Source organism: Kogia breviceps, chromosome 9, assembly GCF_026419965.1.
Source record: "Kogia breviceps isolate mKogBre1 chromosome 9, mKogBre1 haplotype 1, whole genome shotgun sequence".
In the NCBI taxonomy this organism is placed as follows: domain Eukaryota; kingdom Metazoa; phylum Chordata; class Mammalia; order Artiodactyla; family Physeteridae; genus Kogia; species Kogia breviceps.
This window is the reverse complement of record NC_081318.1, coordinates 2,964,490-3,035,407: the sequence shown is the minus strand read 5'-3', so window position 1 is coordinate 3,035,407 and position 70,918 is coordinate 2,964,490. Positions and strand designations below refer to the sequence as shown.

Sequence of the window (70,918 nt, the reverse complement as noted above, 5' to 3'; positions counted from 1 at the left end):
GTGACTGAGGGATGGAAAGGGGAACTGAGGAACCCAGATGGAACTGGGGTTACTTGGGATCAGGCGGAAGAAACCCACTGCTGCTACTGACACAACCTAGACGATTCGACGGCTTTGTTGTTGAAAAGGTCACCTACCGACACAAACCGCGTCCAGAGGGAAGGTCATCCTGGTGTCTGATGCTGCATCTAATGGGACTTCACCTTCACCTGTTGTTTCAAGCTGTCCCAGGGCCACGTATTGATTTGTTCCACATGTTTTCACATGCTACCTTGTCCTATTGATAAAGCATAAAAGAAATAAAGGAAAAAAATAAAGATGCAAGGCCCTGGAACCTCTTAAAAAAATCAATTGCTCAGTTCTGACCTAAGTGACAGCAAAGTCCCAAACTTCCTCAAGGTCAGGATTTTGAGTGACAAAGGAAACCTGAAGAATTTTTTTTTTAAAAAGAAAAAATCTGCCTCAAATTATCATCATGAGCTGTCACACCGGTGGCTCCTACGGACCGGGTTAAGCCACATCAAGGGACTCTCATGCTTCAGAGTCATAAAAATATAAGAAAATGATTAACCAAAATAATTAGAAAGGCCTGGCAAGGTCAAGGTACCAGGAAAAGTCCTCGGGTAAAAAGATAGGACCCTGGGATTCACCTGAGCACAGTCTGGAATCTCTAACGTGCAGTTGGCATGGGAGTTGGAGATCGTGAACCTGCACCCTGACAATGTTAAGGAAGTAAAGTGTGCAAACCAGCCTCACCCTTGAAACCCTGACAAGACTTAAACCGTCTCTGAGTCCTCGGAGGAAGCAGGCATAAGCCACTTTGAGCCGAGTAGACAAGAGTAAGTTTAGAGGAGAAAACATGTTAGAAATTGTGGGAAAGGTCTCCGGGAGAACTAACCAACGGTGCAGCGAGGGCTATGGCACCACTGATTTGAGAGCCGGCCGGGAGCAGCCGCTGAGAGGCTAAACCACAGAAAAAGAACCTGGCCGCAGGGCCAGGGCGAGCCGGGGGAAGGAAGCCCGGCTCTCCAGCGGCCGCTCGGTCACCCAACGGTCCAGCTGTGCCATTCAAGAGAAGCTCCGCCGCCTGCCCCCACAGGTCCCGGCAACGATCCAGCCAGACGGCACAGACGGCTCGGCGGGGTAAAGCCCCGTGACCCGACACTTGGCTCGAAACCCTGGGACCGGCCCACCTACATGCAGGCCGGAACGGCAAGCGTGCCCTGCATCCCCTCCTTCTGAAGCCGCGCTCTTTTTTTTTTTTTGCGGTACGCGGGCATCTCACTGTTGTGGCCTCTCCCGCTGCGGAGCACAGGCTCCGGACGCGCAGGCTCAGCGGCCACGGCTCACGGGCCCAGTCGCTCCGCGGCACGTGGGATCCTCCCGGACCAGGGCACGAACCCGTGTCCCCTGCATCGGCAGGCGGACTCTCAACCACTGCGCCACCAGGGAAGCCCTGAAGCCTCCCTCTTAAAGTGTCCTCTCTCTGCCTGCGGACTCAGGGCCATTGGGGGGCTTCCGGGGCTGTCTGTAGGCCTTTTCTCCCATCCCCCCCCAGCCCCTGCCCGGCTGATCACACTGGCTTGTCCCTACAGACCTGCTCGGGAGCCGTCCTTCCTGGTAGGCAACTGTCCTGCTTTTTAATGGGGATCTTTCAGAGACACTGCGCTTTACTCCAGAGGACGGTCCCTAATGCCGTGAATTTCAGACAGGTAACAGGTCTGGTGAAAGAAATTCTCTCAGAATAAGTAGATTCCTTGGGTTCTTTCAAGCCACAGTATAAGACTGGCCCTGCCTAGAGTATGGTTGAGTAAAGAATTTGGATAATTCATGAGAAGCGTTCACATCCATTTCATGGAATAGTTCATCTTAAATTTCTGTTTACATCATAATTATTTTTTCTGATTACAAAATTAATGCAATAGCATTTGTTCAATAAGTTTTTTGTGAAGTGGTTGTTTTTTTTGGCTGCGTTGGGTCTTTGTTGCTGTGCGTGGGCTTTCTCTAGTTGTGGCGAGTGGAGGCTACTCTTCATTGTGGTGTGTGGGCTTCTCATTGCGGTGGCTTCTCTTGTGGAGCATGGGCTCTAGGCGTGCCGGCTTCAGCAGTTGTGGCGCACGGGCTCAGTAGTTGTAGTTCGTGGGCTCTAGAGCTCAGGCTCGGTAGTTGTGGCACACGGGCTTAGTTGCTCCGCGGCATGTGGGATCTTCCTGGACCAGGGCTCGAACCCATGTCCCCTGCATTGGCAGGCGGGTTCTTACCCACTGAGCCACCAGGGAAGTCCCGTGAAGTGGCCTTTAAATTCACATCCAAGAAATACAGCCTAAGTTTACATTAATATTCTTCTAGATCTTTCTCTGCATGCGTGTGCATACACATACGTGTACAAACACATTTCTAGATAGAGAGAAGTATATACAGTTATGTATATGTATAACTACAAGAAGGAAAATATCCCAAGGTCCAGTTTTTCAGGTCACTATTTGATCTTCCTTTCCTGTGTCAACGCGAGTGCAGTTTCACTCGGGTGCTGCAGACAGAGGGACGGGCGGGGACAGACGGAGACAGATGTCCTGCTGCTGCCCGAGGGGTCACGGGGCTCCGGCAGGGGCGCACTCCCCCTGGCCCCCAGCAGAGAGGCCCCTCACCTGGTGATGCACACGGACCTGGGTCTCAGGAGAACGGCAATCATCTTTTCTCAGTGACATATGGCATCCGTTCCCAGGCCACTAAACTCATTCGAGGGCGAGGCGCCGAGAGCTCTGCGCCGTGGAGCCCACCTGAACGGCAAGGCTGCGCGGTGGGACCTGCAGCTCCCCCATCCGTCCGGGACTCTGCTTGGGTTCCTTGTGCCGAAAGCAACTCCTCAAGCTCTGCTGGAGACTCACTGACACAGCACTTCTCCTGGTACTAGAGACCCCTCTCCAGTGTAAAGGAAGCGTCACTGAAGCATGTTTAGGGTGAATGGAACCACCCAGTGGTCCAAGTCCCTAGCTCACTCCCAGGGCCCCCGGATTCTCCCCACGTCCCTCCCGGCTCAAACCCCTGCCATGCGGGTGTGCGTCGGGGGCAAGCCTTGCGCAGGAGAAGTCACGAATTGTCCCTGCTGCACAAAAGCAGGCCCAGGCCGAGCCGGGAGTCACTATGGCACGTGGCCCCTGCCTTAAGGGTGGCAATGGGGGAGGAGGGATACCCGACGGCATGATGCTGAGGGCTGGTATCTGCTCTTCTCTGATTGAGGGCGTGGCCAGCACGGCCACCAGCGGGGTCAAGGGTGGTCCCCCCAAACTCCTAGGGCATCAGATGTGCCCATCCGGAATTCTGATGCCTCCGAGGCCCGGCCTGGCCCCCGCGGGGCCCCGTGGCACGGCAGGCGCAGATCGGGGTCTGGGAGGCCCCCTGGCCTGGACCCCACCCCCGGGAGCTGTCGTGTGAGACGGAAGGACCCCGGGCCTCTTCACCAGCAGCCTCACTTCCCAAGCACCGCACGCACTTAGGACAGACATCATCTGTCCCTCCCGCCATTTTCGGCTCCATCCTAACTCTCAAAGGCGCGAGTCTGCAGAAGAAAAACCACAAGGACGTGGCCTCTCGACCAGCACCCAAATCGAAACGATCTTCATCTTTTTCCAAGGATGACTGATTGTCACCCAGCCGTCAGGAGGTCTGACTGTAAAACGTTAGGCGTGCGTGTGACAAAAGCTAACTTCCGCAGGCCTCCTGTTGCTGGGCAGGATGGGAGGAAGCGGCGCTATCCTTTCTCTCTCTTCCTGGCCAGGCGCCTATGGGCCTCACCAGACAGGGACCCCGCACTTCTTCCATTCTGGGTCCACGAGGAAAGCTTTGTCCCCCCTCAGGCTGCACCCCGCCCGAAAATCTCCGCCGGGGGAACTCAAGCTCTGGGCACCGGGTCCTGGTGAAACTTCCAGCGGGCTTGCGAGCGTCTCGCTCAGACCGAGTGCTTGCCTTGGACCCACCGGGAGCAAAGCTCCTCGCTCAGCACAACGGAGGTCGGAGCGCAAAGGCGAGGGCCTTACACACCAGCTGAAAAGGCCCGAAAGCAGTGAAGGTCCCTGAATCGTGAGCTGCCATCGGGCGGGGATCCCAGGCACCGAGCACTGCTGTGCCCAGAGAGCGTCGCTGCCTGACAGCCCTCTTCTGAACCGCGCTGGGCACAGAACACACAGGACCACGCACGACGGCCTGAACGGGACGTGTGATGTGAGCTGTTCCTGAAAGGCCAGTGGGAGCCGATCATATTCTGCTCAGTTATACGACATTCTAAACATTCCACGGGCAAATGGAAGCCCCCCACTTCCGGGACTCAAGGGGCAGGAGACGGGCTGCAGAGCGGCCCAGCTGTGAACATGTGTCACCCTCCAAGAAGGGGTAAGATGACTCCCAGGGCAGCTCAGAGGCCGGAGGGAACGGGGCTGCCACCGGGGCCCCCAGGGCCGCCGTTCTCAGGCCCCGAGACCTGAGGGAACAGGCCCTGTGGGGTTTCGGGCTTGCTTGGGACCCGTGACCGCTTCAGTCCTCCCAGCTTCTCCCTTTAGGGGTGGAACTGTCTCTCCTCTGCCCGTCCCATCAGTGTATTTTGGAAGCAGAGAACTTGTTCTCCCCGTGGAGAGAGGAGGCGGCCACATGAAGACACAGAAGCACAAAAGAAGGACCTGTGATGACGGAGTCGGAGACTGGAGTGATGTGGCCGCAAGCCAAGGGACGCCAAGGACGTCGGGCAACACTCGGAGCTGAGAGGCGCCGTCCCTGCGAGGCCCTGATTCTAGATTTCTGGTGCCCTGACCTGTGTGAGAAAGTCTCTGCTGTCTTAAACCACACAGGCTGTGGCGATCTGTTACAACAGCCCTTGGAAGACTAACACAAGCTCACCTACAGTATTTTAGTTTCACGCATCCACGTTTTAGCGCATACTTCTCAGCATTACGTGGAATTTCTCTCTCCTCCACAAACACGTGGGGACACTTAAGTGTGCGTCGTGCGCCCTAAGTGCACCCTCGTGTCACTTCCATAAAATACAGATACCTCGTTCTCGAACTGACCCTGCCCCTAAGCACCAGCATTTTCAGCTTCTCCCGGACCGTCAGAGCGCTTTCCTCCTATCATGGACGTTCGTCCTTCTTCTTTTGACACCAGGTGTTTGGGAAATCCCTGACTTGGAAGACCATCCCCGAGTGCAGCTGCAGAAGACATGGGCGCCCACACCACGCCCTGCTGCTCAATTCTGTTAGACCCCGGGCCCCAGCCCGCACCCCGGCCAGCCCACACACCCAAATGAGGACCAGACGTGGCCCTAGCGAGCAGGTCCCTCAGAACGGAAGGGCGAAGGCGTCTTGGAAACCTCTCCAGACCTTGAAGAGATGCCAAAGATGGTCTAAAAACAAAAGGTGTTTCTCTCTGAAACTACGAAGGTTGAATGAAGATGCAAGGCTTATGAAATTACAAAATATAGGCAGAGTGTAGACATAAATGGCTCCTTTCCACGGACAGAGTACGTCCTCCAGGAGCAGAGCCCTGGAGCGTAACAAGGGCAAGGAGGGTCGCCTGCACTCACAAGTGTTGCACAGAGCCGCACCTGCCGGTCACTCCCGGTCCTCCCTCGTTCACACCATGGAAGCAGCCAAGCTCTCCTAAAGTCTCGCTCAGAACCATAATCAGCAAAACTCGCAGAATGTTAATGGAATGAGCTCCAAATCTGAAGCCAGAAAATCTCGAGTCAAGCCCTGCTGTGTGACCTTGGGCAAATCACTCAACCTTTCTGAACTTGTGTCCTCGGCTATATCTGCCTGTTTCCGAAGGTCAGTGTGAGGTTTATTGAGGAAGCTTGCTGAAAGGGCTGAGCCCCGTGCTTGGTGCACTTGAGTTATTCACGAAATGCACTGGCCCTGCCTGACCCAACTCAAGACACCTGGCTGCAAAGGGCTGAGGACTGTCCAGCAGGGACGTGGCAGGTCACAGAGAGGCTGGAACGATGGAGAAGCAGCCTCCAACACGGTGGTGGCGCTAGGTGCAGGGGGAGGGGGGCCGCCTGCTCCCCAGGACGGAACCGGTTCGCATCAGGGTCATAAGAAAGTCAGGGTGCTGTGGGGATGCTCGAAATCACCCATTTCTAGTCACTCTATGCTCAGGTGCAATTCCTAACCCAGAGAATCTCGGTCCAGGAGCAGGTACACTCACACACGTGTTGTGCGCGCACACATACGTATACATGTGTCCCGCATGCATGTATACACATGTGCACTTAGGCCCTCGTACACGTCTGTGTGCAACGCACACTTGTGTGTACACATAAATATACATCTATGTGCGTGTACACACACATCTGTGAACATATATACATATGCACACATTCGCACATAGGTGCGCGTGTGTACACTTGCAGGCACATGCTGTATATACACGTGCAACCTACATGTGTGCGTGTGGGCACACATACACATGCACGCACAGATGTGTGCAGCTACACAAACACATGCAGACACCCAACACGTGTACACATACAGCAAACACGCTCACACCCATGTGGACACACATGCACACATATACATATTTACATGTGTGCACACATGCACACCCACACAGCCCTGAGGACGCGCTGCGGATACAGGAGGTTTGCCGTTTGTTGAGAGGAGGGGTTCATTTAGGGAGTAGCACAGGGCATATAAACGAGGCAGAGAAGCGGAATCAAGGAGCCCTCGCCCCACCCACCGTGTGCCCAGAAGGGCTGTGGTCAGCCAGGAAAACGTAGTTCAAGATGCGTCGTATCACAGGGCTGATAGCGACCCGGGTAGCGTGTTCTCCTACAGCCCGACTCACCCAGCCGTGACCCCATCGCCCCCAAGTCCTCACGCGGGAGCATCCCGGCCACCTCGCCACCGCGCCCCCTCTTCTCTTCGGGCCTCCGGGAACCTCCGGGCACCTCTGGGCACAGGTGGCTGCCCCTTCCCCCTGCTCTACACACGCAGTCCCAGACTCCGCCTACTACAGGGCAACGAGGACGTGAGCTGCCTGCGTTTCCCCCACGGCACCGGCACAGCGCAAACCACGCTTAACCAAGCAGCCGAGAAGAGCAAGAAGTCGTGCACGGGTTTCTGCTCCAAGTCCTTCCGCATTAGGGTAGGATCTGCTCATGGTGCCCCTTGAAGTTCTGCTTTAAAAAATTGTCCTTTTGGGGCTTCCCTGGTGGCGCAGCGGTTGAGAGTCCGCCTGCCGATGCAGGGGACGCCGGTTCGTGCCCCGGTCCGGGAGGATCCCACGTGCCGCGGGGCGGCTGGGCCCGTGAGCAGTGGCCGCTGCGCCTGCGCGTCCGGAGCCTGTGCTCCGCAACGGGAGAGGCCACAACAGTGAGAGGCCCGCGTACCGCAAAAAAAAAAAAAAAAAAAGTTCTTTTGAAACAAAATATTGCATTAAAAATGGTCTTTTTGATAGATGCTGAATGCAAATGCTCTCTCCCCTAGATTATATGGAATAATAAGGATGATACATTACAGCTTCCTCTTTGTAACATCCAGCCTGCGCTGTTAAAGATCATAAATCGTTTGTTTTTCATTTTGCAGATCTTTGTAGTGTCTAATAGTGTAACCACAAACACTTTGTGTTTTTTCACTGATTCATAGTTTACTTATTACCCACTTCCTTCCAAGCAGGCTTGATAGATCTACCCGTTCTCAGGCCTCTGATGGATGACCTAACATGCGGAACTTCTCTGGGAACTGACGGCCTCTCACCTTAAGGGTCTTAAGAGGGAAAACTGCGGACCCATTTCTGGCCCACGGGGCGTCTGCTGCTGGGGCTTCCACGAAAATCTTCGCTTTCCTGATACACAGGGCCAAGCACAGCTGACGTAAGCCTTTGGATGAATAAGCAAACCGTAGTGATTTCTATCACCAGAGTGTGGTTTGCTCACACCTGCCACTGAACTCACTCCCAGCTAATCCACCAACAGATTAATAAGGTGGCGTTTCTGTCCTCAAGGGGACAGCCTATCAGGGAGTGAAGATATGTAGATATATTTACAAGAAATAAAGCTATTTTTATAATAGTTCTATTAGAGAGCTGGACACCAGGTGCTATGGAGGATGCCAATGAGAGGCATGTCACAGAAGAGATGACAAACTTGAGGGTCTCAACAGAGGGCATTGCAGGGCGGCCACACACGTGTGAGTGCGTGTGGAAACGAAGCTGGGGGGCGGGTGCTTCCCCATCAACCTTCAGTGAGATGTCCCGTCCCTGACAGCCTGAGTCAGTGGTATTTGGGAGAATTAGGGGAGGGTGGGCATGAGTGCTAGGACAGCAGCGGGTGGCCCAGGCTGCAGTGAGAGGCGTTTCTAGGGGCACAAGTCCCAGCCCAGAGAGGTCCTAGAATAGGTGTGTCTTCCTTTGGAATGGACAGAAATATGTGGAGAGGGGGCCCTGATCAAAGGCTGCCCCTCCTGCATTCATAAGAGGTCTGCATTCGCTCGGTTATTTGCCAAGTGAGGGAAATGATGGCACAGGCTGGAGAAGCTGTGGATATTTGGGTTCCTTAGATAACAGGCACGGTGTAGTATTTCACTGGAGAAAAAGGTTCCCTAAACGTACTTTAAAAAAAAAAAAAAAATCAAAACCCTTGGCTAAGATACTTCTCCAAGGAAATGAACAGATTCAGCCCTGGGAAGAACATTAAGTTGGCTGGAAGAAGAAGGGAAAAAAGCACTGTGAAGTTTGAGAAAGCTTTAAAAAACTTTCCTCCCAAATGGGTTTCATTCAAGTTTAACAGTGAGTGTTCTTCCTCTGCTTCTCTCTCCTCTCTTCCACGTGAAAACAGGCTTTTAAGTTTGTGCGTGTCGCTGCAGAATTGAGACTGCAGAAGCCCATCCTGTACCAACAGACGTGCTCTGGAACAGCCAGAGCTTTCGGGAAGCAGTCAGTATTTTTTCCCCGTTGAGTAACGTTAGGCAAAGAGTACACTCCTTTCAAATCAGTTAACATCTATGTGGTAACTCAGCCGCCGACACCAGACCTCACCCAGCGGCCCCCGCACGCTTCCAGCCTGAGAACCAGTCGACACTGCCACGCTCACGACACCCTCCTCAAGCCAAAGACCTCTCCACCGGAAGGCATGTGGTTTGGAGGTGCCTTTCTGGTAACACATCCCTGGGTCTTCGACCACAGGGAAGGGGGAGAGGGGGACCCTCTCCCCCTTCCTATGGCCCAGCTGGCCCCGCCTAACGCCGGTCCAGAGCAAAGCAACTCCAAGCTCCGGGGCGCAGCGGCTACCGTCCAACTGGGACTTCTGAGCACCTCTCTGTGGCAGGTACGGTGCGGAGCCAGAGGCTAAGACACAAAGCCCACTTCCGTGAGGCTTATGGTTTAACAGGGAAGCGGCCACATAGCACTAGTGCTGATTAATTAAGAATCAGGGACGTGTGGTAGGACAGCAAGGAGGAGGGAGCCCTCTCTTCCCTAGAGGGTCCCGGTGGGACAGCCGAGCTGAGCCTTGAAACAGTCTCAGTTCTAGAAGCATCTTCAATAATTACAAATTACATCCTGATTTTTGCCTCGTAAGATGTTATAGCACATAGCAAACTGGGCGTGCCTCTGTCCTAATATTTAACACCTGGTGACAACTATTTGTTTCTTAATGTGATTCCACCAGGGGAGCTCATTAAGGGCAGGGACTGAACACCTAACACAGAGTCCAGCCCAAAGGGGGTCCCTAGTAACCTGTCCACTGGTTATCTGATTACACTCAATATGTAAACATGCTAGTGACTCATGGGCAATCTGGACTTCCTAATTCACAAGGAAATACGTGACAGATAAGGATTTCTTAATTCTCTCCCAACTTGCTTTGCCAAGATGTGAGGGGGAAAAAATCCAGGAAAAGATAAGGCTGAGGGAAAACAGCATAATGTCTATTTTTGGATGAATATTTTTATTCAGTAGTTTATACTTACCAAAATAGCGCTCAAGTTCACACAACAGGAGACAATTAAAACGAAAACACAGGGCTTCCCTGGTGGTGCAGTGGTTGAGAATCCGCCTGCCGATGCAGGGGACGCGGGTTCGAGCCCCGGTCCGGGAGGATCCCACGTGCCGCGGAGCGGCTGGGCCCGTGAGCCGTGGCCGCTGAGCCTGCGCGTCTGGAGCCTGTGCTCTGCAACGGGAGAGGCCACAACAGTGAGAGGCCCGCGTTCCGCAAAAAAAAAAAAAAAAACGAAAACACAAAGGACCACGATGAGGTTTCTCCTAAAGCCTCGCTACTCAAAGTGTGGTCCATGGACCAGCAGTGGTGCTGCCCGGGAGCTTTTGCCAGGATGCAGAATCCGGGCCCACCGAGACCCGCCTGGGGAGAGCTGCCGGCGGACAAGGTCCCCGGGTGATGTGAAGAGACACTGAAGTTTGATCAGCACTGTTTTAAAATGCAGCTGTGGGAAGTGCAGACACCCGCGTCCCCCAGACCAGCATCACCCCCCACCCCGCATTCACCTCCCAGCACCCGCTGGAGTGGCCAGGAAGGGGACCTCCGTGGCCACCTCCTGGAAGGCGTCCTTTCCCGAATTTGGTGTGTCGATGCTCTCCCAGCTCGGGAAAGGGACACCACAGGGTCGATCGATAGCGCTGAACCAAACAGATGCTCTGACGCAGCTGCTGAAGGTCATGACCAGAGAGAGGGCAGGAGCGGGACCGCCGGCCAGACACACGCACAAGAAGACGCCCATCCTCCAGCTTCGCTCAGACCATCAGGTGCCCACGAAGCAGTCACATCCGATACGGTAAATCTGCTTTGTTGCGTTAGAGGAGCTTTTATCTCTGCAACTACGTTTTTCCTCTGAGGGATGGCAAAGTGCGGGCGCGGGCTGCAGCAGGCCAGCGGGGGGTTTGGGGGGCACCGAGCTGGTGCCAGCCGCCACCCCGGGCACGTTTAGAGATGAGCTCTCACGGGAACTCCGAGGCTTCCAGACGGTACCCACTGGAGAGCGCAGGAGCCGGATGTGCACCTGTATCCGTCTACTAGGGTTGAAACAATTCCATCCGAAGAGTGGGGAGCGGATAAGGCAGTGAGGGGTCAGGACACCACAGACATCAAATTCAACACGCGGGATGTACAGTGTGTTTACTGCTGAAGCACAAGATCATAAGAATGTTTCTAACCTCATGTGAGATTTTTTCAATAGTTTAATTACACACACACACACACACACACACACATACACACACACACGTGTGTGTATAACTTCTTTCCGGGAGTTCATGTAAAAATGCTTAAAACATCCGAAGCCAAAAATGGGAACAGTAAGAGGATCAGACTCTCAGAGCTGGACATGGGCTTCAACACCGTCTGATGCTTTCTGCATTGTTCCCTCAAGTCGGAGGAGACTGAAGTTCAAAGACGTGTATAACTGATTCCAGGTCACGTGATGAGTGGCTGAGTCAGAGCCAGAACTCAGAACGTCTAATTCAGAGGCTGACCTGCCTTTCCACCACACGGCCTTTAAAATTAAACACACACGCACGGCCTTAGTTACAGACCTGTAGAAAGTTCTAGTAAATGAGCAGAACACACGAAAGATGACTCTTGGACATATTCAAGGGAGGAACTGAGCAAGAGAGAAGGCTTGTTCTTCCTAGGTTCTTCTCTGGTAAAAGGGGAAATGAGGGCTATGCTAAATTAAACATATTATTCTAGTTCCCCTGCAAGAATCTCGTGTCTGAGAACCATTAAAAAATACTTAGAGTTTTTCGAGAAATGCTATGGAAATAGGAATGTTTTAAATAAACTAGCAATAGAAGCCATAAGACAATATTTACTATCCAAAATAGCCTCCAGGAGCCTAGGGTAGGAGATAACAGAAGACGCTTGCCAAGTGCCTCGTAAGATAACACCCTGAATGAATGGGCTAAAGCCTGTGGTTCTCCAAGTGTGGTCCCAGGAGAGCACGTCAGCATCTTCTGGGACTTTTCAGAAATGCAAATGCCCGGGGGCCCCATCCTCCTGATCGGACAGGCCGAGGGTGAGCGTGACCCAGAGACCGCGTTCCCACAGGCAGCCCTCCCTCACCCCAGAGGTGCTCCAGTGCAGGCTCAAGTTTGAAAATCTCTGGCCTGACACCAGTGAGGTTTCTGGCTTTCTGTTTAAGGCAGGTCTGCGACAAACACTGTCCCTGTCAAACATCTGTTTATGTTCCCCGTGGCTGGATGGTGTCCTTTTCACTGGCATTTATAATCAGCCATTTTCGCCTCCACTAAAACCACAGGCCTCTCTCTGGTTAAGATCGTTGTTATGCGGGTCCGTGATCGAATCGTTAGTGACAAAACCGATCGGAAATAATTTTCTACCAACATGATTTACTAGCATTCGTATTATGTATTGAAAAACAATTAAACATACAACAAAAGCAGTTATGAAATGTTGCCTCGCTCCATTACGAAGAGCTGAAAAGTAGGGCTCTAGTGAAAACACACTTGCAAAATTCTCAGTGTTCCCAGGTAGACAGGGAGTGGGTCAATGTGCCGGTAACTGGACGCCCGCTCCCAGGCTACAGCAACACAGCCCTGGGTCCGCACCACCTGGAGGCTTGCTAGGAATGCAGAGTCTCAGGCCCCACCCCGACCCAGGCATCTAACAGGATCCCCTGGGACTTCGCATTCACCTTAGAGTCTGAAAAGCAATGCGTTAGACGAGACTTGATTAAGTATTTGGTGAACAGCTGGATTTCCTACTCTTTCGCCTTTTTAAGCAATGAAAAACCAACTGCTGTCAAAAGAGGTATATTATTATCCACAGCAACAATGCTGAGCGACTCTTAAATGCTTTCTGTAAGTATGGCACTGTAGTAGGCATAAAAAAAAAAAAAGGAGGAACTCATTTTACCCTCTTCCTAAATAGACTGATTTAAATTCAAATAACAACTAGCCACTTTTTCACACCATGGGAAGGAGATTTTGGAAAATCTCTTGAAAGACAGAATCCGACACCAGATTTCTTGAAGTTAAGGGAAATGTGAAATTTAGAAAGCAGCAGGGAGAGAGTTTTGGAGGGTGCAGGCGAGAGAGGCGTCACTGGGGGCCTCTGCACACGGGACGGGGGTAGGGTGGACAAAAGCTGAGTAGGGAAGTAAGGAAACTGAGGCAGTCCTTGGGCGTCAGGAGCCCTCCATGAGAGCAAGTCGAGGAGGAGATCACTTGCCCGGGAAACCGGAAGCGGTCGGTCGCCAAGGTTAATCCTGCAGACACCACGGGGCTTGGGGTGGGGGGGCAGGGGGTGGGGGGGGCACGGGCCAGCAGTGGAGCTGTGAGAATAGGGGAGACCCTCGTGCAGCAAGCTTCCCCCGGCACTGCTCTGCTACGCAGAGATAAGAGCTGGGGAAGCTGACGGCTTTGCAGAAGATGAAAATCCATGTTTTATGCAGAAGGGACTCAAAGCAGCCCTGCCGAGCAGCCCGCCTTCTCTGCTGGGAGGGTTGTTCCCTGCTCAGGGTAAATGCAGCTATGATATTCTGTTTAGTGAGAAAAACGCCCTCACAATCTGCTGCATTATTGATGGCTTTCCTAGGGGCTGGCCTATTATTCTGATGCCTCTAATAGTTTCATCTTTTTATTTGCTTGCAGGTTGCTGGGTGTTGTTCTCTGACATAAGTCCTAGAACATGAGCCGCACCCTTAGCACCTTGCTGGTAAATCAAAAAGGTGTGTGTAGCCCTGGCTTAAGAGTAAACACGTACTGACTGCAAGAATATAAAATCCTTCATCGGCCTCATCAACAATGCTCCACTTCAAACACTCTGCTCACTGCACACCTTTCAGAACCAGTCTCGATCAACCACAGGACTTGCAGAGACAAGCTTCACAAACGCCGCACGAGGGGAGCAGAGCCCCCTTGGCTCTTCCTGTGCTCCGACCGTGCAGCCGTCACAGGTCTGTGAGAGACCCTCCAGCCCTGCCTACGCTTTCGGGGCACCCGTCACAAAGAACTATAGCCCAGTAAAGACGAGAGGGGCCGAAACACCACGGCGTGAGGAGCCAGCACAACACAGAAAAGGGCTTCACGCGGCTCCCAGATCCGGGCGCCTTCTCTTCTTTATAACGTGTGTAGCTGCGCAAATAAACAACCACAACATTAGAGGGTTTGTATCAGTGTAGATGTAACACATACAACAACCACAGCATAAGTAGGTCGGGGGTGAACAGGTTTGTTTTTTTTTACCCGTTGCCAACTTTTACATTTACGTGAAATGAGACAATATGAACTCTAAATGACACAATATCAACTCTAGTGATACAACATTAACTCTAACAGGGATCAGTAGAGGACGTACACTGTAATCCCTAGAGCAAGCACTAAGAAAATGCAAAAAGGACACAGATCCAAAAGACAACCGATAAATTACAATAGAATTCTAAAAATCAACCAACTGGAAAAGGACAATCAGAACACAAAAAGCAAAATGACAGACCTCGTATCACAGCAGTAATTACAATAAATGGAGAGGATTAGACTCTCCAAAGAAAAGACAGAGACATATTCAGAGTGGATTTTAAGAAGGGAGACCCGATGATATGCTGTCTGCAAGGGATGCACTTCAAATGTAAATACACAGATAGGCCGAAAGCAAAAGGGTGGGGAAAGGCACACACCGTCAGTTGCTGTATTAACATCAGACCAAAGACACTTGCAGAAAGAGTACCACCAGAAATAAAGAGGGACATTTCATAATAACAGGAGGGTCAATTTATCACGAAGTCCTAACGGTCACAAATGTGTATGAGCTTAGTAACAGAGCTTCGACATACACGCAGCAGGACTCAGCAGAGCCCGCGTGCACGCGTGCAGGTCCGCACAGAGAGACAGGTCTCCCGGTCGGCAGCCCCTGGGTACGTTCTGCACGAATGAATCCCCCTCCTGTGATCAGAGCTCCCAACCAGATCAGATGAACTCAGGGAATCAGAGGAACCTCTCCACTCCCCACCCTTTGCTACTCTTACAGGAAGTAAACCCTTGCAGGTGGGTTCCTGGTGCTAAGTTTGGTTGTACAAGGTTTATTGTTTTCAGCTTCTGATGGGTCTCACAGCTACGCTGACGCTGACACTGACCCCAGGCACGGCAGGGGGTCGCCCTGGAGGTGGCCCAGTCTCGCTTGGAGGTGGAGTTCATCCACACACCCCAAATCCTCGTGGTTCGCCCCCTTTGGGCGCAACCCTCGGATCAGAGAATAGCGATGGCCCTGAGTTTGGGCACGGTGGAGGCTCTTCTCTTCTCTCAGCTCTTAATTTTATACCCAGCACCTCCTGTATCTGAGGAGGAAATTAGTCCAATACTCAATTATAATTACTAAATTACAATTCCCCAAACTTTACTTACTGCAAAAAGGAAGAATCCCATTAGCAGATTAAATTGCTTTTCAGCAAAATTAAATATGCAACAAAAGCAAACTAAATCTAGCCCCGGTGAAGTGTGCCTATCCTGTTCATTAATAGCCACGAGCTTTAAACGCTCTTACTTTAAAACAGCAACTGAATATTTAAAAGTATAAGCAGTTGAAGGGGTTCCTATTAAACCACAGTTTAAGCGATTTAAGCTCAGCTCTGATTTTAAAGAAAATAGGGAACAAGGAAATCACTGTGAATGAAAAGTAGAACAAGAGCCATCTGTCCCACGAGTGACTGACCCAAGATGGAGTTTGGGAGATTATCACTAATTATACCTTGCTTACATCTGAGGAAGTAGAGCAGCGCTGCACCAGAGATGAGAACTGGTGAGGAATATTAATTCCACAGTCAGAAATCAGATGGACTGGTTAATATGGGATCGAGAATCGCATGCATTTGGCTGGCTGTGCAATTGAATTATTTTATCAGAACGTGCTGGAATTTATCCTAAGGAAAAAAGGAGAAAGACGCACATAAGTATTTAGCTATGAAGACGTTCGTTGAAGCTTTGTTTATGATACTGAAAAATATGAGGCTGTCTATAAATGTCCAGTGATAAGACAGGTTAAGAAATTACACACACACACACACACACACACACACACACACACCTATGCAGCAGAAAACTTGTTGTTGTAAAGGTATGTTTCTTATCCTGAGTGATGTTTACCCTGGATTGTTGGGGGAGGGGTAAACTGGAAAACAAGACACAGAATATTATGTGCCATATAGTCCTGAGAGTAAAATCTTGTCTGGAAACTTACATAGTAATTATACACACAAAATGATCTGGTCGTGTGTATACCAAAATGCTACCCATGGCCATCCCTGGGTTTGGGGATTATAGGTCACTTTTATGTTCCTGTTTTAACTTCTGAGTTTCCCATGTGAACGTGAGTTATTTACATAATTAACCGCACATACAGACACTTTTAAGGTGACCTGCCAGGGCATTTCCTACTTCTAACATCCTTAAATTCTTTATTAAATTATTTATTCCAGTGAAATTTCCATAGTGTTTTTGAGACTACTAATAAACATGTTCTCTGAATTAGCCCAACCATTTAGAGCGTGGCTAAAACTCCCTGCTCTGGACAGACCCATCGTCTGGCCTCAGTTAGAAAAGATGCTTTCCAGACGCCAGCCAGAGCTCACGCCGGGCGCCCTGGCCTTTGCGTTACGATTTGGCCTTCCTGAGGTCTCACCTGCCGGGAATGGAAGAGGTACCGCAGGGGTTGAACCGGGTCCCCCCGAGGACGCGCCTACGTCCTAACCCCCAGCACCTGTTTGGAACTAGGGTTGTTGCGGATGGAATTAGTGAACATGAAGCCACACTGGAACGGGGGGCCCTTGATCCACCACGACTGGTGTGTTTCGGAGAAGAGGAGAGACACACCGCGTGAAGACACAGACACGTGGGGCGGACGGCCGTGGGGTGGCAGAGGCAGACTTCAGGCGACGCGGCTGGGAGGGGAAGACGCAGGCCAGGATGCTCCACTAGAGCCTCTGGAGGTAGAATGACCTTGCCCACACCTTGATGCCCACGAACCCTACTCCCCAAAAACCCTACTATACCTCCTACCCAGGCACGGTGAAAAGACACATGCAAACTGTCTCGTGCCTGGGGCTTTCCTATCACTACTGGACGGCTCTCCTTCTGTGATCCTCACCCCGTAACTCTCACCACTCAGCAACTGGCCCTCTAGCGACCCCGGGAGAGGCGGCTACGTCACCCACTTCTCCCGGCGGGCCTGCACACCCACAGCAGCATCTGTTAGGCCTCGGGGACGGCTCTCAGAAGCTTCAGTGTTGCCACTGGTGACCTGAAGTGACGGCACTGGCTTGCGGTCCTCGCAGAGACTTCCGGAAGCCTCTTGCTGGGAGTAGAAGAGGTGGTGGTGGTCCCAAGGAGCCCCAACAGGACTCAGGTCTCCTGGATCGTTTCAAGAAAGAAGCTTTGCTGAAAATACTTAGAGGGGTGGCCAGGGTGAAAGGAACAAAGGGGGGATGGTGAGGCAGCCACAGACCAGCAGTAGGCCAGGGGCCATTCCCACGCCCAGAGCCGATGGAGCTGGAGGGGCCACCGGAGGGCATGGCTGTGGGCAAGGAGGGAGAGGAACGGGGCACCCCAGGCCCCCCACCCTCCCATCTCTGGCCAGTGCCTCCCACTGGCCAGACCCCACCCCCAGGCAGCCGGCAAGGGGGTCAGGGAGATGCGGTCTCGGGGGGCAGCCTGCGGGGGAGACCCATCAGCAGGGTGAGAGCGGATGGGTGGTGCAGGCGGCAAGGAGCTCCGGGGAAGATCCTGAGAGGACCCACCAACGGATGAGCCCAAGGAGTCGTGGAATCCCCCGGTGACCCGAGAGCGCTCTTGTAACACAGCTGGCCTTTCAGCAAACGCTCGCACTCAGTGTGCAAAGGTCACTGAAGTCCAGAGGTCATGCGCTGGGAGAGCACGGAAGAGAGGCTGACGAGTACCAAGAAAAGAAGCTTAACGAGAAGATGACGCATAACAGAGGCCTTGCAGCCCCACAACGATGCTGAGCGCGCAGCAGCCGAGGGTCTGGACGAGGGCCTCCCCCTCGTCTCTCTCTCCTCACTGAAACCAGGGGCTGCGGAAGGCAGGCCCGGTGTCATCAGATGCAAAACGGAAAACCAGGCCGCCGTCAGGTCTGCTTTCCTCTTCTTCAGTTGTCTGTTTTCGCCACATTCTTTAAAATTGTGGTAAAATATACTTAACGTATAATTTACCCTTTTAACCACTTTTAAGTGCACTGTTCAACGGTGTTAAGAACATTTATACTGTTCTGCCACCATCACCACCATCCATCTCCAGAACCTTCCTAAATTCTAACTCTGTCCGCATTAAACACTAGCCCCCCCCCATTCTCCCCTCCCCTGAAACCCTGGTAACCACCATCTACTTTCTTTTCTTTTGGTTAAATACTGACTTTTAACATGTTATTTATGTATGTATGTATTTATTTATGTATTTATTTATTTGGCTGTGTCGTGTTTTAGTTGCAGCACGCGGGATCATTTTTGTGGCATGCGGGCTCCTCTCTAGTTGTGGCACGTGGGCTCAGTAGTTGCAGTGCGTGGGCTTAGTTGCCCTGAGGGATGTGGGATCTTAGTTCCCCAACCAGGGATCAAACCCGCATCCCCTGCATTGGAAGGCGGATTCTTAACCACTGGACCGCCAGGGAAGTTCCACCATCTACTTTCTGACTATGAATTCGACTCCTCTAGGGACCTCAAATAAGTGCATCTCCAAGCATTACTCTTTCTGTGACTCACTTGTTTCACTTGGCGTATTGTCCTCAAGGTCCATCCCTGTTGCAGCAGGTGACAGAACGTCCTTCCTTTTTAAGGCTGAATCATAGTTCCTTGTGTGGACGGACCTCATTTTGTTTATCCATCATCCACTGATGGACACTTAGGGGGCTTCCACCTTTTGGCTACAGTGAATAATGCCGCCACGAACACAGTGTACAGATACCTGTTCCAATCCCTGCTTTCACTTCTTTCAGGTATAAATCCGGAAATGGACTTGCTGAATTGTACGGCAATTTTATGTTTAACTTTTTGACAAGTCACTCTTGTATTTTCCACACGGACGGCACCATTTTACACCACCACCACCAATACACAGCGTTCCAACGGCTCCACGTCCTCGCCAACACCTACCTTTTGTTTCCGTTTTCAGAAACAGCCGACCCCGCGGGTGCGAGGTGGCATCTCACGACGGGGTTGACTTGCGTTTCCCTGACGATTAGCGACGGGAGCATGTTTTCATGTGCTTATGGGCCGTCAGGATGTCTCCTTTGCTTCCTCCATCTTTCACACACGTTCCTGTTGAAATCTGCTGGGGTCCAGACCCCTGCGTGTCCAAGCACCTTCCCAGCATCCCCCACCCTCCCTCCCACCCTCGCCCGATCCCACAGCACGACCTGCTCCTCCTCCAGGACCCAGGGTCACCAGCCAGCTGGACGGCAGCACCGCCCACCCGGGCCCGCTGGGAACCTCCCCCTTCCCTCTGCGTCCCCGAGGAATTCCAGAAACCCTCCCTGTTACGCAGCTGGGCCAGACTCGTACCCCGGGCAGCCTCTGTCCTCTCTGTGTTGCTACCGTCACCCACTTTACCCCTTGGGGCCCTGTCCCCCATTCCGCCCAGCTCACCCCAAACCTGGCTGAAAAACAGGTCGTCATTTTTCCACTTTTCCCCTTTCTTGTTAATCTCGAACAAGGGCACATACGAACACCCTTTTTCCGTTTTAAAGATTTTGTTGCCAATAACCACAGGAAAGGCGACAAAGGATTAAAAACAGCAACAAACCAGAGAAGCACAGACATCCTCAGTCGCTGTCCCCAGGCTGTACCCCTCGCTCACTTCTGAGGCAGGAAGTGGAGCCAGGCCTTTCCACCTTCGGTCCTGAGGATGGGGGTCTCTGCCCCACCCCGTCTCCGGCCGCGGCCGAGGAGAAGCCACAATGCCCTCTTCTCCCTCGCAGACCCTGGACCGAAGGGCCACTCGGCAGGGGTCATGGGCTCTGTGCTCCCTGAGACCTTCTGGGGGGGGAGGAGGGGCTCATCCCAACGGGCCACAGACCCCACCAGCTGCACCTGGCCCCAGGCACGGAGGGGAGAGAAGGCACAGCGAACCCCACACTCTACCCCACAGCTCCCGGCTCCCGGCCCCCCTCCAGCCCTGCCAGGCGAGCCAACATCGCGCCGTGGCCTGTCTCCCGGGCAGTTCCTGCTGCACCTGGTCTTGGCCCACCCAGGCGTGACCGCCTCCCGGAGCATGACCACTCCCGAGCTCCCGAGGCGCGCCACCTCTCAAGCAGCAAGGCACCCCAGGGCTCGCAAAGTGTTTCCAGACGGAAATCCCGTTCTGCTGACTTTCACCAAACAGGCTGGCAGCGGCAACTCGGCTCGGCCAGAGGCAGCTGCGGGCCACGCCCGACGTGACGTGTCCAGGCACACGTGGGCCACACCGCCAGCGTGGATTTCAGCCCACGGCTACCACGCTGCAGCCCCTGATGCGGCTTACAGGTCGTCTTAACTCAGAGACCACTTCATAATCCGTGTCCTTCTTGCGTGTATATAACAGTAATAAAACCCTTCCCATCCCCTGTAAGGAGATGGGAAGCGGCCACGAACATATTTTCGGCCAGGCGGAGCTCTGTTATACATCTCACGGCAAAGCCCTTAGGAAAAACAGCTTGAGCTTAAACGTGAACTTGAACACAGTATACGCATCAGGGTAAAAACCAAAGCTGCTGTAACTGGGCGATCAAAGATGACAGACTTAGGCAGATGTTTAGCGCTCTCTCCTGAAATCATGTGGACATGAGCAGACCATGCTTCACAGGTCATTCCACAGGGCCTGCGCCTCCTCTGTCCTGACCGTGTCAACTTGTCGGCAGGGAGAAACTGGCTCACCTTCCCATCCACATTCTCTGTTGCAGGAATCAGGGGAGACTAAGAAGGGACTCAGGAAAGCACCTTGTCTTTAAAGAGGTGTCCCAGGGCTTCCCTGGTGGCGCAGTGGTTGAGAATCCGCCTGTCGATGCAGGGGACACGGGTTCGTGCCCCGGTCCGGGAGGATCCCACGTGCCGAGGAGCAACTAAGCTCGCGCTCCACAACTAATGGAGCCCGCGCACCTAGAGCCCGCGAGCCACAACTACTGAGCCCGTACGCTGCAGCTACTGAAGCCCACGCTCCGCAGCAAGAGAAGCCACCACAATGAGAAGCTCATGCACCGGAACAAAGAGGAGCCCCCGCTCGCCTCAACTAGAGAAAGCCCGCGCGCAGCAACGAAGACCCAACGCAGCCAAAAATAAATACATATGTACGTACATACGTAAGTACATACATATATTAATTAATTTTTAAAAAGAGATGATCCAGAAGTGGCCCAGGCATGTCTGCTCACATCCCGTTGGCCCGTGGCCACGCCTGCACTCAAGGGAGCCTGGGAAGTGTCATCACGAGTCCAGCTAAAATTCAGGGCGTGCTGTTAGTCAATTCCTGTTTTATACATCTTATAAAAGTACACAAGGTATTAGTACAGCGACACACGTATAATTTTTAAATACACTGACACACTTATTTAGGGTGAGAGCTAACCCTCGTTTAACCAACAGACACGTGATCGAAAAAGGTCTGCGGAGAGAAGACGCTGCTTTGGCAAAGATCCCCGGTGTCTTCTTACTTCCTGCACGTAAGAATAAATCCTTCCTTCTCCAGAAAAAATTAAGGTCTGCAGACACCAGCCCAGGGGATAAAGCCTAAGTTACTGCGCATGTCCCTCGGGGTTTGGCCCTACGAACTCCCCTCCCTCCTCCAGACACCCACCCGCCCCCACTGCCCCGGTCTCCACGCGATGGGCTCGAGCATCTCACCCCCGAGGGGCACGTCTGGGTTTCCATGGCATCCTGTGTGAACCTCTGCGAGGAAACCTGCATCGGACGGTGGTCCCACATCTCTGGCTGCAGGACACAGTGCTCTTCCCACCTGTCCACGTCCTAATCCCTGGAGCCTGGGACCACGGTGCCCTGCACGACAACGGCACTCTGGCACGTGCGGTCACGTCAAGGCTCTTGAGATGGGGAGACTGCCCTGGGTTACCCAGGAGGGTCCTCAGAAGTGACAGAGAGAAGCTGCAGAGTCAGAGAAGGAGACGGGAGCACAGAAGCAGAGGTCAGGCTCATATAGGAGGGGCCACGAACCCAGGGTAGTGGGGGTCTCCAGGAGCTGGGAGAGGCAGGGGGCCTCCAGAAGGAGCACAGCCTGTGATGCCTCGACTTTAACTCACTGAAGCCCATTTCGGACTTCCATCCTCCAGAACTCGTAAGACAATAAATGTGCGTTATTTTGAGCCACAAGTTTATGACAATTTGCTACTAAAGCCCTGCGAAGCTCACACGACGCCCTTCTCTACCAGCTTGTGCGCTTGTACAGGACACATGTAGATGCATGAGCTTCTGTATTCAGTGTATACAGCAGACGCTCAGTGAGGGTTTGGAGGGGGCGGTAGGAAGGAGGAGGGAGGGCAGCAGCTTCCGACTCAGATGGACCTGGATTTGAATCTCTGCCCTGTCACGCAGGTGCAACAGCTCTGAGCAAATTTCTTAATTCGGGACTCAAATTCTTCACAGCTAGGTAACAGATGACACCTATCCTTCAGGTGTTCGTGAAGGTTAAATAACAGAGGCCAGGGACTTCCCTGGTGGCGCAGTGGTTAAGACCCCGCGCTCCCAATGCAGGGGGCCCGGGTTTGATCCCTGGTCTGGGAAGTAGATCCCGCACGCATGCCGCAACTAAGCGTCCACATGCTGCAACGAAGGCCCGGCGCAAACAAAAAACTATTAAAAAATAATAACGGTAACAGAGGCCATGTCGAGTGTCTGCATTTTGGACAATAAGCAAGGAAGACAGGGCTGTGAGGCACGATGAGACGCTGTCCACCCACCTCTCCTCTTCCCTGATTCCACATCCTCCTCCCGGCTACGCCCCCGCCCTCTAGAAATCCCCGTCTGGACAGTGAACTTGCCCGCTATCTCGGCCTCTTCCCCGCCCTCGCCCACGCCTCCAGGCCTTGGCAGGACCTGGCTGTCCCGTGCCACCTGCTGTGCAGCTGTCCCGTGCCACCTGCTGTGCAGCTGTCCCACAGACCTGTCCTTCCCTCTGTGTTACTTTCCTGGGGCCTCTGTAACGAAGCACCCCAAACTGGGGGCCTCACAGCAACAGGCATTTATCGTCTCTCGGTTCGGGAGACCAGCAGTCTGAAACCCAGCGCCGTCAGCAGCGCGCTCCCTCTGAAGGCTCCAGGGGAGCGCCCTTCCTGCCCCTTTCAGCTTCGGGGGCTCCCGGGCACCCTCGGCTTCCTCGGCTTGCAGCTGCATCTCTCCACTCTGTGCCTCCACCGTGACGTGGCCTTTCTCTGTGTCCTCCCTCTCTGTGGCTCTCTCTTCTTAGTAGGACACCAGTCATGCTGGGTTGAGGGCCAGCCCTGCTCCGGCGTGACCTCATCTTGACTAACCACAGCTGCAACGACCCAATTTCCAAACGAGGTTGTAGTCTGAGGTCCCAGAAGGGACACGAATCTGGGGGGGGACGCTATTCAACCCAGCGCAGCCTCTTAGCCGCAGCCACCTACCACCGTCCGAGTCCACCGCCGTCACTCCCTGGGGACGGGGGGGCCAGGCACACGTCCCCCTCCACGGCCCGTCCTGCCTCAGCAACTCCGTCCTCCCGCGCGAGTACGACTCACCACGCCTCGGCCTCTCCGCGCCCGACCCCGTGGCCGGCGCGCCTCTCCCTCACCACGTCGGCCGCCCAACGCCAGGGCCGCTCCGTGGCGGGTCACCATCGTCCACAGCTGCTGTCCCTCTGAACCGCACCCCCGCCCCGTGACCGCAGTCTCTCCTCCAGATCGTGTGCCCAGTAACGCATGTGTAGGTGCCTGGGTTAGGCCAGTGGACAGAACACGGAGGCCACACGGGGGAGGGCGCACCGAGTTCTCACGGCACGCTGCACGATTCTGCCTCCCGGGGGGCCGCCGCCCCCTGCCCGGGCCTCCGCTCCACTTCCGGAACCGCTCCTCGATTCGCTAAGCTTCCCTGCCCCGCTGGCCTTCCTTCGTTGCGCCTGGGAAGACCCAGCTTCCGATGCCTCGAGACGGTGCGCCCAGGGGTCATCGCGCCGCCCTTGAGACCCTGTGGAGCCCTGGCACGGAGCCCCAGGAGGCCCTCGCTCGGCCAGCTCACCCCTCACTCCGAAGCCTCCGGCAAACCCGAAAGCCCTGAGGGCGGTGCCCTGGAGCCCACCCTCCTGGCCCACCGCCTGCGGGCCCAGGCCTTGCTGGGGACAGCCGACCCCTGCTCACCCCACACCCGTCCCTCCTCAGCAGGACTCTTCAGGAGTTACCCACACTTTCTCCCCCTTTTCTCTCTCTTGCTACTGGAATCTTCCATCAGCATTTAAATGTGTGGCTCTCCCGTCTTTAAAGCAAAAGAAAACCCCTCCGGCCCTGTTCTCCCCTCCTTGTCCAACTTGGCTCCTTAGGAAGCAGCAGCCTGACTCCGCGCTGTCCCCCCAGGGTCCCCACGTCCCATCACTGCCTCCCCCGGACAGGAGCTGGCCTTTGCCTCTGCTGACTCTCCTTCGTGGAACACAGCTCTCGGGATTTCTTTCTTTTTTCCTTTCACGCGGAAGAAGCGTTGACAGATTTGCACGACACGCTTGCTCAGGGCCCGTATGCTGATCTCTGTGCCGTCCCAGTGTCTGTGCTGCCAACGGGAGCACCTCCGTGGGTTTCCTAACCACATACCTTCTCCTGTCTCCGGACCTGCCGTTCCAGCGTCCCTTGCAGCCCTTTCCTCCTCCCCGCCCCCAGGGCCACCGAGGCGCATGCATTCTTCACCCCCCACACCCTGCCCTGGTGCATCCCCCAAAGACTCTGGCCGCCATTTGCAGAGGTCTCTGTAAATCAGAGGGAATCTTCTATTCCCTTTCTGAGTGACTGACACAGGAACGGCCCACCTGACCCAACTGGACCTGCGGAAGCAGCCCTGGGCTCTTCCTACCGCTTCAGACTCCGAGGCTGCACTCGTTGGCTGTGGGCTCTGGATGCCCAGCAGCTACAGGGAGGGGCTGAGAACCAGTATCAGGACAGCGGAGGACGTAGTGACCAAGGGACAAACTTCACCAACCAGAGAAGGGAGACAGAAAATTCAAGATACTCTTTTTTTTTTTTCTTTTCCCCGAAGGACTGTTCTTGTAAAACACGTTCGTTCTCCACAGCCTGTATGGGAGGCAAGGTGCACGGCCAGGCAAGCGGATGTGTTTCCTTGGGCAGCTGCAGCCATGTCGGTAAGGCTCTGCCTTGTATTTCCTCCTTCACCGGTTCACTCGCTTCATTCCCTCACTTGTGTTGAGATGACACATCAATAAAGTCTTAGCAAACAAGCGAAGACACTCCCCAACATACAGGAAGAACGCCATCCTGCTATCAAGACAACACACACACTTCACACCCACTGGGATGACTAGAATCAAACCAGCATTGGTGAGAATGTGGAGAAACCAGAACCTTCCTATGCTGCTGGTGGGAACGTGAAATGGTACAGCTGCTTTGGACGAGAGTCCAGCAGGTCCATGAACAATTACAGAGAGTCACTACATGGTCAGCAAGTCCACTCTCAGCACTTGCCCCCAAGAGAAGTGAACACATATGTCCGCACAGAAACTCGCACACTAATGTTTGTAAGAAGCATTATTCATCATAGGCAAACGGTGGAAACAACACAATTGCTCACCCACTGGTGAGTAAACAAAATGTGGTATTTCCACATAATGGGATATTATTCAGCTGTTAAAGGGAATGAAGTACTGGTACATGGTACAATGAGGATGAACCTTGAAAACATCATGCTAAGTGATAGAACCTAAACACAAAAGACCACGTATTATATAATTCCATTCATAGGAAACTCCAGAACAGGAAAACCTATGAAGAAAGAAAAGAGATCAGTAGTTGCCTAGGGCTGGGGAGTGTGGAGGCTGGAGGGTGGGATGGGAGGCGCATGAGGGCAATGGTAGCTCAGCACCCAGCTTCTTTCAGGGCGATAAGATGTTCTAAAACTGGCTCTCGCGACGGTTGCACAACTCTGTGCATATACTAAGAGCTATTGAATTGTACACTGTAGATGGGTGAATTACATGATTAGTGAATTTTATCTCAGCAAAGCTGTTAAAAAGCGATGACATGGTCTATGCATGATCTCCGAAGGCCTGTTTCCACTATACGCAAAGTGTGATCCTACTTGTGTTTTTTTGTTTGTTTGCTTTTTAAGACATACACATACACGCATAGGAAACATATCTGGAAATACCCTCCAAAGACTTACAGTGAGTGTCTCTAGGTGGTGGGAATTATGGATTTTTTAAAAATGTATTTTCACATGTTTTCTGAATGTTTTACAATAAGCACGTGATGCCTTTCTATTAAAAAATAATATACTGGGCTGCCCTGGTGGCACAGTGATTAAGAATCCACCTGGTTGGGAGAGAGGGTGATGCAAGAGGGAAGAGATATGGGAACATATGTATATATATAACTGATTCAGTTTGTTGTAAAGGAAAAACTAACACACTATTGTAAAACAATTATACTCCAATAAAGATGTTAAAAAAAAAAAAAAAAAAAGAATCCACCTGGTGATGCGGGGGACATGGGTTCGAGTCCTGGTCCAGGAAGATCCCACATGCCGCAGAACAACTAAGCGTGGGGGCCACAACTACTGGGGCTGTGCTCTAGAGCCCGCAAGCCACAACTACCGAGCCCGCGAGCCACAACTACTAAAGCCCACATGCCTAGAGCTGGTGCTCCGCAACAGGAGAAGCCACCGCAATGAGAAGACCACGCACAGCAACAAAGAGTAGCCCCCGCTCGCCACAACTAGAGAAAGCCCGCGCACAGGAACAAAGACCCAACGCAAACAGAAATTAACTAGTTAATTAAAATAATAATAATAATATACTTAATCATCCACCCTATTTTCAAAAGTAGGTTACTTTTTAAATGGTTATTAGTGTTATAATTAAAAGGACAGTAGGAACACGGACTAAGAGACATAGATTGCCCACTACACAATGTCTTAAAGTTCTTAGAACAGCCCCCCGCCCACACACCGCCCATGATCCCACGATTCGTCTGTGTCCAGAAGAGCTACTGAGCGTCGTGTCCTTAGTGAGCGGTCTGGGGAGAAGGCACGGGGCTGGGTTTAGTTCATAAAGGACAGTAAACGCCCCTTGTGTAATAGCACATCTATAATGATTAATATAAAGTGGTACAATTAAGAACTAAATGGGACCCTCATGAACACATTTCTCCAGATACTTGACTCAGAGTCACTGACTGGGGCTGGAGAGAATAGAGCCCATCATGTTGAACAGAGAAACTGCATCAATAACAGCTTCGCTGGAGATAATGGCATTTCAAACTCTCAAAATATTTGAATATGGTTTCTGATATCGAGGCTGTGGTCTCCAGACAGTAAATCCAAATCCTTCCATTGTCATTCCCCTAGACTGACTTCTTTCACGGGGCCAGACTCCACAGGCACCGAGGCAAACCACACAGCCTGGGAAGGCAGTGACCAGCGCTACCTGAGATGGAGGCCGTGCTGACAGCCCTCGTCAGGGACCAGACACCATGCAGGTCCCAGGCATCCGTCCCGCCTCCCCATGGGTCCCCGGGGCCTGTGTGTGGCTCCAGGAGCCCCCTGGTTCACAGAGTCCTAAAACAGATGCCAGAGGGGATGCAGACTCACAGGCTGGGCTGCACTAACATCTGCTCCAGTAGAGAAAAAGGTAACTGAGTGAACAAACCCTAACACACCAATTAGCTAATGGAATTAAGAGCCCTTTTCTGCACAGCAGACAGACAACACAGGAACCCATAAAGTTTTTTTATAAGATATGTACTTGGACATAAGGAACATTGAAACGGAAAGATATTGGGACTGTCTGCATGGCCACGCAGAATGGCAAGAGAAAAAAGATGAAGAAAACTATCTTAGATCCCAGAAGACAGATACGCTGATTTCTGTGCTGCCGGGAATCCCTGTCTACAGCAGTCCAGTAGGTAAGCAAAGAGCTGTCACGCTGGTTTATTGGGCCTCATATATCTGAATAAACCAGGTTTTGAAAGCAGATGTGCTAAAGTTTCCTGTATCTGCTGGTGTTTCCCAACTGAATCCATGACACGCCTACATTTCAGGCTCAAGGCTGTGACGTATACGCATCTCCATGAGGTTAAGAGCTTGATTGATACACCTGTGTGTATGGGACTTGAACTTGAGGGTGGGGTAGGGGAGACCCAGCACAGGCTTCTGATGGTTGAAAAAGGGATGACTCTCAATTATACAGCATCCCATTGTACTCATGTGCCATCATTCATCCGACCAGTTTCCTGTTGGTTGATAGCTGGGCAGCTTTTTGGAACTTTGTGAGTTCCAACATTACTGTGAAGGTATACACACACACACACACACACACACACACACACACACACACACACACACACACAGGAACATATCTTCATGTACTTATGCAGAAGGGGAGAGAAAGGCCACTTGGAGCCTTTCAAGGCTCCAAGGCTTTCTTGGATTCCTTGGGGTCAAAAACTGCTTTGAACCTTTGGGAACAAAGTACATAGTTGTGACCAGGGCAGAGAGAGGAAAGCCTGGTCCTGCCTGCCCACAGGCAGAGCTGAAGACGGAACCCTCCTCTCCACCAACTTCCTGCTTTGTCTGGGTCAGGCTCAAGAAATGAAAACAAGTCACATTATTAGCAAATGCTGTCTCGATTGAACATAACCATTCGAGAGCAATCTTGGTTATAATCCACAGTGACAACAGTCTTTTATGTTTTCATAGAAGCAGAAGATTAGGTTAAGTTCATGCCACGTTGGCATCATGGACCGCGGGTAGGACATCCACACAATCAGGCTGTGTCTAGCCCGTCAGGCAAAGGAGACAAAGAAGAGAAACCAGTTCTGACCCTGGGGCAACAGCAACACGCTAACAAGGCAACTGCCTTTTGTAGCGCTTTTCAGGTTTCCTCAGGAAACACCTCTATGGTCTGGGAGAGTAAACACATCCACTGCCAGCATTACTTTTCCTTGAAGTCTCCTGATTACTATTAGAAATTCGTGTGAATCCTACCCCCACCCCCCAAATCAAATTTGAGAAATGTTGATACCTCCGGAAGATGTTCACGGTTTTTTTTAACCTTCTGTCGTAAAGCCAGAAACCCTGATGTGGAAGATGCCACACAATATGATATTTCACACTGCTTAAGCCTGTGAGGTCTCTTGGCCGTGAGAGAATTTGCTATTTAGAGCACAAACTTCCTCTCAATCTCTGCTCACCCGCAGACAGTACTAAAGACCATAGACTGTCTCTACTGTTTTTCAAGGACATAATAATACGATCTTGCTCAGCAAGATGTGGGTTTTCAGTTGGCAAGGAGCCTGCCCTCCTCTTTAGATGGTGAGACCCATGTGGCAAAGAGGGTATAAATACATTTACATCAGCAAGATAAAACAACATCTTATTTTTTCATGAATGGTTTTGATGGTTTGTTTTCCCATGAAAGGAAAGATAATTAGAAACTAGAATAAATTATTTTATGAAAATTTCACCATTTTCATTTTCATAAAGGATCTTATGTCATAAGTTTTCTGAACCACTCTGGCGGCTGGGAAACATAAAAGTACCCTTAGCAACACACACATCCTTGCACACACGATAAACAACTCATATCTCCGAGCCAGCACCTCCTGGTCATTGCACACACGAACCCGCTTTAAATTAGCAGCTGTGGTGTCAGGAGCCTCAGGGAGCAGAACAGGGAACAGAGATCAGAGCATCATCAGGTGACACGCAGGTGCAGAGTGACCAGCTGGCGAGGCCTCACTGGGTAAGCTTTGGAATAGGCCACGCCTGCGTCAGAGTCTGGGGACTAAGGTGTTCAACCACCCGACGCCAGGCTCGAGGTTGCCAATTGCTGGAAACGGCCCTCCCGCCTCCGTCCGGTCCGAACCTGAGCGGGGAGCCGCCCGCCCGAGGTCCGGGGCGCTCTCGGCCAGCCCCGTCCGTCAGTCTGTACCCCGCCCCCCGGCCCCGTCCGTCGGTCAGTCCCCCAGCCTGTCGACACAGCCCCGCAGCGCCGTCCATCGGTCGGCCGTCGGGCATTCCCGTCCGTCGGCCTCCCAGCCCGTCGTCCCCTCCCAGCTCCGTCCTTCGGTCTGTCCGTCCCCTCCCCCACCCCCCCGCCCCGTCCGTCGGTCCGTCCCCGTCCGGCTCCCCCCGTCCGGCCCCCGGCGCTGTCAGTCCGCCGTCCGTCCGCGCTCCCGAGTCAGTGCGCCGGACGCAGGGCTGCGGTGGCGTGTGATGACGTCATATGGGTCGCCCGCCCCCGATTGGTCGCGGCCGCCTCACCAGACCACGAGCGGCCGGGCGCGCGGGCGGGGCCGGGCGCGCGGAGGCCACGCCCCCCGGCGCGCGGGCCGGGCCGGGGTCACGTGACCCGGGGCCCTGTCGCCCGCCTTATAAGCCGCGCGGCGAGCTGAACGCCGCGGGCTCAACTCCAGGCGGCCTGGGCCGTGACACTCCTCGGCGACATTCCTCCCTCGGCGAGCCCGCGGGCGGGCGCCCCTCAGCCAGGTACGCGAGGCGCAGCGAGAGGACCCGGGCCGGGGGCGGCGGGGGTGGGGTCCCGGTGTCGGGCCGGGCGGGGATGTCGGGGCCCCGGCGCCTCCATTCCTGGCAGCCGCCCCTCGAGACGGCCTTCCACTGGGATCCTCGGCACCGACCCTCGGGGCTGGGCGCACGCTCTGACCCCAACCCGAGTCCCGGAGTGGGGGGCTGCACCCCCGACCCCAGGTGGGCTCTGCCAATGCTCCTCTCAGTTTGGAGGACTCCAGCACCTTGTCCTGGGGCGGCCTGCCTCCAAGCTAGCTTGGCTGGGTCTGCCTCCTGCAGACGGACGGGGTCTGAAAAACTTCTGGACTGGACGGGCCAGAACTTCCGGGCTTATGCAGAGGGGCACTGCGGCGGGCGCTCAACGCTCAGGTGTACCTAACCTGGCTGCCGCTGAAAACTGCCTGTGCAGCTCCCAGGCGGGGTGTGTGAGCAGGGTCCTTGCAGCCCTCCGCCGCGGCGCCTGCTCGTGGGCTCCCCTGAGCGGCTGACTCCGAGGGCCTTAGGGGTTTCCCTGGACGCGCCGGCGATGACGGCGACCAGAGCCCTCCCTCTGACTGGGCCTCCTTGGACCTGCCACGTCCTTTGGAAGTGAACTTGATCGGGGTTCCACCTCCACACCCCCTTTTCCTTCTAGGAAAGCCTGTCAGACTGGTGGCTGATGCCCAGACTGGACGACCACCCCTGGAGCGGTCCCTGCGCTAAGGGCACGAAGCACAGAAGCCACCTGAGGGCCAGTGCCAGAGGGCTGGAGGCCAAAGTGGGAGAAATGATCACCTCCTCAGTGTCAGGCCCCTCTCCCCTGGTGGCCCACAGTGCCCGGGGCACTGACCCGGCTTACGGGCCCGTGGGCGCTGGTGTGGGAGGCCATGGCGGCAGCGGCCACATCAACAGCTGGCATCACCACTTGGTGCAAAGGAGCCTGGTGCTGTTCTCAGTGGGCGTGGTCCTGGCCCTGGTGCTGAACCTGCTGCAGGTCCAGAGGAACGTCACCCTGTTCCCTGAGGAGGTCATCGCCACCATCTTCTCCTCCGCCTGGTGGGTTCCCCCGTGCTGTGGGACAGCAGCTGGTGAGTAGAAACAGAAGATGTTTGGTTAAGAACGATTTTCAGCCTCTGAGAACCGTTCATTTGAAAATCGAACCATCCGCAGGGGGGGAAGTGTGCATCTCCAGTGATTGTATTTAGAGAAGCGGGGGGAGAGGATGGTGATCCGCAATGCCAGTCTCTGGAGGCTGGAAGCAGCCCAGCGATTGGGGACCAGGTGGGGAGATGATTGGCTGTTTCACGCTTGTGCCAGGCTGACCGAGGTCCTTCCCTCTTACTGATCCGGCCCTGAGGACAGTGTTGGGAGAGCCCGCAGCTGTCATCCCGAGCGAGCTGTGCGATTGGCCGCCGGCAGAACTGGTGAGCGAGGGAACTGCAGTGCGATTGGCTGCCCCAGCAAACATGCTACAGCGCTGGGTAACTGAAAACAAACCGTCACGTGGGCCGAGTGGGCAGAGCTGCTGCCCCAGCGGCCTCCCACACTTCCTTTTTCAGGATGCCCGTGAACGTGCCAAAGCCAGGCCTTCCCCCTGAAACGCTGGGCTCCACAGATGAAGGGAAACAAATCCCCCGTTCAGAGTTTACGGTAGTACACCTGGCCGGCCACAGAACATGGCCCACGGTTAGCAGTCTAAATTGTGGACGGGCGGACTGTCTTTTTTTGAGCAGAATTTCTTGGTCATTTGGCTGGTTTTATAAACTTGCTGAATTGGTCTCAGCCCAGAAGGTCACAGTACTTCTCTGGTCACACAGCATCCACTGATCAGCAAACATCTGTCAGATGCTTTCTGTAGCCTCAGCCCCCCCAGCTGTTGCAAGTATAGAGTGAGCAGACTGCCCCCGTCAAGCATCCTGATCTGGTGGGCAGAGCCAGCGTGTACCTAAGGGACCACGGCGCCACAGGAGGGATGCCGTCCTGTTTGCTTCATAGCTGATGTTTATGGACTGCTTACCTTGCATTTTTATGTTTTGCTTCCCTTCGTCCTTACAACAGGACTCTGCTGTAGCTCCATTTTACAGACGTGGAAACTGAATTACAGAAAGGTTAAGCAACCGTGTCCAAGGGGACACAGCTGAGTGACAGGCCCACTGTTCTTAACTTTGCCTACTCTCCCCCTGGAGTCTGAGTGTGTCCCCTGTGCCGTGGAAACACGTTGCCTTCACAGCACGAGCCTGGAGTGGAGAGCTGTGTTCCAGCCGGGACGTGTCACGGGAGGGATGCTGTGGTTACCAAGCAGTGGGGAGAGTGTTCTCATTTTTGTTCTTGGAAAGACAGGCTCCTACTTGGTTTTTCTAAACCCTTTCAGTACACGGCTATACACACTGGTGCTGTGGCCTCAAGGCCCTCGTGGAAGCTCCCCTCCCCGCTGTACGATGGACCAACACTGATGCAAACGGGAGGCTCCCCGTGTAGGCGCAGAAGTAGCTGCTTATGGATAATTAACCCCTGGCTCCATTCCTTCTGTGCTTCAAACCAAGGAACTGCGATTTTATTTAAAATTTTTCAAAACAGTGGTTTTTGTTTGTTTGTATTCGAGAAGAACAAAAATGTAAAATTAGTTTTAATTCAAATATTACATTGTAGCTGATAAACCTCCTAGGAAAAGGAACGGTTTGAAAAATATGTTAATAACTGCCACGCAGAGATCCCATCATTCTCAGCCGGCGCTCTCTAACGCTGCTACCTTGTCTTTCTTCAACAGCTGTGGTCGGCTTGCTGTACCCCTGCATTGACAGCCACCTTGGAGAGCCACACAAGTTTAAGAGGGAGTGGGCCAGCGTGATGCGGTGCGTGGCAGTTTTTGTTGGTATCAATCACGCCAGTGCTGTATCCTTCAGTGGGTGTGCCGTCCAGAGCAGCTTCTTACGTTATACGTTGAAAGTTTCGTTACTTTTCATGAGCATATATCACATCATGGGTCAGCTGAACCATCTTCTTCCGAGTATGTTATTTCAGAGCACGTTGCTCAGTTTACTCTCAGAAGCCTCAGAATGGTTCTTGGAGTCCTTTCGGTTCATTTCAGGAAACAACAGTTAACGCCGGGAACGGAGTGGACGTCTTTAGCCTGTCCTTTCTCGGGCAGTACCTGTTGGATCCTCAGAGCTAACTTTGTGAACTCCCCTTACATTTCTACCTTACATCCTTGCACCGCGAAGACCTGGTTCCTGGGGCCCAGTGAGAAGTGGTGAGAGCATCACTCTTCTTGGCTGATCCTCCCAGAAGGTGGAGGAGAAGCCTGTCTGCTTCTCTGTCCCTCCCCGGCATGACCAGGAAGGCCCAGGGCCAGTCAGAAGTGGTGGCCTCTGGAATAGGGTTCTTAGTGGAGGTTAACTTCAGGACCAGGTTCTGGTATCCGTGGGTGGAATGCACGACACAAAACATGCGGCAGGTCTGTACACAGTGCGTTTTTCCGGAAGACGGGCCGTGGTTTACCGGGTCTCACAAGATTTATGGTTTCTTTAGCACAACTAGATTATATTTTTAAATCCTGGAGAAAGTTATTTTTAGAGTTACTGCTTCTTAAATCTGCTCTAGCCTGATTTTAATGATAAGAATGTCAGAAAAGGGTATTATAAGAGGTCTGGGCTCTGACAAACTTGTTTCATCCACAGTTGATAAGCGGTGTTGTGACGGAAGCCAGTCGTGTCTCCACCAGCTGCGACCGTGTCGTGTTAGATGCCATTCTGGTGAGGTGTCCTCTTGCAGCCGTGGAGCAAAGACTGTGCTTGCTCAGTTCAACTTACTAATAAAAGCAAGAAGTGCAAGGGGAACTATAGATGACTTGCTAGCAAAGTATGTTGTTGGTTGAAATACCAGCAGAATTTTATATGTAGCTTTCAGGAAGTTTACTTGTAAAGTCAAGTTTTCGACCCAGGGATCCCAGAGAAGTTCCAGGTCTTCTTGGTCACGGTAACCTTGTATCCAGCAGATGCTCTCTGCAGCTCACCTGGCAGCTTCTATGGATGAAGAGTTGTGTGTGCACACATAATTGTAGGCCCTAGGGCTTTTTTGGGTTTGACCATATTAAAAATCGTTACGATTTTCCTTAACTCTGCATCGCCAGAAACTGGACTTTGCCAATAACGTTCAGCTCTCCTTGACGTTAGCAGCCCTGTCTTTGGGCCTCTGGTGGACATTTGACCGTTCAAGAAGTGGCCTTGGGCTTGGGATCACCATCGCCTTCCTTGCCACCGTGGTCACTCAGCTGCTGGTGTACAATGGTGTCTATCAGTAAGCACACGCTCTCAAACATCACCTCCGTCCGGAAGCTGTTACTTAACTTTAAAAAAAAATACCTTCTAAGCTGAGAAGTCACGTTTTTTCTGTAATTATATAGCATAAACTTAGACGTGAAATTCTCAACAACGCTGCTTGTTGTTGATTCACGTATTAAAAATGCACCACGCGTAATTTAATGTAAAGGAAAACTGAGCAGTGGCCGTGAGTGTGGATGTCACATACTAGCGCTCTTGGTGCGCCGTGTGCCTGCCCCGCCTGCGCCGGGGGAACCGGCTGCCCAGGGGCTCATGTCTCCTTCTCTCCAGGTACACGTCCCCGGATTTTCTGTACATCCGCTCCTGGCTCCCGTGCATCTTCTTCTCGGGAGGTGTGACCGTGGGGAACATAGGACGACAGCTGGCCATGGTACGTACAACTGTCACCCGCGTGCCCGACTGTTGTTTCCAGCTTGATAGGCTTAGTGTACGTAATACATTATGATTGGTGTTGATAAATATCTAGTTGAGACTTGCAACAATTATTCAGAAAAGCGTATTTGAAAAAGATAGGTACAATGCCCAGGTTAACTCTTTGCTAAATTATACAGATTCAGGGAATTGTAAGCTCACAATGAGCGCTAAAAGGAGCTCGAGTTCCACTCACGTTACAGATGAACTGCAGCCCCTGTGATTACCGGCAGAGAAAAGTTACTGCATGGCTAAATGAATGATCTATAATGAGTTTCCTCCCTGCCTTCACGCAGGTACAGACGATGCTATGCTAGGGAAAGGACCCCAGGCCAGGCCCCTGGGAGTGCGGACCGGGCTGGGAGGGGCTCAGCATCCCCGGGTAGGTGGACTCCAGCCTGGACCCTGTCTAATAACTAAAGAGAGAGAAACGGGACCCCCCCTGCACAGAGCCATTTCCCGAGAGCCAGAAAGACAAACGAAGTCAGGATAATTAGCAGTTCTTTTCAGGAGTTAATGATCGACACTTGAGCACTTTGATGAAATGTGGATATTTAACTGTCATTTTGAATAGACTCTGATTCGAAGGCTTAAATAAAATGAACTTTAAAAAAGCAACTAGAATCTTATAAGGGCCGTTTCTCTCAGAGACAATCTGGGGCTTTCTCAGAAACTTGACTTGGTTCCTCATATGGTGATGGTTTTTTATTTTTAAACAATTTTTTTTTGTTTTTATAATTTTATTTATTTATTTATTACTGGCTGCGTTGGGTCTTCATCGCGGTGCACGGGCTCCTCATTGCGGTGGCTTCTCTTGTTGCGGAGCACGGGCTCTAGGCATGCGGGCTTCAGTAGTTGTGGCTCACGGGCTCTAGAGCGCAGGCTCAGTAGTTGTGGCGCATGGGCTCAGTTGCTCCGCGGCATGCGGGATCTTCCCGGAGCAGGGCTCGAACCTGTGTCCCTTGCATTGGCAGGCGGATTCTTAACCACTTGTGCCACCAGGGAAGCCCTCATATGGTGTTTTTAAAAGCAAGATGTTTATCTGTGCCAGCTGATACTGGCTTGGGAGAGCCAAATTTGAAGGCTGCTTGGCTGTTTCATAAAAATGGAAGTAATTTCAAAAAGGTAGAATTTGTAATGTGTTCCACCGGTTCCTGAGCCCAAACCATCCTTGCCTTCTACCCTTTTGTGATTCTGTGTGGATCTGCTTGCCAAAACGAAAAGACCCAACTGAAAAAACTTTCTTTCTCGACCCCTCATCAGCATCAGAGGACCTGGCTCTTCCCACACTCACGGTGGCCACAGTCTCGTGGTGCCCCTGTGCTGCTCCCTGGAGCCCTTTATGGTTCAGAGTAGAACGAGGCAGCTCTATGATCCCTTACTGCTTTGGGATTTTTATTTCAGGGCCATTTAGTTGAGGATTCCTAGTCAGGCTTTTGAGATAAGTTGTCTTCAACCCCCGTGACTCTTCGTGGAGTTAAAACTGACAACATATGGGGCTTCCCTGGTGGCGCAGTGGTTGAGAGTCCGCCTGCCGATGCAGGGGACGCGGGTTCGTGCCCCGGTCCGGGAGGATCCCACATGCCACGGAGCGGCTGGGCCTGTGAGCCGTGGCCGCTGGGCCTGCGCGTCCGGAGCCTGTGCTCCGCAACGGGAGAGGCCACAACGGTGAGAGGCCCGCGTACCGCAAAAAAAAAAAAAAAAATTGACAGCATTCAGCCAGTTGGTTATAACTTCGGGAGACTGGGCTGATGCTGCCGTGCATTTCTGATGAAGGCTTTTAACCAGCTTTAATAAGTAAGGGTCCTTTTGATGGAGGTAGACACTACACGTCATGCACAAGTTCCTAACGCCTAGAGACGGATGAAGGTAACTTACTTTACAAGAGCGGCACGCTCACATCCTTGGTCACGACGCCGAGTGAAGGTGGTTTTATCAGCGATCGTTCCATCCTCGTCGTAGGCGTTTTCGTTGTTTTACACCTAACTTAAGGCAGCTGGCATAATTGTAATTCTCCCGACTTAAGCTTTTTCTTCTTTTTCACTCTTTAAAGCTGGGGAAAGAACTTGTGTTTGGATGTTACTGTTGTGTCTTGATACCGGAGGGTGATGAACATCCCAGGTCATCGACGGGAAACAACCCTCCCGGGTCTCTGAGCCCAGCGCTCCTGCCGTACTTACATCCGTGAAAATTTAAACCCTTACGCCTGGATCCCAGCCGAAGGGGGAAGTGGCAGGCCCTTTCCAGCTGAAGGAGCAGTCACAGCTGGTTTTACCGACTCCCCCTCTGGCTGCTGCATCCCGCGTGGGTCCTCGGAACAGATGTGGCAGCGAGCGCTCGCTGCGGGCTGCTCCAAGGGAGAAAAAAGCTAGGTCTCTCTTCTCCAGGTTTCCAAACCCAGCGGGGGGCAGTCAGTGTGAATGAAGGCAAAACGATCACAGATCACGTCACAGCTGTGTTTCTGCCAGAAGCTGGGCGAGCGAATGAGGGAGACTTACTCCTATTATAGTTACTTGAGGCCTGAGATTGAGGAACCAGGTTTAAGTAGTTTTAAAGGATCGGTCAGTCAGATTGGCAAAGGCGTGCAGCACTTGCTCCCACGGTAGGGAACAGGACAGGGGTGTGTAAAGGAATGAAAGTGGCAATTTCTGAGAAGGAGAACTGCAGGTAGTTTGGGGGTTTTTTCTCTTTTGCATTTTTAAAATTTGCAATGAAAACATTACAGTTGACCGTTGGAGAGCACGTGGCTTGGGGCACCAGCCCTCCGAGAAGTTGAAAATCCGAGTGTAATGTAGAGTCAGCCCTCCGCATCCGTGGATTTAACCAACCACAGACCACGCAGCGCTATAGTATTTACTATTGAAAAAATCCGCATTTAAGTGGAACCATGCTATTCAAACCCGTGTTGTGCAAGGGCCAGCTGTACTTGTATAACTGGAAGCACTGAGGTGCTTCTAGGTGTGTACAGGAGTTTGTGACTGAGGTCTCTGCAGCGGATGGATGTGTGTCGGGAGGTGGGCAGACCTGCTGCTGCACCCTGCTGAGATTGTTTACGTGGAGGTCACTGCAGGACTCTGGTCCCTGTGCCTCTGTGCTGTCTGTCTCATGGGAGCAAAGCCTTGGCCTTGGGTTGCGGATGACAAAGCGGCAAGTCGGTCCCCCCAGAGCTCCCAGACTCTCATCCCTACCCCAGCAGCCCCTCCCTGAGTCTGTCCAGACTGGCCTCTGCCTTTCTGTTTCTCTCTTCTTCCATCCTTCAAAGTGTCTGTAAGCGAATCTACCCTGAAGGCAGTAGAGAGTCTCAATAAAAAGTCCACCTTTGTCCACTGGGAACTGCGTAGCCTTCACATCCAATTCCGCTGACTCTTGAACCTTTCAGCCTCTACCCCCCTCTCAGCAGATCCTCTGTCCACCTGGCCTTGAACTGAGGATGCTGCCTTCCTTGCCACTCCCACGGGTCGGCAGGCGGCCTCTCTAAAATGTGCTGTTGCAGCAGTAAAAGATAAGTGCGTGAAGCCAAAATTGTATTTTTCTTGAGAACAGAATTGGAAGTGTAGGAAATTAAACTTGCTTCAGATTATATCAGAGCTGAAGAATGAAAACTACATTTACAGTAAGGTTTGTTTTAGAAAACTGTGACTCCCCGTGACATGTGAGTGTCCCTGCCCAACTGTAGCCTTTCCCGGGACTTTTTGTTGGGTGGATGTGATGGGCTGGAGCGAGGACGCCGCAGTAAAAGCATCTGCAGGTGCGGCTGCCACCCTCCACCTGCCGGACCGCTGCCGTTTCCGATCCCAGTCCCGTGGGCCCGGGCTGCGGGGACCCTAGCACATGAGCCAGGGGCACTGAGGCTCGTGCATCCTAACGCACTGGGGGGGGTGTGTGCCCTGCTGTTGTGTATTTCTGTCCAAGAATTGTTAAACTTATGTTTATTCTCTTTGGGGAGTCCTGAAAGTTTCGGCTGGGACGGAGTGGCACCTTGCTAGAATCTTTCTCACCCAAGAAAGTCTTTAAAAAGAGCAAGTTAAACATTTTCTTTTTAAAGAAGGAGTTAAAATACTTAAGCCAAGTCTTTATTTTCTTTCCTCAAAGAAAGGGAAAAAATTAACAGCTTATTTGTAAAAGTGAGCTTATTCTTTGTTAGGAATTTGAAAACTCATTTCCATCCTTAAGACCCAGGAAATGGCTCAGTGCCTTAGAAAGGGCATTGGTCCGCACCGCCCGTTTCCTGTGCTCTGGCTGTGCCGCTGGGCCCGCAGACGGAAGACGGGTCTGACGTGGTATTTTGGGGGCAGCGTTTAAGAGTGAATTCTTGGTTTAAAACTTCACCATGTAAGGCTTTTGTGGCGAGTGAGGCTTTTGTGGCGAGACATGATTCGAGTGAAGACCACGAAGGTCTGAAGGTGGAGACCTTAGGTGGGCGCTGGTCAGCGAGCACAGTGACCAGGCTGCCCGAGTCCCGTGCGACGTGGCTCTGTTCCCTCTGAGGGGACCGTCCCAGCGCCTCTGCACCCCTCCCCCTCGCACCTTCTCAGTTCCCGCCGCCCTTCAAGGAAACGCGGTTACCGCCAAGGGCAGCCGTGCCCCAAACCTACAGGCCGCCTTTGCTGGAGTGTTAAATGGTCCGAGTGGCTTTTTCTTTGTGGTATGTGTTGTCAGCCTCCATGTTTAAAAGTGAGTCCGTAGCATCATTTTATAGAATTTGTATCTGTTGCAGTTTGTAGCTTCTTAAAGTCTTTTCTCAAAAAAAGTAAGGCTTCCAACTGCCACAGTGAAGAGCGTAGCCCCGCTTCCTGGGGCCCAGGCCCCAGACACCTGGTCACAGGTGCACTTCCCTGGCACGTGGAATTCAGTTTGCCTTTCCTGTTTGCCAGCCCGCGGCTGCTGGCAGTAATAACAACATTAATTAGCACTTCTGTGGCGCTCAATAGTTTCACTGTGGGCCGACTGAGCCCTGAAACGGCAGTCTGGAGGTAGGGACTGTTGTCAGCCCGCTTCAGAGATGGGGAAACCCAAACTCAGGAGGCTGACCACCTGCCCGAGTGGGTGCAGCGCAGGGCTGGAGCCGGGCGCCTCGGGAGCGTGCAGAGCTGCCCGTGCACGCCGCTCCCCTTGGCCGGCCGCCGGCCGCCAAGCCAGAGGTTAGAACATGTGCTGGGCCCTGGCTCCGTGGCAGCAGGCGTGGAGGCCTCTCCTCATGCAGCCCCATGACCTCAGGAGGGTCATCTGGTCTTGGATCTGCTCCTCCAGTGGAACACTGTCCTCTGCTGAGGACCGGCCAGGGACCACGGTGACAAGTGCAGGGCTCACCGCCCTGAGTTTCTGTGCAGGTCACTGAGGAAGCGTGTGTAGAAACGGCTCCTGAGCTGTGCCACCCTCCACCTGGCCTGAGAGGGACGGGCCCTGTTCTCCGGGTGAAACAGTGGCTCCTAGCCCTCCTAGCGACGGGCCGGGAGAGGGTCGCCGTGGGGTTGTTGGAGCTGGTCTCTGCCATCTTATCCGACTCAAAGGAATTTTTTATCTTTCACTTTTTAGGATCGGCTTAATTGCTCATTAAAATATGTATACATTTAGTGCTGATCTTCTCTTGCTCCTTTTTCTCTTTTTACATGCAGGGTGTTCCTGAAAAGCCACATAGCGACTGAATCTTCAAACCCACTGATCCTGAAGAATGGCAAGATCTGGGAGAAAATCTGTGGTACTGGACTGTGACAAAGATTATCTTTTTTCCTCAGTAATCTTTTTAGATTGGGCTGACTGTACAAGTGACTCCTGGCAAACAGTTCAGCTGTTTTAGAGAAGCAGACTGGGAAGATGACCACCTGTGTTGAGATGTCACCTTGCCCGACGGCATTCATGCCTGGGTCTGCTCAGGAGGCACCGAGTGCAGGCCGGCCGGCCGCAGGGTCCCGAGGATTCGGTTTCATGTGTCATTAAAAGCAAGTTGCCATATTTCCAAGCCTTGAACTAAAGCCTAACTACCAGCTCTGGTTTTGTATCAGCGCCCAGGGGAGAGCTCGATGGTGCTTACAAAGATGAAGTGTGATAAAATAGGAATATTACTTATCCAAAAGATTTCTGAAATAGGGTTGTGCAAAAAAAGAGAAAGGCAGGGGCGGCGAGCTTAGGGTGGCGGCACCAGGCGCCCCGTCCCGCAGCGGCACGTGTGTCCCAGCGCACGGCTGTGCTTTTCATTCCTGCGTGGAGTCGCATGTAGACAATCTTACTGAGAGCTGAAGGCAATGGGGGGTCATCGTTCTGCACTGTGATGTGCTGGAATGCCCACCTCCGTATGTACGCAGTCTATCCAGAACCCGTAATCATCTAGGAGGGGCACCTGCCTGCCGTGTGTCTCGGCCTTGGTGAGCCAGAATCGTGTGTTGCTTCTTTGATGCTCCAGAACAGAGATGACTGGGTTTTTTTCCCACAGCCCTATGGGATTTGCAATCTGTGATTGCCTTGTAAAAAGAAGAGTGCGTATGTCGCTGTATTAAACATTTGGTGTTTCTAAAACTCAAAGACGTGGCGAGCACAATGTATCCATTGATGGCGCACAGACCATGTTTGTGAGACCCAGTTTGCAAGCACTGGGTCTTCAACTTCAAGTGCAATGTATATGAAAACCAACCTGAGCCTTGTATCCTCTTAAATATTTATTTTTTTAACGTATGAGGTGTTACAGAGGGTTCTCCATTTCAGTGCTGCATGGGGGCAAAATTCAGCAACAGCCCCTCTCAGTTGTGCAGTTACTTCGTTGCTGTGCTCTCCACTGAGCCGGTCCTTTGAAATACTCCAGTTTTGTGCGTTTAGTAAACTTGTAATTTTTACTCACAAATTTACCTTTTTGTATTTTGCAATTTAAATGTTTTGGTTGTTTCACACTCTGTGAACATGGCTTTGATGAAAAGACTGCTTCCCCTTGAGCAGCTGGCGGTCAGAGCCACTGCCGGCAGCCGTGGGCTGGGCTCTCGGCTCCCCTCCCGTGATGGTCCTCGTCGCAGTTGGGTTTTGTTTTGAGGAAAATATCCTGGAGTAAATTTTAGGTTGCTGTAGCTGATTTGTTTTAGAGGAATTTTGTTTAAAAGAAAATAGGATCATTCTGAACTTTGCAATGACCCCCTTACACGTTTTTCTGAAATCAAACAGCTGTGTGAAAAGAGTTTCCAATGAGGCTATCAGCATTTTATGAAAAACCAGAAGTTATTAGATGAGAGCAGGCATTGAATCTTTCAAATTTACTTGATCATGCACAGTGAGTATTTTTTTCTCTTAAACTGGAAATAAATCTATATCTGTTAGAAACAATGTAGCCAAAAGATGTGAATCTGAAGAATTTTGTTGCCAATACTTTATAGCAAGTATATGAACCAAAGTCGTTTGAGTTGATAAAAATGTAAAATAGTGTGAACAAACTTTGCACTGCACCAGGTTTGAACATCTAGTGAGACTCACATTCACACGAAGTTTTCAGCATTGTGTTCTTTTGCATTCATTTTTTACTTTTATTAAAGGTTCAAAACCAACCATCGTATTTATGGGCTTTTCTTTAAAAGGCGGGGATTCTCTCTGTAGGATATTCAGATTTGGAATGGAAGAATATTTTATAGCTTTTCAAAATGTACTGAGTTTCGACACAACCTCTTGGGAAAACTCCTTTTCCTCACGGTGGAAGGTGACGTGTTGTTAGCCCACTTTAACGTCCTCCTACCCCTCCCGCTGACCCTGGGAAGTTGGGCGTCTTCTCGGGCCTTGCTCTGTCCTCGCCCAGGAACGCTACCCTCTCTCTCGGGGAGAGAGGGCCCTTTCTCCCTGTACTAGAAAGGGGTGGGGGAGGTCTGGGCGCCCAGAAAACAGAGCCCAGGGAAAGGGTAGAGCATCCAGCCCAAGTAACAGCCAGCACGTCCAGGGGCCGCGAGTAGCAGGCCACGCGGCCGAGGACCAGAGCATCCTGCCCCAGGTCCACTTCCCTTGGTCCCTGCCGGATGTAGAGCCGCCCCAGGTGACGAAGGTGTCAGGGCCCCACCGCACACGCTGCCCTCCCGCTCTGCCAGCGCCGGGTGCTGGGTTGGACAAGAGTCAGAACTGGCCTCAGAGGCTCTCATCCCAGGGCCCCGGGGCCAGGCGGGGGGGGGAGGTAGGCGTGAAGGGCACCACCGAGACAGCGAAGAGAGGGTGCCGTTTGATTCGTAATTAAAGAAGTAATGACTGCGCGCAGTTCGGCACCCAGAGCAGCCCGAGAAGCCACCCGCACGACCGGCGCCGTCCCAAAGGCGAACCAGGGCCCGGCGCTGCAGGAAATGCCCTGGAATTGCCCTCTCCCCCGAGTGACGTTGACAGGGAAGCTTGAAAAGAGAACAGGCTTCTGGGAAGGGAGGCAGGGCTGGAGCCGAGTTGCGGTCCCTGGTTCCGCTGACTCCCCCAAAGGCAGCCCTGAGCCCGTGGGACAAGAGGACGCCCGTCCCACCCTCCCCGCGAACCCACCCCCGCCCACCCCAGCAACTATGCGACGCAGCTTCGCAAAGGTTATTTTCAGTTATGAAATAGCATTGCAATGGCAGTAGAGAAAGCCCTTACCTTGTTATACTCAACTCGATACATTTATAATACAGTCCAGACCCGTTAGTTTCTCCTGCATGGAACACAGAGCTGTTCATGTACGGAAAACTGAGAGCTGCTACATTTCCCTCACCACAGAGACTGGAAGACTTTGCCTGAGATTGATCCCGTTTATGAGGCTCTAACAGGGTAATGCCTGCTCTGAACTGGTCTAAGCCTGTGTTTCAGAGTAAGTTTGGGGACTGAAACGTTTCCTGGAATTGCTCTGGTCTGTGAGCAGGTGGCTGAATTATCCCATTTCACTAAAGGTACACAAAAGATTTCCGTGTCCCGTCTCTTCAGCTGCTAAAGCGAGGCTGAGTGAACGGGGGCTCAGGATGGGGACGAGGGTACTGTGTTTATTTAGACGGTTTTCAAAGTCTCCTGTGATCTCACCTGAGGAGTGTTTCTGGCAGTTCGTCTAAAGACCTGGATTAGACCTGGTGCCCAGGAACCACCCACCCTTGAATTATAGACGCTCCCTTTATCTTGGTGGTAAAAAGAGAGGAGGCGAAGGGGGCCTATTTACATCTAAACTTGCTTTTTCTACTTCATGTTTTAAATAGACCTTTGGCTAAGAATGTTCACTTCCTGAGAGGTTCAGATGATCTCTCTGTAATAATGTAACTATAGCAGATACAGCCTTCGAGCTGGGATATACTCTGAGAAGTATTAATATTATAAAATGTTAATAAGGATATTTAAGTTCAGCTCTAACACGTTTATCCTACACACCAGGAAGCTGGCCAACTACCCACTCACCTACCATCACACTTGCTCTTGGAGAGGAGGCTGATCAACAGTAAATTAGCCACCGGAGGATTTCATATTGACCCCTGAATGCAGCCAAAATACGGAAAGAAAGAACCTCCCTGGCAGTCCAGTGGTTAAGACTATGCGTTTCCACTGCAGGGGGCGGGGCTTCAATCCCTGGTCGGGGAACTAAGATCCCACATGCCGTGTGGTGCGGCCAAAAAAACGCGAAAAAACCAAAAAACAAACAAAAAAACCACCCAGAACACCAAAATATGCAAAGAAAGACGCATGAAATCTGCATCCAAGTCCTAGGACCCAAACTTGGTCCTTTGTGGATTTTCCATATAGATCTTCAAAGATTCACACCTGAAGAATCTCTTACTGAACAGTTATAACACGAGTGCCTGGTACAAGGCCGACTGGTCTGGAAAGAGCGGATGTGCTGAGACAGGGAGGAAGTTCCTGCCGAGGTTTGCGGTTTAAGACAAGACAGTAGCACGTGACAAGCAGTATATCCCATCACTATTTTCATCCATTAGCCACTGTCGTTCTAGTGCTTTGGCTCCTTATAAGTGCTCTACAGTTTTTGTTGTCCCGTGTGATGTACATTCCCCAGTTCAGGAACGCAAGACAGCCAAGGACAATGAGTTAAAAGTCCACTAAAGTAATTTTCTCATTAGAACCTAGCTCTTCGTGTTTGTTCTGTGTCTTCTCTCGGGTACGTTTTTTTTCTGGCTGTGTCGGGTCTCAGTTGCAGCATGCAGGATCTTCCGTTGTGGCGCGCGGGCTCCAGAGCACGTGGGCTCTGTAGTTTGCGGCACACAGGCTCTATAATCGAAGCACGTGTGCTCAGCAGTTGTGGCGCGCGGCTCAGCGGGTCCGCGGAATGTGGGATCTTAGTTCCCCGACCGGGGATCGAACCCATGTCCCCTGCATTGGAAGGCGGATTCTTTACCATTGGACCGCCGGGGAAGTCCCCTCTCAGGTAGGTTTTCTATTTGAAATTGTAGAGTTTATTCTTCTTACTCACCCATCAGACCTCAGCTAAAGTGTCATTTTCTCATTTTCCTCATCACATCAAGCCTCCCCGAAGTTCCTAAGGCAACAGGGCCCCGTCGCCTGGCTATTCTGGCCGTGTCTGTGCTCTGGTCCTCCGTCCAGCTGTGTGCCCATGAGGGGAGAAGTGCCTCTCTGTCAGTCATCCTGTTCTGCCCTGAGCCTAAGGGTCTGGCTCCTCATTATTATTTCAGGAAGAATGCTGAATAAATCATCCACTCATCCATTTATCAGCCACTCAACAAACATTTTCCGATAGGAGGGCAGGCACTCTGCCCGCTGCCATTTTGCTGCCCAGCCCTCAGGCCCCTCCAAACTGCTGTGCAACTAAAGTGGTCAGGACCACTCACAAAATGAGAGGTCTGAGTGGGGATGGGCGGGCTCCTGCAAGCAGAGTTTAGCGCAGGCGTTGTTTCCAACAACGGCGGTGGTTTGCTTTCCTCACCGCCCCCTAACGAGGGTCTTACTGCCCTGGGTTATGGTGTCACCGGCGCCCCAGCTCGGGGAGGCGGCCCGGGCACAGGGTCAGACTGCGTCGGGCCCTCCATGCCCTCAGCCTCGCTGCCAACCCTGGGTGGTGCCCACTGCCGCCAACTCGGAGGCTGTCACTAGGGCCCGGGGCCGCCCCCCGGCTGCTTGCTTGTCTTTCGCATGTGCACACCGACGCCCTCAGAATTTGTCTTTTCACCGCAGAATGCCGTGTGCTTTGACATGTGACTGACATCCTGCCGCCCTTCAGATCGCGTCGCATTTGCCTCCTGACGCCTCCCAGACCCATCCTCACTCTCCTGGGGACCCATGCCAGTGTGAGCAGCCGGCATCACCCCTTCCCCTAATTTTGCGTCAATCACATTAGTTGCCAAGACCCAACCAGGGCAAGGGGAGCGCGGGCAGATAAGCTCTGAAAAAGAGTCCAGGCTGGGAGGAGGCTTGACAGGAGCCCCTCAAGTCAAGTCAGCTCCTAATGAATTGCTTCCTGCAGCCCCAGAGGTGTGCGGGCCTGATCAATAGCCCTCCACGTGACCGACTTGCCGGGCCAGTTCTGGGGAAGCCCGCCGAAAAAAGGTCAACATGCCAACAGATCACTGGAAAGACCATTTCAAAGTTTCCCAGGTCCGAGCAGGGAGAGTCTGCACTTTACTCCACCTCACAGGATCAGAAACGGCCTTCGGGTCCTCTTGGAAATCTGGGCACACGGGAAAGCCCTGTCAGGGGGCTTCTCATAAAGAAAACTGTTGTGTTTCCTGAGATCCATAGACAGCTCTTTGCATTTGTTTAAATGGTCGTTGAAAAACATAGAAAAAATGTTACCGAAAAACGTTAACTCGATGTAAAATCTGTTACTCGACGTGTGCCAGAAATTATGCTGTGTGCGCTGGGAGCCACAGATTCCTGCTCTGATGCTGGAGTCGACCTGTTCACCAAGGAGATCTAGTTTACGCTTCCGAAGACATACAGCTCTTTGGGGACCCTGTTTCTGTTTCATCTTAGAAACCCCAATCCTTCTCCGTAACAGGTATTTGAACGGAATTTAGGCAAGAGGAAGATGGGTAGGAAGGTAGGTTGTCAAACACTGAGCTGCCGGGCGTTAGGAAACCAGCTTTTAACTTAAAAGAGCCTACAGTTTTAAATCTAGCACCTGGACTTAGTACTTGGTTGTCAGTTAAAAGCACCAGGTAATTATCTGAGAACCTTGGCTCCCCAAGAAGGAAGAAGAAAAGTTGGGAAAGCTTCCTTTTTCCAAACAGTGTTGCCTCCTGTTTTTAATCCAAAGGCTCCTTCCTCATGGACTTGTTTCTCCAGGGATCTCATTGTCCTTCAGCCTGTGTTATGGGCTGCACTGTGTCCCCCCAAAGAAGATAAGTGGAAGGCCTACCCCCAACACCTCAGAATGTGATCTTATTTGGAAAGAGTCTTTGAAGATTTAACCAAGTTAAGATGAGGTCACAAGGGTGGGCCCTGATCCAAAAGGATTAGTGTCCTCGTCAAAAGGGGAAGCTGGGGGAATTCCCCGGGCGGTCCAGTGGTTAGGACACGGGCGCTTTTACTGCCAGGGCCTGGGTTCAATCCTTGGTCAGGGAACTAAGATCCCCCCCCCCCACACACACACACCCAAAAGGGAGAACCACGGATGCAGACAAAGTGAAGGCAGTGGGGAGGACTCCAGCGAGGACAGAGGGTTGGCCCCAAGGAATGCCTGAGGCTGCCCCGAGGATGAGAGCCCTGGGGCCTTCAGAGGGAGTGTGGTCCTTCACACCTTGACTTGAGACCTGGCCTCCAGAACCACAGACTATAAATCTCTCTCCCTTTGTTTCCTACGATTTTTACTTCTCCAGGAGCATAAAAGGATGTTCTATGTATTCACCCATTTCATCTGAACTTCTAGAGTTTCTTTTCCTGTACAGTATACTGAAACCTAACCCAAATTACCCATGCCATCCTCAGGTGGGATACCCATGCTGTATTACAGATAGCTGAAAATGACAGTAAATATTCACTATAGAATTCACTGTGCGAGATTGCTGTTGTCTGGAAAATGCTCTTGTGTGGACCCACTTTATTTCTCAGGGAGCGGGGGAGATGGGTGGAGGAATGCTGCTGGGCAAATCTAGTGGGAAACTAAGAGGCTCTGCTTAGTCAACAAGGAAAAGGGCAGTGGTCTTTGTAAGCATAATTGGCTTAGATTAAAACCAGCACTAACCAGGCAGAACTTCAACACCCAGTGTCAGGTTCTCCTGCTGAGAAGCCCAGTTAATCTCCTCTTCGCAACTGGCCCTTAACAGCAACTGACTGGCAAACAAATAAAATAGGGAAAGCAGAGGCGCCCTCCCCTGGGGGCACCTCACCCCAGGCTCCACGCAGGTCTGGCAGCCAAACCCCCTGTCCTACTGCCCTACAGTCCTCCCTTCCCGGGGCCCGAAGACACCCCGGCCGTGGAAATACGTGGCTGGAATGCTCTTCTATTATTGGGAATATGATCACGTTACAGAGGGATGTCTCAGGGATCGTCCACACCCTCCGCTTTCCCACTCCCCTTCACAACTGAGGAGCTGACCGCCCGAGACTGGACGAGCAGGGTCTGTGGCCACTGCAGCCCTGTGTCCAAGCCCAAGGTCACGGTAGCCCCATGTCCGCCTCTCTGGTAACTCCCGGCTCCTGCATTCAGTCCAAGCAGCCCCAGGCGCCCAGGCTGTTCCCCCTGCTGGTGAGCCCCAGCCCTGATCCCTGGGCCGGGCACTGCTCCTAGTGACCCCGGGCGGGCAGTGCAGCCAGGGGTGCAGGTGCTGCGCCGTTTCTCCTTCCGCTGCACTGGGGCACCCTGTTGCCATAAAAGAGGAGGTGGGTATGCTTCTGTGCTCCCCTTGGGAGCACTGTGTGACCCAGTTCACATCACTGGGCCTCCCCCGGCAGCCCACGCCTCGTCCCAGACATGACCCCAGGGGCCGAAGCACTGACCTTACTGATGGCAGAAGCCTGTGCTTCTGGGGAGGCCCACACACTTCCTGCCACCCTCCTGGGTTCTGATAGGCGTCCCCCTAATAAGTGTGAGCTGACATCTCACCATGGTTTTGATGTGCATTTCTCTGATTTTAGTGATGTTGAGCATATTTCCATATCCTTACTGGCTATTTGTATACCACCTTTAGAGAAATGTCTATTCAAGGCCTTTGCCCATTTATTAATCCAGTTAATTTTGTTGTTGAATTCTAGGAGTTCTTTATATACTCTGGGTATTATCCCCTTATCTGATGTATCATTTGCGAGTATTTTTCCCATTCTTAGCTTGACTTTTCACTCTTTTGATCATGTTCTTTCACGTACAAAAGTTTTTAAGTTTGAGGTAGTCCTATCTGTCTTTTCTTTTGTTGCTGGTGTGTTTACCGTTGTGTCCTAGAAATCACTGCCAAGTCCAAAGTCATGAAGATTTTCCCCTATGTTTTCTTCTAGGAATTTTATAGTTTTGGGTCTTATGTTCAGGGCTCTAATCCATTCTGAGTTAATTTTTGTATATGGTGTTAAGAATAATGGCCCAGCTTCATTCTTTTGCACCTGGATATCCAGTTTTCCCAGCACCATTTGTTGAAGAGACAGTCCTTTCCCCATTGAGTGGTCTTAGAACCCTTGGTGGAGATTGACCACATACATAAGAGTTTATTTCTGGGCTCTCTATTCTCTTCCATTTTCAATCTGTCTATCTTTATGCCATTACCACACTGTTTTGATTACTATAGCTTTGTAATATGTTTTGAAATCATAAAGTGTGAGTCCTCCAACTTTGTTCTTGTTTTTAAACATTGTTTTGGCTATTTGGGGGTCCCTTGAGAATCCATTTGAATTTTAGGATTTTTTTTTCTATTTCTGCAAAAAATGCCATTGGGATTTTGATAGAGATTGGGCTGAATCTGTAGATGACTTTGGATAGTATTGAGATCTTAACAACTTTAAGTCTTCCAATCTACGAACACAGGATGTTGAAAACTATGCTTTTTACTCAATAATGTATCATGAATATCTTTTCATGTCAACCACACAAATTCATTCATCTATTTATTCAATGAGTGTTGTTTTTTTTTAAGTGCCATGTTCTAGGCATTTTGAGATATACTGGTGAACAAAACAAAGATTCCTGCCTTCTTGAAGTCTCTTTTCTAGCCAGAGGACATGGACACTAAGTACTAAAGAAATAAATGATATAATATTTTAGGAGATGACAAGTGCTATGGGGGAAAAAAGTAGAGCAGAGTCAGGAGAATTAGAAGGGAGGGTGGGCAGGTGGGTTGCAATTTTAAGTAGGCTGGTTGAAATGAAAACCTCACTAAGAAGGTGGCTCAGTCCCTGTTCCCTGGAAAACACAGCCTGAAGTGAGGTGTGGTGCTGATGCTTCTTCCTGGGCAGGAGCAATCCCAGGGCAACCAGGGTGAGGATGGGAAGTGAGGTGGGGAGGGCACAAAGCCAGGGGAGCTCAAGAAGCTGACTTGGGGCTGACCCTGCTTTGTTTCAGGCCAGGGAGCTGCACGTGGGGCTCCAGCCACATGGGACACCTCCAGGCAGGTTGTATGGAAAAGCCATGCTTGGAGACAGTCCACTGGAGAGGGAGGGAGGGATCTAGCTGCCTGCTCTCTGCTACCTCTTTGAGTTGCAGTTGGCTCCATGGAGTTCTGCCCCCCGTCTCTGTACTGTGTCACTTGGACGCTTTGGCAGCTTCTGCAGGAAGTAGACCCCTTGCCTTGGACTTGGTGCTTCATCTGGGACCCGAGAGGGTGGGAGGGACCAGAGACTCCCGGTGTGGCTGGCCAGCCTCAGACAGGGCCCCCTGGCGACACGGGTCGGTCTCCAAGTGGCAGAAACCTGGCAGGTGGGCTCAGGTCGAGATCAGGTGAGGTGTGTCTGACTCAGACCATTTACTGCATTACTCTCAGGGCGATCGCTTCCTTTTCAGTAGCCACACACTCTTTTACAGAGTAGATTTTAGACTACTTAAGTGTCCCCTTCTAGGGAGCAGCTGGGTCATCTCCGGTGGTTCACCATCACTACCAACAGACAGGCAGGCACACGCGTCTGTGCTCTGTCGCCGCCTTGCCTGACTGCTTCAACTGCCAGCGCTCTAGAAGCAACACTTCTGGGTTTATAGCATATGCACATCTGATTTTCGAATAGATACTGTGAATGTTCCCTTCAATGTGCTGTCCCTGTTTACACCCCCACGACTGGGGATCTCCCACCTGTGCTGACACACGGAACCACTTCACCTTCAGTGTCTGCCAATCTACAGGTGAAAATGGTTCCTCCTGCTTACCTGGCAGTTTGCTGGTCACTAGTAGACTGAGAATCTTTGAGTATGTTTTTTTTTTTTTTTTTTTTTTTGCGGTATGCGGGCCTCTCACTGCTGTGGCCTCTCCCGTTGCGGAGCACAGGCTCTGGACGCGCAGGCCCAGCGGCCATGGCTCACGGGCTTAGCCGCTCCGCGGCATGTGGGATCATCCCAGACCAGGGCACGAACCCGTGTCCCCTGCATCGGCAGGCGGACTCTCAACCACTGCGTCACCAGGGAAGCCCTTTGAGTATGTTTATTAACCATTTGTATTTCTCCTGCAAATTTTCTGATCAGCTTCTGGCCCATTTTTCCACAAGGTTGTTTGTTCTTTAGTTGTTACTATTTCTCACTTCTAGGGCCTATTTGCATATTAGAAGCGTTCACTCCGTCTTTCTGCACAGTGGACCGTATGTCCTGGCTTCCTGGGCCAGCCCCAGCTCCTGCCTGTTTTTTTAGCATAATTACTAATAGCTCCGCCTTTACACTCCAAAGTGCCTGAGCTGGAGTGATAAACAATATCTAACATAACCCGGGTTCCACATGGCTCTCCCTAGGTTCCTGAGTCTTACTTCCAAAGACCAAGTATAAGAACACATTAATAGACTGTCTGTAAGTTGAGGAAGCTGTCTATCACTGGCGGTAAACATTTCAATTCTCCTTTGGAGGAGCTCTCAGTTTTAAGAAAAATCACCAGACAGAACCTTCAGCCATCGATATACAATGCACTGTTATATTACTTAGCACGGATAATCAGCTAATGTTTGCTGAACTGATGACCAAATGGATGGAGGAACCAAGCAACAGGATGTGTCTGTTGATTAAGTCTTTAGTTGAAGGTGAAATGGTGGGAACGGACCAAAGAAAAATCAGATCTGAATCAAGGGCCTGAACTAAGCAGAACAAAGCACCCCCTAACCTCCCCTCCTCCTAAGTGTTCTGAAGAACAGAGACTTCTTCCATGTACTGTACCAGCCACGCGCTCTGTTACACAATCAACAATCTGGGAGAACACGGAGAAGAAGCCACAGAGGATGTGAAAAGTTCGGTGGATGGGGAGCCAGGGCCTCCTCACCACTTGGCGCCCAGGAACACAGCGGAACTTGTTCTGGAGCCTGACGGAGGGGCACGCTGAAGGTACTGATAATGGAGCCCTTGTTGAAAGCCACGGGTCACTCCAAGTGACCATGGAGTGGCCAGCACGGAGGCCACAGCACTGAAGCTGATAAAGACCAGCAGGCCCACAGCAGATCTACTGGGGCCTCGATGTGCACTGGCTACTGTGTTAGGACTTTGTCTACATCATCTCGCTTCATCTTCATAATAACCTGATGAAGTAGAGACTACTCCCATTTTAAGATTAGGAGACAGGGCACAGAGAGGTCACATAACTTGTCCAAGGAAACACAGCAAACGGCAGAGCGGGGGTTAGTTGTAACCACGCGTCAGAATAAGAGTAGCCTGTGCACCTCAAGAGCTTTTCAACACAGATGAAAACCTGGGGGCCAAGAACAACTAGAGCAAAGAAGACAAGCGAGTGCCTGGTCTAAAAGCTTTAAAGGACTGACTCAGTCCAGCTTCACGGAAATGCCTCTACAGACTGCACCTTCTGAGTCATAGTAACTTTAAAAACCACCTTGCAGAACCTAAGCCAACCCAAGTAAGGCATCCCTACGCCCTGGAGCTCAGGGACCGGCAATCAAGATCGAATGCCTGGCTAACTTAACACTTAGGTTAACAGGGAAAAGGTGTGTCACATGCGAGAGCAAACGCTCACCAGCTGCCTGTGCCGCTTTGGGGATGAGAGCTCAAGTTGTGCCTCCTGGCCTCCCAGGCCGGGAATTTCAGTCAAGGAACTGAAGTCGACACCATGATCCTTGATTCACTCAGAATTATATCCAGGAGTGGGTTTGTTGCTTTTTTTTTTAAGGTACATCATAGTAAGGTGAATTCTGTTCTTGTCCTGAAAACCTTGAAGGCCAAGTTCCTGAGAACTAGTATTGATGGAGCTCCACCCGTAAGCAGGTTATGGGACTGGGGCTGTGACCACAGGACCCTAATGACACAACATGCCATTCTCTCCCCTGGGTGCTGGCACCTGCCTCTGAGCTCCGCTCAGGCCCACAGACCATCAGACCAAATCTAAGCAAAGGCCTCCGAGCTACCTGGGAACAAATTCAGGATCAGGCCCTATGGAGGAGGGCTTTCCAAGGAAGGCGCCCACAGTCGCTCGGATGTTAGCAACTCCTTAGACAAAACTGCCAAACACAGGGGCCTGCATAAGCCACCTTGGGGCATTCCTGAGGGGTGTCTGTGCCCTGCTCCCGCCTACACCCACCCACTTTGGTCCCACATGTGGGGTGGGCGCAGAAACTTCACAGCAGACGTGTGCAGACACCCTGAACAGGGCCCCGTGATACCAAATTGTGAGAGAATGAACTTCTATTGTCTTAAGCCGCCAAGCTTTGGGCAAGTGGTTACAGCACCTACAAGACACTGATCTATTCCACGGTGACGCTGACCCCCAGCCCGCTCCGGAACGTCAGAATGCTTGTTACTGAGCCGAACACAAAGCCACCGGGGAAAAATCGCACAGAGAGAGAGAGAGAGAGAGAGAGAGAGAGAGAGCGAGCACATTTTATTTAACCAAAATACCTGATTTTGAGTCCAATCTCTGATTCTAACTACATCATGACCCATCATCTAATTCCTGAGATAAGTTTCTTCGTTTGTAAAACTGGGAGAAAAAAAATATTCACACTACTGTCACAAGATCAGTTAAGGTAACAGATTTTAGATTATTAAATAAACTGCAAATACTAACTAACGCGCAGAGACAGTAAGCCATTAGCTGACATCAAATGTCAAAGATGATAATAATAGTTACTCACTTTCTGCACCTCTGATGGATAATCATGACTATCGGTAGCAGTAGCATAGAAACAAAAACACATCTTTATCTTTTATCTCTAAAGTAGCACCAAAAGGAAAAAAGATTCACTAGCTCTGCATAAAAATAACAGAGATGTGGGCGTTCCCTGCGGGCCTAGCGCTTAGGATTCCGGGCTTTCACTGCCATGGCCCAGCTTCGATCCCTGGTCGGGGAACTGAGATCCCACAAGCTGCTCGGCGCGGCAAAACAACAACAGAAATGTGCTGAAGAAGTAACTTCCGCACAGAAAGTAAACTTTTTTAGAGGCCAAAGGTTCACAATGATAAGGCACAAGCTTCGGATTCCACAGCTCTGCGCACCCTCACGCTGCGCCACTCCACAGCACCCACCAGGGGGCGCTGCAAATAACTGCCCCATTAAATTCTTCTGGCTACAAGTGAACTTTGTTACACCGACGATCTTCATGAAAAGTCAGACGCTCATTAATCCCGGTGGACAACTGAAAAAACTAATTCCACCGTAAAGACGATGGTTACCCAGGGAAAGCACAGGGCAGGGAAGCAGCCCACGGTAGCACTTCAGCTCTCAGCTTGAGAGCTGGTACCCAGGGCTTCACTCTTTGTGTTTTATTACTCATATGTTACATATATTTTTATGTATTAAAATATCTGAAATAAGTAGAAAAAGAAAACAAAGCTCCGTGTCAGGCACGTTTCTCGCGAGGCTCAAGATACTCCAGCAGTGGCCCCCTGTCACACACCTCCTGTCCGGTGCTCTCCGGCCGGTGCGCTGACTCCCAGGATCGCTGAAGTAGCCCCGTGAGATGGCTGGGGCATCACTGCCCTCCCAACGCACACAGCAGAGCAGGTACTGGACTCGGGGCCCTGAGCTGCATTTCCCCCGACAGCATCTTCCCCCTTTTAACCTGCACCTTGTGTTCTCATTCGGCAAGAGGAGCCCCTCCAACAAGACATCCCAATAAAAATGTGCATCACAGGACAAAGAAGGCACTTCTCGCCCAGGCGCCGGGCAGAGGTGGTGGACGGCGCAGCTCGTTGGTCACTCGGGGGCCAGTGCACAGGGCCTCTGCCGTCTTGACCACGTGGCTTCTGAGGCTGCCTGAGTCGCTGCCGTTCCACCCAGTGGGAAGGGGCCACGAGGCAAGAGGTTTCCTCTCAGGCAAGGGAACAGAAGCTGGACCTATCTCTGCTGTGGGCTGAACTGTGGCTCCCCGAAAATTCACGTGTTGAAGCTTTAACCCCCAGAATCTCAGCATGGGACTGTATTTGGAGATGGGGCCTTAAACAAAGTGATCAAGGTAAAGTGAGGTCATACGGTCACATCTCCTAAGAAAAGCAGATCAGGACACAGACACGCTCAGAGGGACGACCACGTGAGGACACAGTGAGAAGGCGCCTGTCTGCAAAACCAGGAGGGAAGCCTCAGGAGGCACCAGCCCTGCAACACCTGGATTTTGGGTTTCCAGCTTCTAGAACTGTGAGAAAATAAACTTCTGTTATTTCAGCCACCAGTCTGCGGTCCTCTGTTATGGCCACCCAAGCAGAATTCTACTTACATCCCCAGGGAGAACTCAGCCATGTGCCACAATTAGCTACAAGTGAGGCTGGGAAACTCTGCAGCCATGACTCAGCTGCATTCCTGCTGCTACGGAAGGAGAGAAGATGGATTTTAGTGGATAGCTACCCACCCTTGCCTCACCTAGAGACAGGTCCGGAACGCTGGTCTGTTCAACTAAGGTGGCTACAACCACAGCGTCAGTCTGGCTGAGGAATCTCTTTAACAGGGACGGTAGCTGCAGGAGAGTCTGCCTGGCGTGGCGGTACGGAATATGAGAGAGTGTAGGACGTTCCTTAAGAAACTGGTGCCTTACGTAAAGCAACAACTAGGCAGTCAGGGAACACTCAACGGATCTGAATGCAGATGCGACAGGAACCAGAGAAGGAGACGGAGGCTGAGGTCAGAAGGCAGGATGGGCTGGACCCCAGGGAGCCCGACAACTGGGGCAGAAAGGTGAACAGGAACGCAAGCCAGTGAAGGCATGCTGGTGGGAATGGCTGATGTGCCGCAGCCGGACCCCCTTCTGTGTTCTGGGGTCTGGCCCTGACTCCCTGGCCTGGGTCTCCAGTCCTCCTGGCGCCCCGCCCTGCCAGGACAGTCCTTTGCTGCCTAAGCTAAGCAGAAAGGTTTCACTCCCGGCTACAAAACAGATCTGCTGCCCTGGCCTGGGGCGGGGATGGCTCTTCGAGATGAGCTGAGTCCAAGGCGCTGCACCAGGCTTCGGGCGGCAGGAAGCGCACAGAGCTTTACGAGAACAGACTTCACACGCAGCATGACTCAAAAGTCCAACTGTACGTACCAAACGCTTTTCTAAGTTTCAGCCTGGACGGCGGGGAGAAGGCAGGCCACGGCCAGCAGTGCTGGTTTTAGAGGAGAAACGGGGGCTCAGGAGCAGGCGGGCTGAGCGACGGTGATGGGCGGGGAGGAGACGGAGAGCGAGGTCTGGGCGGGGCTGCCACCCCGGGACAGAGACCTCGGGGACCGGACGCAGGAGGCGCCGGGAAGACCCTCGGCAGACGGAGGGGATGGGGCCGTCGGAGGAGACAGAGAAGCAGCGGCGGAGCAAGGAGAGGTCCAGGGAGCACGGCGTGCAGGCTCGGCGGTGACCGCCTTGTACCGGAACCCCTGGAGCGCCGCACACGGGCACCTGCTCCCACGGAAGGACGTTCGCGACAGCGTCAGGGGCTCGGGCGAGAGTCGGGGGGGTCGCACTGAGGACACGGAGCAGGGCAGCGGCCGAGGAGGTCACTCGGGCAGGCACTGGCGGCTGCGGTGGGACCCAGCCTTCCGCGCCGGGGGCCCCCGGGGCACCAGCCCGCGACGGCCAGATGCCGCAGCAGGGGTGGGGGGCCCTGAGAGCGGGGGCCACGGCGGGCTCCAGGGCTCGAGAGAACGGGAACCCCCTCCCACGGGGACCGCTGCGGGCCCCACGTGCCCGTGGGCTGCCATCTTGACGCGAGGCTGCGACAAGCCCCCTCCGAGAGCCTTGCCCTCGGTGCCTACGGCCACGCGGCCCTCCCAGTCCACCCAGTCTGCACTGGTCTCGGAGCGTCGGTGAGCGGCGTGACTCTTCACCGTGCGGTTGGCTGATAAGTAATGACAGCAGCAAACGACGTCGTATTTTGCTGAGGGACAAAGGGTCCCCCTCGGGTCCTCGGCGATCACAGACGAGGACAAAGGCTGATACTCTACTTGCCGCTCCCGCTGTGTGATGCACCGCCCGTTGTCTCTGACCAGAGGTGGCTTCTGCCTGTGTCCCCGAAACTGGGGCAGGTGACTTGCTACCTTGCAAAAAGAAAACAATCTCGGACCCTTCACGGTTCTGGGCACATTTATAGAAGTAAAAGACACAGAAAGTGATACAAGCAATAGTTACAACACAGCTAAAGGAGCCAGCGGCTCAGGGTTCCTACAAACAGATGCTGCCCTGTGCGACCTCCCCCTCCCTGTCCATCGCCCACCACAGAGCTGGGCAGGCCGCGGGTGCCCCGCGCAGCCTGGGGTGGACGGTGCTCCTGCCACCCGTCCCCAAAGCGGGAGCTGTCGACGCAGCAGCTGTGCCAGTGGGAGCCCCGCCCTCCAAGCCCCTCGGCCGCTGCGCGTCCAGCACAGGCAGCAAGGCCGGCTCGGCGTTACTCTGACCGGGGTGGGGACGCGCAGCCAGGCCGCGGCGAGCAGGCGCGTGTCACACACAGCCTGGGACTTCGTCTTCTTTCCCAGATCGAGGCCCCTTTGCTAGAGAGTGGCTCGGCTGGGTCTAAACTGAGCTGGACATCTGACCGGCGAGGGCCTGAGAACATCCTGGGCCCGAGGGGCGTCCCTGGGAGGGGACCGCAGAGGGTCCTGCTGCTGGGAGCTCCTGGCCGCCACGCCATGACTTATTTGGACAAGACAGTCACTCGTGCAGCCTCGGGGCCACCTGGCTCCTGTCTGTTGGTGGCAAAGGTGACAGTGAGGGTGCGGGGCTGTGCTTAGACGCACACGTGGCTCCCAGGGGCCACAGGTGGGGTCAGGGCAGCCGTGCCCCCTGCCCGTCCTGCTCGGCCACCTGGTGGGGGTGGGCGCCCCCCCACGGGTGGGAACCCTAGAGCCGGCGTCTCCCCAGCCAGCCCAGAAAGCCCTTCACCGAGGTGTCGCCCCCAGGGCATCTCTCTTCACTCACTGCTTCTCCGTCCCTCTTCTCGCTCCTTCTCTTCTTTTCCTCCCTCTGCTGTGGGACGAATCACCCCCTAAACGCTATGTTGGAGTCCTGACCTCAGGAACCGCACAAAGTGAGCTAGTGTGGAAGCAGGGTCCTGCAGATGCGGTTAGCTGAGGCGAGGTCGTCCTGGAGCAGGTGGGTCCTTCTGCGTGACGGCTGGGGCCCTTGCGGGAAGAGAAGACCGACAGAGGGAGATGGCCACGCGGCGGTGACGTGCCACTGGAGGGATGCCGCTGGCGGCACCAACGCCAGGGCCCGCGGGCCACACCAGAAGCTGGGGGAGAAGATGCCACAGGTCCTCCCTGTGAGCCCCAACCCCGCTGGCGGCTTGATTTTTGGCTCCTGGCCTCCAGAGCTGTGAGAGAATGCATTTCCGCTGATTTGAGCCACCTGGTGGGTGGTGGTAATTCATGACGACGGCCCTGGTAAACGGACCCTCCTTGCAATTTTTTCTTCTTTCTGCTCCTTTTTAACATCTTCTCTCTTCTCCTTTCCTCTTCCTCTCCTCTCTCTCTCTCTTCTCTCCACCTCTCTGTCTCCCTTGCTCTCCGTCTCCAGGAAGTATAATGTTTGTTGCTAAATCACAGCATCCAGGGAAATGTCCAGTTTGGGCCGCCCAGCTCGCTTTCCATTCCTGGGGACTCAGGGGCCCCCAAGCAGGGTCACGTGGTCCCTGCCATGCAGCCCTGCTGGCTGTGGCTTTGTTGGCTCAGTGATGGGGTGTCATGTGTTCGGCGTGGCCTGTGACCTCCCAGTGGCTGTCAAGGAAACGCTCACTTTACTAAAAGAAAACAACTTGCTGAGGTTATGCTTTGGGAATCCTAGCGCTCTGTCAGATACGCACAGCTGTCTTACCCATCTAAGCTTTTAAAATTTAAATTTCAGAGGCAGAGCGGCAAGCAACTTCTTTTTCCTCTCCTGAGTTGACCTTGTTCTCCGCAGATACCCGTGTGGAAGGGCGCACAAGAACCTCGGCGTCACCCCCAGCCTCCCAAGCTGTAGGAAGGGAGGAGCCGAGTTTGTTGAGAGGAGGGGAAGGCTGCTCTTGCCCACAGCAGGACATGTGCATGGTTCCAATGTGCTTCAGGTCCTCGAGAAAAGGAGGCTTCTTCCGAAGGGGGAGACCTTGAGTGAGACCCCCTTCTGCCCCGCTGACCCAGGGAGGCCCTCTTCAGCCCCTACTTCCAGTGGGGGCCGCTGGTCCAGCCCTAAGTCACACGGAGCGTGGCCGGCAACGGGGCCCAGCTGCCCAAGCTGGAGAGAGCCCCCATCCTGCCTTTCAGGACCTGCAGCTGAGACCCTACCCGCTGTGCTGGAGCCGACGCACAGACCCCTCTGTCCTCAACTGTACAGAATCCCCTGAGTTTCCTGACAGGGACAGGGACCTACTGCCCTTCTCACTGCCCCTCTATCTTCAGACACTGGCGAATAACACCCTCTCACCAGCACTTTCTTTACTCTTTTTTTTTTAAATTGTAGTAGAACAGAGATAACATCAAAATTTACCAGTTTAACCACCTTTAAGTGCACGGTTTAGTGACATCCGGTACATCCATACTGTTGAGTCACCATCATCTCCAGAACTTTTCCATCTTCCCCAACTGAAACTCTGTCCCCGTCCCCCGGACCCCAGCACCCACCCTTCTCCCTTCTGTGTCTGTAAATTTGATTAGGAACCTCATGTAAGTGGAATCACACAGATTTGTCCTTTTGCGTCTGGCTTATTTCACTGGGCATAACATCCTCAAGGTTCATCCACGTCGTAGGATGTGTCAGGATCTGCTTCCTTTTCCGGGCTGCATAATATTCCAATGTAGGGCTGGATCACACTTATCTCACCAGTATCTAGGCTCTTGCTGTCTGTTTGCAGCCTATGAACATGTTCAAGTCTCTCCCATTCATCCACACACACAAATCCACAAAAGACAAGCCCCCTCTGACTCGTGAATCATTCACTAGGGCTGTTGTGACAAAGCACCACAGACTGGGCACTTTAAGCCACAGAAACGGACAGTCTCATGGTTCTGGAGACCAGATGTCCCAGATCAAGGTGCGGGGAGGGTGGATTCCTCCCAAGGGATCTCTCCGTGGCTCCCAGACGGCCATCTTCGTCTTCACATGGGGTCTCCCTGTGTGTGTCCACGTCTAAGCTTCCCCTTTACACAAGGACGACAGAAATAGTGGACGAGACCCACGCCAGTGAGCTCACTTTATCTCCGCGACCTCTGTACACACCCCACCTCCAACTCAGATGACATTCTGAGCTACTGGGGGTCAGGACTCCAACAAATGAATCTGGAAGGACCGGATCAACCCTAACATCTCGGAACGCCCCTCCCACCCAAGTCAGTCCGCTTCTCCCTTCTCTGGAAGTTCAGTTTTATTCTTAATGTTTATTTGTAGTGCGGTTTAGAAATACAAAGATGTCTCTGAATAGGCAAATTCTAACACAAATGCAAACAAACCGTTTACATGGATGTTGGTTTCCCACCGTCTTGCCCACACTGTCTCTGTTTTGCTTCATGCAGGTTCCTTTGCATGAGGCCTGCTGCCCCGAGGGCTCCTTATGCACAGATGTCTGTGTCCCCAGATTCATACGTCGAAGCCCCGCCCCCAGCGCAGCTGTATCTGGAGACAGGGCCTCTCGGGAAGTAATTAGGGTTAAATGAGGTCATGAGAAGGGGGTCCTGACCCGGGAGGATCACCGGGAGAGGCTGTCTCCAAAGCCCACCCCCAGCCAGCACCGGACCTTAGACCTGGGAGCGACTCATGCCCACCTGCCGTGTATGTTATGGCCCCGAGGGGCTAATGCAGCTGTGGCTACCAAGGGCAAGAAAGAATCACACTGGAGGCCCCACCCCAGCCAGTGCACGTGTCCTCACTCCCCTGCTTCGTCCTCACCCCGACTCCCGACTTCCTGGTACAGTAAAGAGTTTATGAAATCACGTGTCTTCTCTCTTGGAATATACTGTTTACCTTCTGCACTCAGTGTACACGCTTCTCCTCATTGTTACTCCCTTGTCTTGGAACAATGGTAACTGTCCAGGCCCCATGCTGGTCACCAACTCAGCGCAGTCGTGGGCAGCTTTGGGGTCCTCCCCCTGCGTAACTCCCCTGCCGAGAGAGACACCCCGTCTCTCTCCCCTCACCCCTGCCAGGCACCGAGCAGTGCCCTGTAGGCACGCGACGAGTGATGGTGGGTGGAGTCCAGGTGGTGCAAGAAAGGGGCAAACCCAGTGCCCAGAGCCAAGGGGAGAGGGAGCCGTGCCCCCTGCCCAGGGGACCCACTGTCAGGGCGACCCCTCTAGACTGGAGGTCCCCAGCCTAGCACTGGATGTGTGGACCAGATAACTGTTAGTCCGCGCTGTGCTGGGCCCTTCGGGGTGTTGCAGCATCTCTGGCCTCTCCCCACCGCCTCTCTCCAGACGAAAGATGTCCCCAGACGTGCTCAACGTCCCCTGGGGGTAAAGTCTCAGGGACTGAAGCACAGACAGTTCACCTGTCTGCCTGTGGCACGGCCAACCCCACAGCCAGCGCTCCGACCCGGACCCTCACCTACCTGCGCGCCATCGCACAGCTGGGGAAGCGAAAGGGGGAGCCTGCTTGACCAGGGCTTCCTCAGACGCAGCACTCCAGAAAGACCCGCCCTTCCCCTGTCTCCCAGCGAGCACAGAGCGCGTGAGCACAGAGCGCGTGAGCACAGAGCGCGCACGAGCGCAGAACGCCCGAGCGCAGAACGCCCGAGCGCAGAACGCCCGAGCGCAGAACGCCCGAGCGCAGAACGCCCGAGCGCAGAACGCCCGAGCGCAGAACGCCCGAGCGCAGAACGCCCGAGCGCAGAGCGCACGCAGATCTTTGATGACTCAGCACCCGCCTCCCGGAAACCACTTCCCACTGCTGTGAGCCCATCAGAGAGCGGCCTCTGCCTCTGCTTCTAAAACGTGCCCGCTGCCGCGGCAGGTTGTCCCTGCTTTGGTTTTGGTCAGTGTGTTCTGTGCAACTGAGGCTTTCCTGGAATACCCAGCCGCTGCGTTTGAGGAGAAGGGGGTTCCTGTCCAAGAACCCCCTCCATCACTTCACGCCCCTGCACCCCACCTAGAACCAGGCCAAGCCCTCATGGACACGCGACCCCCCATAGTTCCTGCTGAAGCGGGACGCCGGTGGGAAGGCCTCGGTGGAAGGATGGGGCTCATCCTGAGATGAGCTTCGAGATTCCCCGAGTGGTGCCCGCGCCCCCTGGTGGCCACTGCAGCACCTGCGTCCTCCTCCCACCCACCCAGCCTACTCCCTCATCAGAGAGCAGCTGGGGGCTCACAGGTGTTTTTTAAAAGGCAAATCTCAACGGGAATTTGACGCTGAAAAAATGTTGTATGTATTCCATTCTACTTCTTAAGCAGCATGTGAACTGGACGGAGCTTTTGGCAATTTACTCACTGAGGTTATGGGGGACTGGGACTTGGGGCTTGCTTTCCAGATTGATGAAAATGAGTTTGAGGAAAGGGAGGACACGTAAGTGGCCAAAACCACCCGAAGGTTGAGTTAATAATCCAGTAGAAAGAGCCTCTGGCTCCACCCAGACCCCATCCCCAGCCACCTTACAGCCTGTTGTTTTTTAACCAGCCGCCTACGGCGTTGTAAACTGACTCCCCTCGGTGGGCACCGGCGGCGCAGGAGGAAGGTGCCTTCTCGCCTAAGCCCCCGGTTGAGGGCTCGACCCGGAAGAATCACTGCGGTGGGCACAGTCAGGATTCAGACACGAAGCGAAGGTGTGTCAGGGCTCCAGCCAGGTGTGCACACCTGCCTTCAGGTGTCTGGCTGCCAATGCGGCTTGACCTGGCGGGGAACCGGGGCCTCCATAAATTCCCAGCTGCTCCTGCCTGCTGTCGAAACCCGGGAAGGGAAAGAAGATGTTTATGCACCATCACCTGAAGCCAGCAAAGTAAGAACCTCTGCCCTTGGGGCCCAGGTAAAAATGGTAACAGATGCTGCAGCCTCTGCCAGAATGAATTTTAAATGAGTCACTTTGGAAGCAAGCACATTAATGAAGGAAACTGTACGTCTTTTTCATTCATGGGGGCAAACAGCTGGAAATCATATTCGTAAGGGGAAAACAGAGAAAAGGCTAAGAATTCTTCTCGCGCACCAACAACTGGGAGGGGGAGGATAACGCCCGCTCGGTCCCTCCAGGCTCCAGGTTGGCTTTCCCCTCACGTCGCTCGCTGCCCTGCCGTGTCACTGCACAGCTTTGCCCTTTGCAGCCAAGGACAGACCCGTGAGCTGGAGGAGGGACAGAGCCCGGCCGAGCCTGACGCGAAAGGGTGGCTCTTAGCCATTTGGGTGCCACAGAAGCCGCTCAGAACAGAAACCGAGTTCTGTGAGAAAAGGCACAGGGTCCCCAAATGCTGCCTGCAGGCCGCCGGGGCCACAGAGGCCAACCTGAGAAATCCGCAAACCGTGTCACCTCAGGCCGCCCTGCTGTCCCCGGGCGCTCTCCGCAGGCGTAACTGGGTACCAAAGAGACGGCCGCTGCAGATATACAGATCCCGAAGGGCCCGGGGTAGCGTTCTGGCCAGAGGCACGGCCCTCAGGGCAGCTCCGAGAGGCCCAGGGCTAGGATACAAAAGATGGGATGATGCTCTTGGGGTGGGCCTTCAGGGTATCTCCCCACCCCAAACTCTTCCCTTCCAGTCCCACCAGGGTCCCCAAGCTGGGCCTCCCCAGGGAACACACTGCCAGCCGAGCCAGGGTCTCAAGCACGGGCGAGGGGTCCGCGGGGACCCTGGGTCTTGACTGTCCCGACTGGGGACGTGCGGCTGGCATTTGCTGGCCACCCGCCCACACGCTCTGGACAGCGCTCACCGCAGAGAATGACCCAGGCCCCGCGGCGCTCGTGCGTGGCCCGGGAACCATCCCCCCGAGTCGGAGTCCTCGGGGCTCCCCACCGGCTGCACCCACGGCGCCACGTTCTGATACATCCACCTTTTTAAAAATGTCAAATGATCCAAGGATTTCATCTCTGTTTCATTCTATCAAAACAGTAATAATTTTCAAAGTAACACAGGCCGACTTTCGATGCAAACGAGCAGCCTGCCTGCTCCCCTTCCTGGCACCTCTGCCCCGGGCACCAGCGACAGGCTCTCCGCAGCCCCTCTCCCCCTCGCTTTCTCCACTGCTTCCTCCCAACACATCACATCACAGCTTCTTATTCACCTGATAGTGGGTGCTTATAATGTAACTGTGTGAATACTGCTCACAGCTCAGCCTCTCCGTGTACTATGATGACGTCTGTCTCCTCGTGCACTGCTGGCCCCCAGACAATCAATTTCTGTTTCCCTCGTTCAGCTGTGGAGCCTGGTTCCGGCAGCCCCGGGTCACCGCCGCCCTCCGCGAGCTGGGCGCCCAGCACTGGCCCATGAACTCCTCACTCAGGGCTCCTCCCAAGGACCTGGGGAGCCTGTCCGGGGCATGTCTCCTCCCAGCCGGCAGAGGGTCGGCTGCCCACGGGGCAGGGAAGAGCTCTCTCCAGCCCTTTCTGACGTGGGACCCGGATCTGAGGGGTGCTCGGAGAAGCTCGGTGTTGGGGTGTTACCGAGAGGCAGGCACGTCCCCTCGGGGGCGGCTGGCGGACAGCAGTGGCTCCGCTGAGTGTAATTGCCCACATCTTGGGGGCTGTGGCAGAAACCACTCCTTGCCCCCCGAGGCCTTTCTTCCTCTTAGAACCTTCTAGAACAGAGGCTGCACCTGGACCACACTCGGAAGGCCTGACTCCCCAGCTCCCCAGCAGCCGGGCGGATGCTGTGAGTGCCCCTGAGCCAGCGGGTGACCCGAGCCTCTGGGCAAGTATTTACAGGAGGAGGCTTCCGTGCTCTGTCCTCTGCAGGGACACAGACGCCACAGCCAGACCCGGTGAGCATGGTGTCAGCGCCCTGAACCTGGGGGGCACCTTCTAAAGGGGGCCCCGCACCGCAAAGCCCGGGGAGGATGCAGATGGGGGGCGTTTCTCTTTAACCTGAACCACTGTGAGGACAGCTTCCAACACGGCCGAAAACGAAGCCATTCACTGTTTTTTCACTAAGAGAGTCTAAATTACAGATCGGAGCAGGTGCAATATTATCATTTAATTTGTCTCTATTCCATTTTTCAGGCTGCAAGGGCTCTCCTGGGGCCTGGGAGGTACCAGTCCTTTCAGTGCTTTTAACAATTTCAAAGCAATGAAATAGCAGAGACTCCCACCACCAAAACATCAATGCAGAGAACCCGCTGGACAAGACATCACAGAATATTACTTAAGGAGTGCTTTATTTAGACGCAAATGCAGGTTCTGTCTCAAAAGGACACTACAAAATTGATTTTCTCCAGAGCACATGCAGTCTTGCCCAGAGATGGTAGAAGTCCAGGTGCAAATCTGAGTGCTCACCTTTGGAAATGACCCCTGGGGGTGTCCCTGCTGTGCTTCTGCATGGGGTCCAGGCAGTGGGCTCGCAGCCGGGCTGGGCACAGTGGACCCCAGGGACCACTGGCTGCACCCCTCACCCTAACCAAACTGCCTGGTGAATGTGATCTCGCCAGCCGCTCACAGGGCAGACGGGGGTGGGGGACTGTGGAGCCCCAGGAAACGGGACCCCCATCGTGGGAGCTGGTGTAGACCTCCCAGGTGAAGGGATGCGCCACAGGCATCCTGCACTCGAGGGAGCGAGGGACGGAAGCGCGGGCGTACTGCTCTGAGCTGGAGGACCCACGTGGCATGCCCCACCTCGGGTTACAGGGCGCGTATTGTTCTGTGGAAAGTGACCCCTCCCCCCGTTTATTAGATTTTAATCAAGAATGATCCTGTTAAATATTTCGGATTGCCTGGTGAAGATGATATTTTTCAACGACTGTGCGATGAAGAGAAGAACACGGGAAGGATAAGTTTTAAAATTCATCCCTTCCATCTAATAATCCACAGGGCCTTCGCGGCTGCTCAGCTACACGCAGAACCAATCACAACCATGTTGCATGTGGCCAATTACTCCCGTCCCTCTGGCCCAGGACCACCCGTCCACCCCCCCAACCACCCCCCCGCCCAGCTCTGTTGACATTCACGAAAGAACACGGAGATTTTATTTTTAAAGGCCTGACTCTTTGCATCCCCGCCAAACGCACGCGTTCCCTTGCAGAACGAAACAGATTCTCTCTGCTGGCACAGGAAGGCCCAGTCAGAGCACACGCGCACACGCACCGGCTTCGTCTTGCACCCATGCAGCTCCTGCGACGCTGAGTGTCACCGGCAAACCCCGTCAACGATTCCCGGAGAATGAAAACAGAATCTGGGTAATAAGTCTCACCTTTTCTTCCTTTGTGCTTAGTCTAGTTCCACTTGCTCACAGGGGGTCGCGTGCAGAGGCCTCGCCTGCTCAGACCAGAGTTTCTGACGCAAAATGGCTGCGCCCCACACCTCGCCTCAGGGCCGTGTTTACAGACGCTGCGCACGACACCGCGATTCAAGATGGCGGCAGCGGGCCGTGTGCAGGACCGCTGCGCCCGGCACTTTGCGACCTGGAGCGTGAGCGGCGCGGCTGCCCCGCCCCCGAGAGCCCCGCCCCCTCCGCCGACCAGACCCTATAAAGCAGCCCCGACCCGGCCTGGCGGGAGAGAGCGTGCTCTAGAGGCCAAGTCATACTCCGCTCAGAGAACAAAGCTTCTCTCTGCCTCTGAACTGAGCTCCGTCCCCTTCTGCTGGCTCCAGTGACACCGGGCAGGAAACTGTTTGTTGGGGACTGACTCGGGAGGATCGGTAACAGGAGTAGGACAGAAGGGCAAGATTCACAAAGGGTCATTTGCTCCTGTCCGGGTGCCCGATCCGGGACCTACAGCAGCCCCCAGCTTCCTCTCCTGCTGGGAAGGCAGGACCTCTGTTTGACACCCCTTTCTCTACCACCCACGTCCACAGAGGTACAGAAGCGAAGATAGGCCATGGGAATTCGGGGACACCTGGGATAGGCACCCCACCTGCCCCCCACCTTTCCTGACCGGCTCTTCCTGCACCATCGCTCTCCCCCTGCAAACACCGCTGCTCCAGACCCCATTTTGCCCCCAGCTGAACAGCCCTGAGTCCCCACTGAGGTGTGATGGACACCTAGGACGTCAGCGATGCTGATTCACGGGAGTGTCCCCAAGGCAGCTCTCCAGAGGGTTTAGGTGAAGATGTATTTGTCTCCCAAGTGTGGTGACTGGGGGCTGGTGGCTGTGCTCCCCAAGGCGCCCCATGCCCAGGTGTCTCCCATGTGCCACCCTGCTGTGTCCTAGGGTCACCAGTGCAAGTGGCACACCACCAGCCTCAGGAGGGTGGAAAGGATCCCTCCCACCTACTGCCCACCTGCCACGTGGCCTCCTGGCCTTGCCCAGTGGAGAGGGGATTGGGAATGGGCCCCTGTCAGGAGCCAAGCCCATGGCCAACACGAGGGCGTGTCTACCATGAGAGGGAGAGAGCCTGCGTGCGTCCAGAGGGACGGTTCCTGTCTCTGCTGCGCTGAACGAGAACTTACGCGGGCCTTCTGGTTGATCACCCCACCACGGGACACAGTGGAGAAAAGAAAAACGAAGGCCCATCTGCCCTTGAACTTGGAACTCAGAAGGGGGAAGCCTTCCTGTTCCCAAACACCAGACGGTGGGGTCAGGGAGCTGCCTTGCAGACCTCAAGGACAGCCAGGGAGAGGGATGGGAGCTTGTGGGCGGGCACACGGGAGCCCCACCCCCTCGCCCCTCCTCTGAGAGCCGAGGCACTGGTCCTGAGACCCAGACTGTGCTGCTGGGCTGGGCCAAACAAACTTTGGTGGTCGAGAACCAGGGGGCAGGGAAAAGAACGGAGGGCAAATAGGGGGTGGTCCTCTGCTGAAAGGCAAACATCCCAGGGCCTGTGGGTGGTGTGCACAAAGCCTCCTGCCCATGCTGAATTTAAGCAATATCAGCGGGCTAGTCATTGACACATTAGTATAAACAAGCTTTCCATTCTGGTCATGAAAGATAAAATTTCAGGGAGATGAAAGATGGCAGAATCACAACACCGGGCAGCCAAGCAGGTCGAGGAGAGGGGACACTGGAAGGAAGGAAGTGGATGAGGACGGAAGCCCACAGCAGTGGAGACAAACTGTCTCTACTCTGTCATCTCCCTCAGGGTCCACCCAGATAACAGCTTTACAAACCCTTCGGTGGGCAAAGCTGCTTGGTTCCTAGGGCACAAAAACAGAAACGATACACACCGCTGATTTGCTCCCAGACCATTTCCCCTCAATGTTATGGAACGGGGTTCTCCCAGAGGGTTCCAGATGCAGAGGTGTCAATAGGTGCTACCTGGGGAAAGATTCTGGGGAAGATGCCTGGTTAAATAAAACCAGAGCCTTTTTTTTTTTTTTTTGGCCGTACCACACAGCATGCGGGATCCTAGTTCCCCAACCAAGGATCAAACCCGTGCCCCCTGCAGTGGAAGCACAGAGCCTTAACCACTGGACGGCCAGGGAAGGCCCTTGGAGCCTTTAATATGCATACAGAAGGAGGCCCTGGATGGTGGGAAACCCTGATCACTTCTTCCATGGAAACTTCCCCCGCCTTTCTGCAGGACAAACAACATTAATCCCTGGAGAAACCAGTTATTCCAAGGAACACCGCCTGGGAAACACCAACGCCGATTCATACTCAGCAGAAAGTTCCTGGGGCCCCGAGGAGGTGGTAACTAGGCACAGGGAGGCCTAAGTGGACGTCAGTCATTTTGATGCAGGCTCCGAGGTGCATATGGCACACTTTGCAAAACACAGAGCAGATAGCAAGTCGTGAAGCAGCGGAAGAAAGGAAGGAGGCTGAGCGGTGAGGCCGGGGCCCGTCCTGCACCCGTCCTGCACCTCTGCACGGACCCGACCCCTCCTCCAGTCCTCGGCCTCCCATCCTCCTGCAGCCCAGCAGTCAGGCCGTGGGGGACCAGGCCCTCTTCCCCTGCCCCCAGCTGTGCTGTCACCGCCCGGACAGCACCTCTTTTCATCCACATATTTCCAGACAGATGTGCAGCCAGACCCTGCCTGCCCCCCAGAAGGGAGCCTGGCATGTCGCAAAGCTGTGTCCCCCTTTCAAGGTCACGCGGCCCCCTCCCTGCTCTAAGCAAGTGCCCACAGACACAGGGGGGAGGAGGGCAAGCAGCGGGCAGCAGCAGATGGGCAGCAATGTCATGTCCTCGGGCACCAGGGTGACACGCAAGGACCCCCGTGGTCTCTGAACCGTGGGTACAGAGCGCTCCCATGAAGCTGTGACACTGGCCTGCAAAGCAAGCAGAGCTTTGCAAATAAAACAAAAGCCCCCAACACATCTCACACTCCCAGCCTCTTTCCCAGGAGCCCTTGCCCTGCCCTCGGATCCCCCTCAGAGCCAGCGCTTCTGAGCCCTGCAATCTCTCCTTGCCTCCACCAGGAACCAGTTCTGCAAGTCTAGGGCACTGCCTGTGATGCTGGGTGTCCTGACTGTGGTCCAGGTAAAATGCCGGTCCGAGCGAGCTAATAACAGACTAACAGACGTTCAACAACTGTGTGCACTGATTGTCTCTCTCTCTCTCTCTCTCTCTCTCTCTCTCCCTCTCTCTCTCTCTCTCTCTCTCTCTCTCTCGCTCTCCCTCTCTCTCTCTCTCTCTCTCTCGCTCTCTCTCTCTCGCTCTCCCTCTCTCTCTCTCTCTCTCTCTCTCTCTCTCTCGCTCTCCCTCTCTCTCTCTCTCTCTCTCGCTCTCTCTCTCTCTCTCTTTCTCTCTCTGTATATATATATATATATATATGATTTTGTCGATGCTGTGACATTTGACATCTTGCAAACCTTTCTGGCTGGGGAGAGAGCCAAGGGCCCAGTGGGGTCCTGCAGAGCTGCAGAGGATGACCGTCCAGAGCCACCCCTCTGCTCTCTGCCCAGGCGCCCCGCAGGCAGCAGCCCTCTGCCTTTATTACCCTGGCCCAGGTGCCGGGCAGCTCGGGACCACCCCTAGAGCTCGGAGCCCCCACAGCGTGCAGACCTGCCACCCCTAAGCTGCTCAGCCCGCCCGCCTCTCTGTCGGGCACCGAGGCCCCCCCTCATGGCCGC

The 70,918-nt window shown here is 53.4% G+C and overlaps 1 protein-coding gene across 1 annotated transcript; it reads left to right on the top strand.

Annotated features, from left to right (window-relative positions):
• The first annotated feature begins 30,481 nt into the window (after window positions 1-30,481).
• INSIG1 (insulin induced gene 1) lies at window positions 30,482-42,960 on the top strand. Its single transcript, XM_059073590.2, has 6 exons — window positions 30,482-30,668; window positions 31,342-31,774; window positions 33,454-33,578; window positions 34,816-34,982; window positions 35,297-35,396; window positions 41,053-42,960. The coding sequence occupies exons 2-6, from the start codon at window positions 31,366-31,368 to the stop codon at window positions 41,080-41,082; spliced, it is 831 nt and encodes a 276-aa protein (XP_058929573.1). The 5' UTR covers window positions 30,482-30,668; window positions 31,342-31,365; the 3' UTR covers window positions 41,083-42,960.
• Window positions 42,961-70,918: the final 27,958 nt, after the last annotated feature.

Excerpts from the sequence above, each read along its gene's own strand:
- INSIG1 (XM_059073590.2), top strand. The coding sequence starts at position 31,366 with ATGCCCAGACTGGACGACCACCCCTGGAGCGGTCCCTGCGCTAAGGGC. Across the intron at positions 34,983-35,296 it reads GTGTACAATGGTGTCTATCA|GTACACGTCCCCGGATTTTC; the intron begins GTAAGCACACGC and ends CCTTCTCTCCAG. Across the intron at positions 35,397-41,052 it reads TAGGACGACAGCTGGCCATG|GGTGTTCCTGAAAAGCCACA; the intron begins GTACGTACAACT and ends TTTTACATGCAG.